General features: G+C 43.4%; 1 protein-coding gene across 4 annotated transcripts; it reads left to right on the top strand.

Annotated features, from left to right (window-relative positions):
• The first annotated feature begins 23,080 nt into the window (after positions 1–23,080).
• On the top strand, positions 23,081–63,200 carry LOC142144156 (nicotinamide N-methyltransferase-like). Of its 4 annotated transcripts, none has more exons than XR_012689663.1 (3): positions 23,081–23,190; positions 35,876–36,048; positions 44,079–44,165. XR_012689663.1 is itself a non-coding variant. In XM_075202673.1 (3 exons), the coding sequence occupies exons 1-3, from the start codon at positions 43,317–43,319 to the stop codon at positions 62,165–62,167; spliced, it is 786 nt and encodes a 261-aa protein (XP_075058774.1). In that variant the 5' UTR covers positions 43,261–43,316; the 3' UTR covers positions 62,168–63,200. The 4 variants fall into 4 exon arrangements, 1 of the variants encoding a protein (XP_075058774.1); XR_012689664.1 differs by lacking the exon at positions 23,081–23,190 and adding an exon at positions 23,848–23,942; XR_012689665.1 differs by lacking the exon at positions 23,081–23,190 and adding an exon at positions 34,577–34,687.
• The last annotated feature ends 8,889 nt before the right edge of the window (positions 63,201–72,089 follow it).

Raw genomic sequence — 72,089 nt, 5'->3', positions numbered from 1 at the left:
TTGCGTCCACCCTCCCTGGTGTGTCTGACGCGTCCACCCGCCCTGACCCCCAACTATGTCGTCTTATGTGTTTAGCCTTTGTCCGTGGCTTTGGCCAATCCCCTGTTGTACCCACTTCCCCCTCGCCTGTCGTGGCCCCATCCCCATCCCCTGACCCTGCACCTTCACCTCGTCGGACACAACCTGCTTGCCTTGCCCCATTGCCTGGTTCCTCTGACTCCTCTACATCACAGGTGACAAGAAGTCGGAGTAGGGGAGCCTCCCTTGCAACCCCCTTCAAAAAGGCTCGGAAAAAATAATTGGTATTGTGTTAACCTAAAAATATGATTTAATATATGCCAAAAATATGTATAGTTTTTGTTTTGAATAAAAAAAATCCTACTACTGAAATGTGTCTTTATTTGGTAAGGCATATTCCATTATGCTTTTTTAATAACAATACTTGTTATCAACTCTAACCAAAGTATCATCTCCGAACACAGGGCCTGATTCATTAACGTATTCTAACAAATATGTATCTAATGTCAGTGTGCTGACCAAAACCACGTCCCTGATTGAGTAATGAACCTAAATGTCAAGGATACATATTTCTGTATGCTGCTCAAAACCTTTTAAAATGCAAGTGGTGCAAATTAGCAATAGGTTTAGGGCCCCAAAAAAATACTGTCTGTATCCTAATGTACCGCACAAATACTTGATAGCTTATTTGTAAACTGAAATGTCCATGTCAGCTAGGACCTCTCCTACCCCAAAATTAGATCTCCAATGACATTTTTGGTTTACATCCCCCTCCAAACTCACATGCTTTGGCCTTGCTTAGTTACTTTGCCTTACCTTTCCAGAATGATTCAGGGCCATGGTTTGCTGAAGAAGACTTAAACAAGAAGTGTATCAAGGTAAGCTTCTTAATGATTTTGCCACAGTGTTTCTTTATTTGCCTGAGTAAATTATTTCAAACAAAGCGTGCAACTACAGTGCCCCTTTAGAGGTAGGCCAAATCATCCTGTAAAGGAAGTATTGCATTTGCAAGCTGTAACCTGACACAAAGGAGCCACAAAAGACAGGTGTTAATGTAACCAAATGAGTTAAAAAATATTTGAACATTATGCCACAGGACAATTATTGTTAACTACTAATTTGTACAGGTAAGATTCTATGCAATTACTAAATATCTAATAAGGGATTTGTATTTAAGAATAGTGCTAATGCAAAGTGTGTGGTACACCGGACGCCCTTTAGCATAACACTTGTTTAAATGTAACTTCATGACCTTATTGCACTAAGCACATATAGGTTGGGTCTCACATTTGGATCTTAGCCGCACTTACCCCATCCGCCGCTGTCATATCACGGCTACCTGGGTCCCTTCTGGTGGTCTGCAACATTCCCGTCCTCCACAGCTCCGTTTTTAAACAAAGACACACTGTTTATTCAGCTGCATGTGCACAGGCATCTTGGATGCAGTCAGGCGATCCTTCCAGACCAACCAGATTCGGCACCTGTGATCCCATGAAGTGATCAGCCAATAGTTGTTTGGGACAACCTATTTAAACCTGCTGCTGTGATCTGTTCATTGCCTGAACAACACACTTCTCTCCAGAGGATAGTTATTGGCTCCAGTGTTTCTATCCACATTTTCACACTGCTCATTCCCCTGCTAGATTCGACAATCAGCAAGAACATGAGCAGGAAGATCATCTAGGCTGCTCTGTTCAGATTCAGCCCTGCTACAGCTAGTCCCAAGGGTCCCGAATCGGGTCAAGAAATACAGACTAACGTGACAGTTTGACACAATATAAGGGTGTATGTAGTGCTGTGTGTCTGACTAATCATGTAAAAATCAAATGAAAAACCTTGCAGTATAGCTGTGGTTTGCTCAGGCAAAGAAGCACACTCTGTAAGTAGACTCCACATCACCTAGTGATGGATGTCCAAGAGGTAGTTTGTCCACCAAACGCCTCTATCCTGTAGTGACTTTTCAAAACTCTATGATCTGATCCCCCCAATCCATGATAGTTTAAACCAATCTGGAACCTTGAATACATTATTAAAACTAACTGACATTAGAGTTTCTTACGTTATGTACACTGTGATTCATTCATTGTTAGAGTGGCCACGTCACTTGGATTTGGATCCCTTACAGTTTTGGAAAACATTTAAGCAAGGCCAAGCTATTTTATATAACGGCCAACTTATTATAATTTGAAGTTTGGTATGTTGTGATTTCTTTGCAATACAGACACAGGTACCCATTGCACACGTTCACCATCTATAAGCCAAATAAAGTGCATGCCTCACCTAACAATGTAAACATCAACAATATCTACCAGACATTAAACCCTCAAATGACTGTGTGCTCGGGCCAACACTCTTGGATTAGATGGTGTTGTTAAAGGAATTTGAACATGGACCCATCATCCTAAAGGGAGGATATGTGTACATTAAGGATTTGTACTTCCCTTGGCCAAGGCATGGGCAAATGCAAGAGCAGAAAATTATTGTTAACATTGACTAGCATATTTAAACTGACATAGGTGGTATTAGGTCGCAAACTAACACAATTTACTCCCCCCACACACACACATAGGATTTGAAGAGAAACCAAGCTGGAATGTGAATTTGTCACTACTTTCCACTTTCAGAGGGCAATCGACCTGAAAATGGTATCGAGAAACAATTACACATTTATACACCACAATAACATTGGAGACCTACATTGTCAGGTTCAGCAAACATGTCAAGTGACTGCTGCCTATCAATGTGTGTAATCAGACTAATGTAACCAGTGCTCATGTGGAGTATCTGTGTTGGCTGTAAGTTAAAATATAGGTGGCTCAACCAATTAGCAAACAGGTGTGGTATTACATAACCCACCAATTAAACATTGTAAAAACACCAAGAAAAGGGTGTAGACTGGAATATTTGCTAAACTAAAGGTGCCTAACACATATTGTTATTATGGCCTTGTAGCAAGACTCCATTAGCTTAGTGCCTAACGCATTCCCCATGATTGTTAGTGTGGGGTTTGTGTCTGGCATGCGGGTGTTGGACCACTTTGAAACAAAGTGCCACTAACACTAGAGAAGAAGATTGTTATCCTGTTTGGGCAAGGGCCAAAAGTTAGTAGTGTTTGACGTGACACTGCTAACATTTTTGCTTTCTTTATATACATTTACCTGTAATATCATGCCTATATTGCTAGGCACATCCCATGTTCGCTCTAAAAGCTGAAAGTGTCCAAACAATTTACTACTAAGCAACCAAACACACATACAAACCTCCACACTATGCACATTTTCAAAAATTGAACATTAACCCCGTTGAGCGTGTTTGTAGGCTATGGTGTATCTGTGGCAAAGGACAAAAGAACCACACATCGATTTAATATATTTTCAAAAAAAACCTGTTCCACAATAGTTTGGAAAGCACTACACATGGATTTATGTGTATTAAAAGATGATTCACTGCACTATAGTAATGGTACAAAATGGCATGACAACTGATTGCTGAGACATTTGCAGCATAGGCTAGATTTATTATATATATGTACCCAAACGTGCTAACAAAAACAAAGCAAACAATTTAATGGTCTGTGTGTGTCAAAGTTCCTTGGATGAAGAGATGACAATCTGGCCAGACTGAAGAGAGACATAATTAGGCTTGGAGCTCTGGAGAAATACTTCAACATGTAGTGAGACACGAATTGCACAACTCCAAAATCCACGGCAACAATTTAATATGGCAATATTAGCTCACACATAACTTGCATTTTGATATCTAGTTGATGACTTGGTAATCAAGAGGTTGACCACTGTATTGGCATGTGTAAAAAAGCCGGTAATATTCTACACTATAGTGTATAATAATGGCTTGTGTGTTTGGACTATATATTGGCTTCTGAATGCACTATTTGACTTAATTACAAACCCCAAACCCATATATAACATTGCTAGCATCTGGCCATATGTTTTGTTTGTGCAACCACACATTGCAGGCTTAGTAACGACATAATTGTATGGAGCACACTCACTGGACAGTCACATTTTAGTACTGATAACACTATACTACTTACATTTGTCAACACCCTTCACCATGGCAACATCCACCAACTCCATGGCATAAAGGCCAGCACTGCAGGCCAAGTGTAATCTAAAGGCTGTAGATATAAGAAAAACAAATAAAGTGTGAGAAATGAGCACTTCTCAACACTATATGTGCTATAAACCTCACATGGCTAAATGAGCAGAGTTAGGGTACATTTTTGCTAGAACTATTTTGGCACGCCATTTTGACACTAGGGGGACATATACATACTAGACCATTAGCACCTTTGGTGCCTCAGCTAATACAAGCATCAAGTGTGCAAAGTCTGGACTGTTTAAACTGTAGAAAACCAAACATCAATTATGTTGCCACATTAGGCTGTAGATTAAATCTACCCCATTAATGTGCATTTAGTAAAAGACATTGAGGCTAAACTTAGAGGCATGAAGCTATACTTTCTACACACATTGTAAAGGTAAAATACAGTTTGGCATGGTTTTTCCCCTATTATTACACATATTAAACATTTCACTATCACACCAGGCCATGTCTATTCATATTCCCACTTTGAATTACCATAACTTAGATAAGCTACCCTTGACTAAGCTTGCACATGATTTGACCACAGATCTTTGAAATGTGAAGATATAAAAAGTCACAACCCCAAAGAATTACCTCAAAAATATGTATCCACAACATAGCTCCTGAAGTAGGAGCAACGCACTGCTTCATGAGGGGGGTCTCCAAGATCTTCCTCCTCCGCCTCCGCATCCTCCGCCTCGTCCACCCCAGCAACCTCGTCCAGGACCCCTGGTGCCCCACTCCTGATGGCAATATTATGAAACACCACACACAGAGCAATGATCTTACACACCTTCCTGGGATCATACATGAGGGCGCCACCAGACCGGTCAAGACATCTAAAACGAGCCTTCAAAGCGCCAAAGGCTCTTTCAATGACCGATCTGGTGGCCCTTTGAGCCGAGTTATAGGCCTCCTCCTGCTCTGTGTGTGGGTTCAATAAAGAAGTGAGGAGCCACGGGCAGGAGGGATACGCATTGTCTCCTATGTAGGAAGAGAGGAAAGACAAATAAAGCAAGATTAACACCATTTAAGAGTACAACTATATCTGCAAGAAATTAAATGGTAACATTCAAATATATGACCTGAAACTACATTCTAGCCTAAATAGTAAGGTTACAAAGTCATAATACTGTATAATTAGCATCCAATGCAAACTACCCATGTCTATTAATGGCTGCTAAACAAAGCACAATCCACATTGGAGATTGACAATGTACACCGAACTAATAATTACACACCTGGTGGCGTCCACTATTCACAGGACACAAACCCTTTGCTACTAGGTGAGTTTCAAAAATAGAATACATTACCATTATATATCTTACTATTGTAAACATTGATTCAATCACTCTATAGTAGCGGGAACTAAACATACAAGGCACATGCACTATATAACACATTGGGTAACATTAACATCTCAAGTCCACTATTATATTTTACAACTCTAGGTTTCTCAAACAATATTATTAATAACTTGGAGTTGGCAGAATCATTATTTGCACATAATTACCAAGAAGCCACACATCTCCGTGTGGCCTGACACCCCCTTACCTCTGTTGCAATCTAGGCCACAGCTCTGAGTTACGAAACACATAGGAGTCATGGATTGTCACGGGCACTAGGAGTCTTTACCCAGGGATCACCAGGTGATAGGCTTACCAGAGCAGTATAGGTGGTAATATGGTACTCTGGTAGCAGGGTGATCACGGAACAGGAAATAGCAGATGATGAGATGCTCAGGAAAGTCTATGACTAGCAGTACTGGAAATATGGAGGCAGCAATACACGAGGAACTGTATGGACAAAGGACACGTGAAGGTAGTCAGTGGTCTGCGGTAGCAAGTTGTACCACTGCTATAGTGAGGAGGAATGTCCAACAGAAACGAGGAGGTGATGAGAGTCAGCGGTCTGCGGATAGCAAGTTGTACCGCTGTCTGAGTGAAGGAATGGAATCCAAGTGGAGGTATCCGGGGAGTCAGTGGTCTGCGTTAGCAAGTTGTACCACTGCTATGTGAGAGGATACTGGAACAGGTGAAACTAGAAACAGGGGTCAGTGGTCTGCCACTAGCAAGTTGTACCACTGAATATATATATGTGAGGAGGTGCACGGGGAGAGACTGCAACACAATATATACACGGGCACCTTGACTTTGATCCACAGTAATATGCACAATATAAATGTATATATGACTGAACAACACTGCCAATATAGAAAGTCTCTTGAAGTAATCCAGCACGAGATAACACAGTCAATGATGGCAATAGACTCAGCGGATAGCAAACTCCAGAGGAGAACCAACACAGTCCAGCAAGGTATGCAATACACAGCACAGTCAATGAGAAGTATGCATACCGTGGTTCAGGAGAAGGCAGTCAGACAGGAGTGCAGAGATACCTGAACGGCAGGAGGCCGGCAGGATGCAAAGTCCCTGGATGGGTGAAGCGGTGATCTAGTAGGTGCAGCGCACAGGTAGGTAGACCAGCAGGGAACCCAGGAAAGCGTGGAGAGCGGATCAGCAGTAGATGGATGAGTAGCGCTGAGGAGTAGCAGCAGCGGGTCTCTGCGGGAACACGGAGGTAGCCAATAGCAACCAGCAGGTGCAGTAACGATGGGACACGGGAGAGCAGAGTTGAACTGGAACTGTTGATCACGGAGAGTAGCGGGTAGCAATAGTGGCAGCAGTCTCAAGGAAACACGGGAGAGTTGACAAGGACTGAAGACTGAAGCGCACAGAGGCAGCGGATAGGAATCAGCCAAACAGTCACGATGAAACACAGACGGGTTGCAGGTTGAAGACTGTAGTGCACGGAGGCAGCGGATAGGAATCAGCTAGCAGTCACAATCATGAACAGGTGAGTGGATGTGAATGAAAGACTGTAGTGCACGGAGGCAGCCGATAGGCATCAGCTAACAGTCCCAATTATACATGGTAGAGTTGAAGTGGTTAGAAGACTGTAGTGCACGGAGGCAGCGGATAGGAATCAGCTAACAGTCACGATGATACACAGAAGGGTAGCTGTGGTATGGGAACCACAGTAGTAGAAGTGGTTTGGAAACCACAGAGGTAGAAGTGGTTTGGAAACCACAGGAATCAGCTGGGCTGAATAAACGAGGAAACACAGGAACACCTTCAGAGACTCATGGGGAATGAGACTCCAAGATCAGGCAACGTGGTGTTGACCACAGGTGCTTAATATAGGGAGGTTGCCTGATCTGCCAATTAAGTTAAAGGAACATACACTGGAGGTATAGAAAGGGCTGCGCATGCGCAGTCCCTCAGGATGGAGGACGGCCACGGTTCCTAAATGTCCGGGAAGAAGCACTCACAGTCCGGTGAGTGACAGTACCCCCCCTTTTAAAGGTGGGCACAGAACGCCTGGAACCGGGCTTGTCCGGATTTTTGGAATAAAACTTCTTCAGAAGGGCAGGAGCACTAAGATCTTCAGCTTTGATCCATGAACGCTCTTCAGGACCATAGCCCTTCCAATGAACGAGGAAACGGAGGACTCCTCGCGAAATTTTTGCATCCAATACCTCAGTAATCTCGAAATCCTCCTCCTGATGAACTTGAACTGGCTGCGGTGCTGAGGGAGGAGTCAAGAAACGGTTGATGATGAGAGGTTTGAGCAAGGACACATGTAAGGCATTGGAAATCCGAAGATTCTTAGGAAGAAGAAGTTTAACACATACTGGATTGATAACTTGAATGATCCTATATGGACCAATAAAACGAGGGGCGAATTTCATAGATGGGACCTTCAAACGAATATTTTTGGTAGATAACCAGACACGATCTCCAATTTTTAGTGGTGGAATAGCCCGCCTCTTCTTATCTGCGAAAGACTTATATTTGTTAGATGTCTTCTTTAAACAGGTTTTGACCTGAGACCAGATATTTTTGAAGGTCTGACAAGCAGTCTCCACAGCAGGAACCTGGGTGGGCGGGAGGGCAGGAAATTCCGAAAAAGACGGATGGTGACCGTAGACCACAAAGAATGGAGTTTTGGATGATGACTCATGGTACATGTTGTTATGGGCGAATTCAGCCCAAGGGAGCAATTCTACCCAGTTGTCTTGGTTGGCTGAAGAGAACATCCTAATAAAGGTCTCAAGATCTTGATTGACTCGTTCCGTTTGTCCGTTAGATTGCGGATGGTAAGAAGATGAGAGTGCTAATCGTATGCCCAAGGTTTTACAAAGGGCCCGCCAGAATCTGGAAACGAATTGTACTCCTCTATCTGACACAATCTCAGACGGACATCCATGGATGCGAAAGATTTCTTTAATGAAATGTTCAGCCAGAGTAGACGAGGAAGGTAAACCGGACAGAGGGACGAAATGGACCATCTTCGAAAATCTGTCTACCACTACCCAAATAGTATTGTGGTTCTTACTTGGTGGCAAATCAGTAACGAAATCCATACTAATATGGGTCCAAGGCTTGGACGGAATGGGTAGTGGTCGCAGCAACCCTGCTGGAGTTCTGCGGGAGGATTTGAATTGAGAACATAAATCACAGGAAGCAATAAACTCTTTGACGTCTCTCCTCATTGAAGGCCACCAGTAACTTCGAGAGAGAATCTCAAAGGTCTTGTGTTCACCGGCGTGTCCAGAAAAACGAGAGGCATGGAACCACGAAAGGATTTTCCTCCTCAGAGTAGGAGGCACGAGGGTCTTCCCAAATGGTAGCATTTTGGTGGATGAAGCAGCCAGAGAAATACATTTGGGGTCTAGAATAGCATGGTTGGGAACCTCTTCTATATCAGAGGACGTCACAAAAGCTCGAGATAGAGCGTCAGCTTTCTTGTTCTTAGCGGCTGGTTTGAAGGTTATAATTAATTCAAAACGGGAAAAGAAAAGAGACCATCTTGCTTGACGAGGGTTCAAGTATTGGGCAGATTGCAAATATGACAAGTTCTTATGATCCGTGAAGATCGTCACCGGATGGCGAGCTCCTTCCAACAAGTATCTCCATTCCTCTAATGCAGCTTTGATGGCCAGCAACTCCTTGTCCCCGATAGTATAATTTTTCTCTGCGGGCAGAAGACCCCGAGAGTAGAAGGCACAAGGATGTAATTTTTGTTGCTCCGAGCGTTGGGAGAGAATGGCTCCTAAGCCCACATTAGAGGCATCTACTTCTAGGAAGAAGGGGAGTGTCACATCAGGCTGTCGAAGAATGGGAGCAGACGAGAAGGACTCTTTGAGAATTTGAAAGGCTTGGAGAGCCTCAGATGACCATTGCTTAGTATTAGCCCCTTTCCGAGTTAGGGCCACAATAGGAGATGCAATGGATGAAAAGTCTTGAATGAAGCGTCTATAGTAATTGGCAAAACCTAAAAAACGCTGGATGGCACGAAGAGTAGTTGGCTGAGGCCAATGTAGTACAGCATTTACTTTGTCTGGATCCATCTTCAGGCCAACTCCGGAAACTATATACCCCAAGAATGGAATCTGGGGTAACTCGAATGAACATTTTTCCAATTTACAGAACAATGAGTTTTTCCGTAGTCTGGAGAGGACCTCTGCCACATGTTGGTGATGAGAAGGCAGGTCCTGTGAGAAGATCAATATGTCGTCCAGGTAGACAACGACACATACATATAATAAGTCCCGAAAGATCTCATTGATGAAACCCTGGAAAACAGCGGGGGCATTACACAGCCCGAAGGGCATTACTAAATATTCGTAATGCCCATCTCTGGTGTTAAACGCGGTCTTCCATTCGTCACCGGAACGGATTCTAATTAAATTGTAGGCACCACGAAGATCCAACTTAGTAAATATCCGAGCTCCCTTGATGCGATCAAATAGCTCAGTGATCAGCGGAATGGGATACCGATTCTTGATAGTAATGGCGTTGAGTCCACGAAAATCTATACAAGGGCGTAATGATCCATCCTTCTTTTTGACGAAGAAGAACCCAGCTCCAGCGGGAGAGGTGGAAGGTCGAATGAACCCACGCTGGAGATTCTCCTGTATGTACTCAGATGTGGCTTGAGTTTCAGGTAACGAGAGAGGATAGACCCGACCCCTGGGAGGAGTCTTGCCAGGTAGAAGGTCGATCGGGCAATCCCAAGAACGATGAGGAGGAAGACGTTCAGACTGAGCTTTATCAAACACATCGGCAAATGAAGCATACTGAGGAGGGAGTCCCGGGGAGGAAGATGAGATGGAAGATTGCTGTACTTTAAGAGGAATAACTTGAGAAAGACAACGATGGTGACATTCAGACCCCCAAGACGTAACTTGAGGGGTGCGCCAGTCAATCTGGGGAGAGGGGCACTGAAGCCATGGAAGGCCTAAGACAATCGGACTTGTCGTAACTGGAAGAATTAAAAACGAAATTTCTTCATGGTGTAGTACACCAATCTGAAGAGTTACTGGAGACGTACTCTGGGTGATGAGACCATTGATGAGACGTGATCCATCTATAGCCGTCACAGTAATGGGTGTTTTTAAAGTGATCACTGGTAGGGACCATTGATTCACTAGTGATTTAGAAATGAAATTTCCTGCTGCTCCGGAATCAATCAATGCCTGTGACTCAAAGGATTTGGTAGCAAAGGAAATCGTAACATCAAAAGCGCAGACTTTAGATTTCATAGACCATGGAGAGGACTCCAGGGACCCTAACTTCACCTCTCCAGAACTAGTTAGGGCCTGGCATTTCCCGATCTCTTAGGGCAAGAGCTGAGCATATGCGTGGAATCAGCACAATAGATACAGAGTCTATTCTTTACTCTTCGTTTCCTCTCCTCTGAAGATAATTTGGAACGTCCTATCTCCATGGGAATCACAGAGGGTGGAGCTGGACGAAATTGAGGGTTTAAACGAAGAGGTGCTTTGACAGCCGTTGTCTTCTCAGACTCCCTTTCACGAAATCTCATATCTACACGATGGCAAAGAGAGATCAAATCTTCTAGTGACGAAGGAAGCTCTTGGGTAGTCAGTGCATCTTTAATTTTATCGGAAAGCCCCTGCCAGAAGGCGGCAACTAATGCTTCAGTGTTCCACTGAAGTTCAGAGGCTAAGATCCTAAATTGAATGACATACTGTCCTACTGTATGGGAGCCTTGTCGCAAACGAAGAATGCTGGAAGCAGCGGAGGTCACACGACCTGGTTCATCGAACACACTTCGGAACGTGGAAATGAATTTGGCACTATCTTGTAGAATTGGATCGTTTCTTTCCCACAGAGGGGAGGCCCAAGCCAGGGCTTGTCCAGAAAACAATGAAATAAGATAGGCCACTCTGGAACGATGGGTAGAAAAATTTTGAGGTTGGAGTTCAAAATGGACTGAACATTGGTTAAGGAAACCTCTACAAGTTTTGGGGTCCCCGTCATATTTTGACGGAGTAGGCAGGTGAAGCGTAGGACCTGTAGACACCTGGGATGGCACTGGGGAAACGGAGGAAAGCACAGGAGCTTCAATATTAGCTGTAACAGTCTGTCCAGATGTTCCTTGGGAGGTTAACGATTGGTAACATTGAAGTAACAGCTGTTGGCGAGCATCCTGTTGCTCCACACGGCTGACCAGATGCTGCAGCATCTCTTTAGCGGTAGGTTCCGTATCTGGGTCTGTCATGGCCTGATCTTACTGTCACGGGCACTAGGAGTCTTTACCCAGGGATCACCAGGTGATAGGCTTACCAGAGCAGTATAGGTGGTAATATGGTACTCTGGTAGCAGGGTGATCACGGAACAGGAAATAGCAGATGATGAGATGCTCAGGAAAGTCTATGACTAGCAGCACTGGAAATATGGAGGTAGCAATACACGAGGAACTGTATGGACAAAGGACACGTGAAGGTAGTCAGTGGTCTGCGGTAGCAAGTTGTACCACTGCTATAGTGAGGAGGAATGTCCAACAGAAACGAGGAGGTGATGAGAGTCAGCGGTCTGCGGATAGCAAGTTGTACCGCTGTCTGAGTGAAGGAATGGAATCCAAGTGGAGGTATCCGGGGAGTCAGTGGTCTGCGTTAGCAAGTTGTACCACTGCTATGTGAGAGGATACTGGAACAGGTGAAACTGGAAACAGGGGTCAGTGGTCTGCCACTAGCAAGTTGTACCACTGAATATATATATGTGAGGAGGTGCACGGGGAGAGACTGCAACACAATATATACACGGGCACCTTGACTTTGATCCACAGTAATATGCACAATATAAATGTATATATGACTGAACAACACTGCCAATATAGAAAGTCTCTTGAAGTAATCCAGCACGAGATAACACAGTCAATGATGGCAATAGACTCAGCGGATAGCAAACTCCAGAGGAGAACCAACACAGTCCAGCAAGGTATGCAATACACAGCACAGTCAATGAGAAGTATGCATACCGTGGTTCAGGAGAAGGCAGTCAGACAGGAGTGCAGAGATACCTGAACGGCAGGAGGCCGGCAGGATGCAAAGTCCCTGGATGGGTGAAGCGGTGATCTAGTAGGTGCAGCGCACAGGTAGGTAGACCAGCAGGGAACCCAGGAAAGCGTGGAGAGCGGATCAGCAGTAGATGGATGAGTAGCGCTGAGGAGTAGCAGCAGCGGGTCTCTGCGGGAACACGGAGGTAGCCAATAGCAACCAGCAGGTGCAGTAACGATGGGACACGGGAGAGCAGAGTTGAACTGGAACTGTTGATCACGGAGAGTAGCGGGTAGCAATAGTGGCAGCAGTCTCAAGGAAACACGGGAGAGTTGACAAGGACTGAAGACTGAAGCGCACAGAGGCAGCGGATAGGAATCAGCCAAACAGTCACGATGAAACACAGACGGGTTGCAGGTTGAAGACTGTAGTGCACGGAGGCAGCGGATAGGAATCAGCTAACAGTCACGATGATGAAACACAGACGAGTTGCAGGTTGAAGACTGTAGTGCACGGAGGCAGCGGATAGGAATCAGCTAGCAGTCACAATCATGAACAGGTGAGTGGATGTGAATGAAAGACTGTAGTGCACGGAGGCAGCCGATAGGCATCAGCTAACAGTCCCAATTATACATGGTAGAGTTGAAGTGGTTAGAAGACTGTAGTGCACGGAGGCAGCGGATAGGAATCAGCTAACAGTCACGATGATACACAGAAGGGTAGCTGTGGTATGGGAACCACAGTAGTAGAAGTGGTTTGGAAACCACAGAGGTAGAAGTGGTTTGGAAACCACAGGAATCAGCTGGGCTGAATAAACGAGGAAACACAGGAACACCTTCAGAGACTCATGGGGAATGAGACTCCAAGATCAGGCAACGTGGTGTTGACCACAGGTGCTTAATATAGGGAGGTTGCCTGATCTGCCAATTAAGTTAAAGGAACATACACTGGAGGTATAGAAAGGGCTGCGCATGCGCAGTCCCTCAGGATGGAGGACGGCCACGGTTCCTAAATGTCCGGGAAGAAGCACTCACAGTCCGGTGAGTGACATGGATACTCCCACACCATTTCGCAACCAGGTTTCGAAACAGGAGAGACGGGTCACATATGGCCTGGACATTTATTGAGTGGAAATGCTTCCGGTTCATTAAAACCGAAGCATTTCCACTCACCGGTACCAGGGCCACATGTGTCCCATCTACAGCCCCTATGACGTGCAGAAAGCCAGCTATGGTGGCAAACTGCTGCTTGATCCGCACAAGAGACTCCTCATCGAGTGGCAGATGGATAAATTGCCGGAGCCGCAACATAAACGCCCTCAGGACAACCTCCAGCACATGGCTGAAGGTCGCCTGGGACATACCTGCCGCGACCCCGACTGTGCACTGGAATGAACCAGTGGCACAGAAGTGCAGTACTGCCACAAGTTTGGTCAAAGGTGGTACTGCTGTCGGGATGATGCACCTTGGCTCAAGGTCAAGCTCCACAATGCGCAGGGTGTCCAAGATCAGATGTGGAGGAAGCCGATAGCGACGGACAACCTCCGCATCTGGCATCCCAAAGAGGCTGACACGTGGCCTGAAGATGCGCTCCCTCGGACGGCGGTGTTGTTGTAGTTGCTGGTTCGGACGGGGCCGAGGAGCAGGCCCCTCATGAAACAGAATGTGGTCCAACTCCAGGAGTGCCTGTATGTGTTTCAAAAGGAAAAGGTTACAAACCAGCACTTAGGTGAAACGTGGACACTTGCCACAAATGACACAACCAATACTTACAAAGTAGTCGTAATTCATCGTCTCGCTTTTTGGTGTAAAAGGACAGTCCATAAGTAGATGGAAGTAATGTGGATGGTGACATATAAAGGAGAAAAAAAAAAGGCAAACATAACCTATTGATTGTCCAAACACCATCTATTCATATAGAACCACCACCAAAGTGTTTGCAAACGTGATACTTTCCATCGCCATATACCCTTTCACAAATCACATTACTTAGATTACAATTTATGTGACGTAGGAATGTGAAGGTAGTGAAACACTAAATACAAAGTGTTAATGTGTCTTTAAGGTAGGGCCAAAAAACAACACTAAAAACAAATTTATTAGCCCTTTTAAAAAAACTAGCAACCAAAAAATAATCTACCACAGCATGGGCATTCTTAGTGCAAAGTGTTTTAACAAGGGGTATGTAATACACAATCTCTGGTTTCTACTTACCACACACACAGACCAATTTGTTGAGAGAAACTCTAATCTTCACAAATCAAACTGACACAATACTAGAGCTATATCTGTAGGGGGAGGGTAAACATGTAACAAATAAATAAAGATAGATGGCTAATATTTATTTCTGTCACTACATTCGAGAGGTGTCTATGCAGTGGCGCAGGCCAAGTCTACACAGTTGCCTCAATATTCAAACTCTGCAGCTAATGAAAGACTTTCCCACTAGCCTTCAACATAAAAACTAGGGATGTGCACAGGCGACTTTTGAGGTCTCGTGTTTTGTGTTTTGGATCCGGATTTTCTCGATGTTTTGGGTTCGGATTTGTTTCGCAAAACACCTGCCGAAAGGTTTTGGTTCGGATTTAAGGTTTTGGATTTTTTTTGAAAAAAGCATAAAAAGTTAAAAAATCTATTTTTTGGGCTTATTTTCACTCCTACGCTATTATTGACCTCAATAACATTCAATAACAAGCATTTCCACTAATTTACTGTGTATTCTGAACACCTCACAATATAGTTCTTAGTCCAAAACGTTGCAATGAGCTATCTTTCTGGACTGCGTAGTGGAGTGGTCCCCACAATATAATAAGAAAACCATCAACTGGTCTTAATCGCACCAAAATATGTACCTGGACAGCGTAGAGGAGTGGGTCACCACAATATAAATTAAAAACCCTGAACTTGTATGATTCGCACCAATAATGTACCTGGACTGCGTAGAGGAGTGGGTCACCACAATATATATAATAAGAAAACCATCAACTGGTATGAATCGCACCGAATAATGTACCTGGACTGCGTAGAGGAGTGGGTCACCACAATATAAATTAAAAACCCTGAACTTGTATGATTCACACCAATAATGTACCTGGACTGCGTAGAGGAGTGGGTCACCACAATATATATAATAAGAAAATCATCAACTGGTATGAATCGCACCGAATAATGTACCTGGACTGCGTAGAGGAGTGGGTCACCACAATATAAATTAAAAACCCTGAACTTGTATGATTCGCACCAATAATGTACCTGGACTGCGTAGAGGAGTGGGTCACCACAATATATAAAATAAGAAAACCATTAACTTGTATGATTCGCACCAATAATGTACCTGGACTGCGTAGAGGAGCGGGTCACCACAATATATATAATAAGAAAACCATCAACTTGTATGATTCGCACCAATAATGTACCTGGACTGCGTAGAGGAGTGGGTCACCACAATATAAATTAAAAACCCTGAACTTGTATGATTCGCTCCAATAATGTACCTGGACTGCGTAGAGGAGTGGGTCACCACAATATAAATTAAAAACCCTGTACTTGTATGATTCGCACCAATAATGTACCTGGACTGCGTAGAGGAGTGGGTCACCACAATATATAAAATAAGACAACCATTAACTTGTATGATTCGCACCAATAATGTACCTGGACTGCGTAGAGGAGCGGGTCACCACAATATATATAATAAGAAAACCATCAACTTGTATGATTCGCACCAATAATGTACCTGGACTGCGTAGAGGAGTGGGTCACCACAATATAAATTAAAAACCCTGAACTTGTATGATTCGCTCCAATAATGTACCTGGACTGCGTAGAGGAGTGGGTCACCACAATATAAATTAAAAACCCTGAACTTGTATGATTCGCTCCAATAATGTACCTGGACTGCGTAGAGGAGTGGGTCACCACAATATAAATTAAAAACCCTGTACTTGTATGATTCGCACCAATAATGTACCTGGACTGCGTAGAGGAGTGGGTCACCACAATATATATAATAAGAAAACCATCAACTGGTATGAATCGCACCAAATAATGTACCTGGACTGCGTAGAGGAGTGGGTCACCACAATATATATAATAAGAAAACCATCAACTGGTATGAATCGCACCGAATAATGTACCTGGACTGCGTAGAGGAGTGGGTCACCACAATATAAATTAAAAACCCTGAACTTGTATGATTCGCACCAATAATGTACCTGGAATGCGTAGAGGAGTGGGTCACCACAATATATATAATAAGAAAACCATCAACTTGTATGATTCGCTCCAATAATGTACCTGGACTGCGTAGAGGAGTGGGTCACCACAATATAAATTAAAAACCCTGAACTTGTATGATTCGCACCAATAATGTACCTGGACTGCGTAGAGGAGTGGGTCACCACAATATATATAATAAGAAAACCATCAACTGGTATGAATCTCACCGAATAATGTACCTGGACTGCGTAGAGGAGTGGGTCACCACAATATTATTAAAAAACCCTACACGGGTCTGAATTCCACCCAAAAAGTTTATGGACTGCGTAGTGTAGTGTTCCCCACAATATTATTTAAAATTTTTGCAGCAACAGTCAACGTTGTTTAATATCTGATACACCTCTATCTGGACTGCATAGTGGAGTGGCCACGGTACCCAATTTGGTACCGGGGCCACAATACCTCCTCCAAACATGGAACAGACCATTCGTCATTGAGATCCCATCAAGTATGTTAAAGACAGACAGGGTCGAAGTGTTATTGGTTGACTTTGTAAACCAAAAAACTGTCCCTGTTGCACATAGTCGTGCAATGAAGACTGACTTTTTCATTTAAAGGCACCATCTTTCAAGTGTAGTGTTTGTAAGTCATATTATAATTTTGGTAAAATTGGTTTATTTTGTTCCTCTTTATGGTAACTACTAATAGAATTAAAGTATTAAATAGAAGCGGCAGTTCCTCTTTATGGGAATTAGTAATAGAATTAAAGTATTAAATAGAGTGGTATAGAGTGGTAGTGTGGTATAGAGTGGTCCCCACAATATAATAATAAAACCCTCAACTGGTCTGAATTCCACCAAACAAGTATCTGGACTGCATAGAGGACTGGCCACTGGCCACCACAATATAATATATAGAAAACCTTCAACAGGTCAGAATTACACCCAAAAATAGTATCTGGACTGCGTAGAGGACTGGCCACCACAATATAATATATAGAAAACCTTCAACAGGTCAGAATTACACCCAAAAATAGTATCTGGACTGCGTAGAGTAGTGGGCACTGGGCACCACAATAAAAAATATATAGAAAACCTTCAACAGGTCTGAATTAAACCCAAAAATAGTATCTGGACTGCATAGAGGACTGGCCACTGGCCACCACAATATAATATATAGAAAACCTTCAACAGGTCAGAATTACACCCAAAAATAGTATCTGGACTGTGTAGAGTAGTGGGCACTGGGCACCACAATAAAAAATATATAGAAAACCTTCAACAGGTCTGAATTACACACAAAAATAGTATCTGGACTGCGTAGAGGACTGGCAACTGGCCACCACAATATAATATATAGAAAACCTTCAACAGGTCAGAATTACACCCAAAAATAGTATCTGGACTGCGTAGAGTAGTGGGCACTGGGCACCACAATAAAATATATAAAAAAAACTTCAACAGGTCTGCATTACACTGCACATACGGCTGCTCCTCCATCCTCTCCATCATATACATGTTGGAGTTTCAGCGTGTGAAAACCTCTTGTTTTTGATAATGTCAGTGCATTTTGAATATTTTTCAATTTGCCCCACACCACTGAATGTACTTTATCTATGATACGCATCTATCTATCTTGACTGCGTAGTGTGGTGGCCCCGGTACACAATTTGGTACCGAGGCCACAATATAATTAAAAAACCCTCCACGGGTCAGAATTCCACCAAAAAAGGGTATGGACTGCGTAGTGTGGTGTGCCCAGAACACAATTTTTTACAGCGCCAACAATATAATTAAAAAATTGGGCATCAACTGTCACCGTTGTTTAATATCTGATACACCTAAATATGGACTGCACAGTGGAGTGGCCCCGGTAGTAAATTTGGTGCCGGGGCCACAATACCTCCACCAACTTCCAAGTGTAGTGTTTATAAAGACAGACAGCGTCGAAGTGTTATTAGTTGACTTTCTTAACCCTAAAATTGTCCCTGTTGCAAATATTCGTGCAATGAACAGTTACTTTTTCATTGAAAGACTCAAGCTTTCAAGTGTAGTGTTTATAAAATATAAACAACAATACAGCAGTTTTAGAGCACGTCAATACCTCTTGTTTTAAATTATGACAGGGCATTTTACTTTTGGTTTAATTTCTTGAATTTGTTTAAATTTGGTTTTACTTTTTGAACGTGGCAAACGACTGTTGATTGGTCATATAATGCAAAAAAAAAAGTTCCAAGATGGAATTGTCCTTGGGCCCTCACACCCACCCTTATGTTGTTGAAATAGGACATGCACACTTTAACAAACCAATCATTTCAGCGACAGGGCCTACCAAACAACTTTGGCTGAAATGATTGGTTTGTTTGGGCCCCCACACCATAAAAGCTATTCATCTCTCCCTGTACAGACTAAACAGGCTCTACTGAGGCAAGATGTCGTCCTCATCCTCAATCTCTGATTCCTCTCCCCCTACAGTGTGTACTTCCTCCTCATCACACATTATCAATTCGTCCCCGCTGGACGCCACAACCACAGGTCCCTCTGTACTATCTGGAGGGCAGTGCTGTACTTCATTGAGGAATTGATTATTCATTTTTATAAACATCATTTTTTCAACGTTATGAGGAAGCAACATCCTTCGCCGCTCACTGACCAGGTTCCCCGCTGCACTAAAAACTCTTTCCGAGTATACACTGGAGGGGGGACAACTCAGATAAAATAGAGCCAGTTTGTACAGGGGCTTCCAAACTGCCTTTTTTTCCTGCCAGTAACAATATGAACTGTCTGACATGTCTACTTGGATGGTGTCAGCAAAGTAATCATCCACAATTTTTTCTATTGTGACAGCATCCAATGCAGCGAGAGTAGACATGTCTGCAATGGTTGGCAGGTCCTTCAGTCCGGACCAGATGTTATCAGCATCCCCGCCAGCGCCTCTTTTGGGAAAACTGAGCTTTTTCCTCGCAGCCATAGATGTGGAAGAAAATGAGGGTGGAGCTGTTGGCATGTCATGGTCCTCTTCAGAGGACAATCTCCTGACCAGCAGGTCTTTGCACCGCTGTAGACTTGTGAGACACAACATACGCTTTAAACCGAGGATCGAGCACGGTGGCCAGAATGTATTCCTCTGACTTTAAAAGAGTGACCACCCTCTGATCCTGGCAAAGCGTACGAAGGGCTACATCCACAAGAGCTACATGCTTGGTGTAATCGCAATGGCTTACCAGCTCCTCCCTCACTTTCTCCAGCTGCTTCTGCAACAGCCTGATCAGGGGAATGACCTGACTCAAGCTGGCAGTGTCGGAACTGACTTCTCGTGTGGCAAGTTCAAATGGCTGCAGAACCTTGCACAACACGGAAATCAGTCTCCACTGCGCTTGACTGAGGCGCATCCCCACTCCTTTGCCTATGTCGTAGGTGGCTGTGTAGGCCTGAATGGCCTTTTGCTGCGCCTCCATCCTCTGCAGCATATAGAGGGTGGAGTTCCAGCGCGTCACAACCTCTTGTTTGAGGTGATGGCAGGGCAGGTTCATGCTTTTTTGATGTGCCTCTAGTGTGCGGTAGGCACTGGCTGAATGCCGAAAGTGTCCAGCAATTTTGAGCGCCACCGCAAGCATCTCCTGCACACCCCTATCACTCTTGAGGTAATGCTGCACCACCAAATTAATGGTGTGGGCAAAACATGGGACATGCTGGAAATTGCCCATATTTAATGCCCGCACAATGTTACTGGCATTGTCTGACACCACAAATCCCCATGAGAGTCTAAGTGGGGTAAGCCACTGGGAGATAATTTCCCTCAGTTTCTCTAATATGTTGTCAGCGTTGTGCCTCTTATTAAAGCCTGTAATACACAATGTTGCCTGCCTTTGCACGAGCAGCCATTTTGTAGATGCTGCTACTGATGCAGCTGTTGCTGTTGCTGCGGAAGGGGATGCATCTACCCAGTGGGCTGTAACAGTCATATAGTCTTCCGTTTGCCCAGAACCACTTGTCCACATGTCCGTGGTTAAGTGGACAGTGGGTACAACCGCATTTTTTAGAGCACTGAGGACACTTGATCGTACTTCTCTGTACATTTTTGGTATCGCCTGCCTAGTGAAGTGGAATCTTGACGGGATTTGGTATCGGGGACACAATACCTCCATCAACCCTCTAAATCCCACTCCACTGATGGCGGACACCGGGCGCACGTCTAACACCAACATTGCAGTTACAGCCGCAGTTATACGCTTTGCAATAGGGTGACTACTATCGTATTTTGTGGTCATGGCAAACGACTGTTGGACGGTCAATTGTTTTGTGAAAGACTTAGCGGTCTTACGACTTCCCCTCTGGGAAGATGACCGACTAACAGCAGCAACAGCAGCAGTGGCAGTAGTAGGCGTACCGCTGCAGGATTCCTCGGATGAATCCCGTATTGAGGAGGACTCAGTCTGGCTGCTGACTTGGGCTGCAGGACTGAATCTGATGGAGATTGTGGAGGAAGTTGACGAGGAGGGTGTTGCTGGTGTGTATCCAACTGGACCACGGGATTTAGGTGTCCCTGTACCGATGAGGGTCCTAGCCCCAGTTCCTGAACTAACCACTGAACTATGAAGGTTATTCAGGTGACGTATAAGGGAGAATGTTCCTAGGTGGGCAAGATCCTTACCCCTGCTTATTTGAGCTTTACATAAGCTACATATGGCCATACATTGGTTGTCTGGATTTGGATAAAAATAACTCCAGACCGAAGAGGTGCATTTTTTGGTCTTCTGAACAGGCATGACGATGGGCTTTTTCATCCCATGGACATCAGCTGTTTCCCCCCCTGGTGCCTCATTTACAATAACCACATCACCATCCTCATCATCAAGTTCCTCCACAGCGCCAGCTACATCATCAATAGGCTCCTCCCGAGCCACCTCTTCCCGTACAGTGATGGGAAGGTCAGGCTTGACAACCACCAACACCCTTGGACTCGCCTTGAGGATTGGTGATAATTTCTCTTTAGAAGGCAGAGTTGTTTGCTGTTTTGTTGCTGACAGCATAACTCTCTTCAATTTTTTGTAGGGGGGGGGAGGAGGAGGAGGGATAAGATCCGTGGGTGAAGCTGAACCACTAGTCATGAACACAGGCCAGGGCCTAAGCCGTTCCTTGCCACTCCATCTCGTAAATGCCATATTGGCAACTTTACGTTTCTCCTCAGATGATTTTAAGTTTCTCTTTTTGCTACTTTTTCTTAACTTGGGCTTTTTGGATTTTACATGCCCGATACTACGAGATTGGGCATCGGGCTTGGAAGACGACGTTGATGGCATTTCATCGTCTATGTCATGACTAGTGACAGCAGCTTCAGCATTAGGAGGAAGTGGGTCTTGATCTTTCCCTACTTTATCCTCCAAATTTTTGGTCTCCATTATATGTAGCACAAGATACTGCAGAATGTGTAAACTTGGTAATATTGCAGTACCAATGGACTTATACTGCTGGATTGGTTTTGCAAATTTGGTTATAATTACTTTTTTATTTTAATTTTTTATTTTAATTTTTTTTATAACTTTTTTTTAATTTTTTAAAAACTTGGGAATAATGGGGAAATAACTATGCCCTTAGAAGCACAGAGCACAGGACACAGCACCACTGGACTGAACAGGACACAGCACAGGACCCAGCAGCACTACGGAACTCAGCAGGACAGAGCACAGGACACAGCACCACTGGACTTTTACTGCTGAATGTGTGAACTTGGTAATATTGCAGTACCAATGGGCTTATACTGCTGGATTGGTTGTGCAAATTTTGTGGTAATTAAAAAAAAATTAAATTAGTTTTTGGTATTTTTTTAAATAACTTTTTTTTATTTTTTTAAACACAGGGGAATATTGGGGAAATAACTATGCCCTTAGAAGCACAGAGCACAGGACACAGCACAACTGGACTGAACAGGACACAGCACAGGACCCAGCAGCACCACTGACCTCAGAAGGACAGAGCACAGGACACAGCACCACTGGACTGAGCACAGCACAGCGCAGCACTGAACTGAACAGCACAAGATATAGCAGGACAGAGGACCACCTAACACACCCTCCCTCTACCCTGATCAATGCCCGAGTGAAGATGGCGGCGACTAGCGGGGAATTTATAGGATCCGAGTATCGCGAGATCCGACAACGGGATTATGAGTCAGAGCCTCAGTTTCAGATTTGAATTTGGCACCAATACCTGGATCTGTCTCAGATCCGACTCGGATCGGCAACGTTCGGTTGGGCTCGGATTTCATACATCCGAGTGTGCTCATCTCTAATAAAAACCACTCGCATTTAAACCTTTCAGCATCATTTTCTATCTCTAGCTCACCAATACCTCCCCAATAAATAAACATGAGTGTGGAGCAAGGTACAACAAGAAACAGCAGAGATTATGAAACATTTCACCATTAAGGCCTACTTACCCAGAACTGTGAAACTCCCAACAACACAGAAGTCCAAACAAGGTATTTTTAACTAGCACTGTAATTAGTGAATTAAATGCAGGTGAGTACGCCGGAGAGTATGCCGGGCACGTCATTACGAGCACCCAGGTGCGTTCTAATTAACCAAGTGTGTTTTTGTCTAAAAGTGACCTGACATGTTAGCAAAGTTGATTCTATGTAGGGTAAGTAGAGATTCTAACGATTATTACCGATGGCATTAATGAGCTAAGCTGTTAGTGTTGTGGCAATAGTATGGGTAAAATAGTTTTAAGTACAATTATATGGCGTAAGAATCATTTGCATGTGGTAAATTTATATGTGAAAAATTTATATGTGGCACAATAGTGTAGTGGTTAGATATTCCACCCACCAATACTAAGTGCAGAAGTTTGAGGCCCCAGGTCAACCCTAAGCACCAAGTGAGTTAGTAGACAACATTATTAAGCGTGCTCCTAAAAGTAAAATTCAATATGCAGATGCTTGTATTTAGCATAAGATTCGCAAACGCGCTCATTCCTTGCTTTTTGGTGAAGTCTTTGCAGCTCCTGCTGCTTTAGTAAAACAGTGTTTTTAATTTATTTGTTTGTTTATCTAGGGTTAATAATTTAATAGCACGTTATCCGTCATGCTGTTCATATTAATTGCAACATGACCGATTTATCAGGGCTAAGACAGCCATTCAGCTGTGCAAAATAGTTAATGTGCAATTTGGTGTTGGTGTTTCAATGTGAAGTATACCTCAGTAAATAAAGAAATGAGCTTGCAACAACAAGGTAATGAGTTTGAACCCTGAATGATGCATGTATGTGGCTAACCTTGGTATATTTACAAGTTTGAGGGTGTTTATTCCACTCTGTGACTTAGTGTGTGTAAGGTGGCTATATGTCATGTTGAACAGTGTTATCAGCTACAACACAGCAAAGCAGTTGTTGGCAAAGACTTGATTTCAAAGACATAGGAATTCTGTACTGGCAACAGTGGAAAAAACTAAGTGCTCCATCAAATATTAGAAATGGGAGCAATAAATGTTTTACTTTTTTTTTGTATTAATCAACATGGATATATTTCTATATGCATACATTTTGACTCTGCATGTACCAAATCTTTCTGGGTATAATATTTAAAAGTATAGGCATTTTTCCCCATGTTTTAATGAAACCAACTTATGCTATAAGTTGCTGGTCATCTTTCATTTGTATTCTATTCCCATGCCATCACCACTTGTACAGTGGTGTAGCAGTTAGGCAATCCATCCTGCAAGCTTTCTATGTGGGTTCGAGTCCTCACCAATTCTCTCGGCTCTTAGGGATCATTAATATCTTTACACTATTCGTGTTGCTGTTAAAAGTGTCCCTGTGGTAATAGTACACTTGTTTGAAATTTGCATAAATCATGCGTGTAAATCGCTAAAATATAGTTTAGAGTTATTATATTTCTATTATTATTATTATTTGTTATTGCAAACGCACCATCACCAACTGTCAAATCAGGCATGTAACATTTTGAGACTAATGATATTGGTAATTGTTGAGAATCGTAGGAGATTTATAATAAATATTTATGGCAAAGTCTATTGTTTGGCCAACATTTTAAATAAAATGAAATAATTACCCATACAGTGTGCACACCATTCCGGCAGTGGAATGAATGTGGAATGCACTGAGGCAACCATTCCGGCAGTGGAATGAATGTGGAATGCACTGAGGCAACCATTCCGGCAGTGGAATGAATGTGGAATGCACTGAGGCAACCATTCCGGCAGCCGGAATGAATGTGGAATGCACTGAGGCAACCATTCCGGCAGTGGAATGAATGTGGAATGCACTGAGGCAACCATTGCGGCAGCCGGAATGAATGTGGAATGCACTGAGGCAACCATTCCGGCAGCCGGAATGAATGTGGAATGCACTGAGGCAACCATTCCGGCAGCCGGAATGAATGTGGAATGCACTGAGGCAACCATTCCGGCAGTGGAATGAATGTGGAATGCACTGAGGCAACCATTCCGGCAGCTGGAATGAATGTGGAATGCACTGAGGCAACCATTCCGGCAGCCGGAATGAATGTGGAATGCACTGAGGCAACCATTCCGGCAGTGGAATGAATGTGGAATGCACTGAAGCAACCATTCCGGCAGTGGAATGCACTGTGAACTGGATTCTCCCCATAATGCTGAGAAGATATGTGGCTAGCATACCAAAGTGCAGTGTACAGGCCTATAAAAGCCAGTCCTCTTTACTGAAGAGGCAGTAAGCAGCAGAGGGCGCTCTTTTCAGCTAACTAATTCCGGCATTCCGGCAGTTCCGGATTGAGGCCAAAGGGCCAAAATAACATCAAACATGTTGCACTTGCGAATTGCATTGATTAGAAAGGTGTATGTAAAGAAAAAAGGCTTAATTTACACAAACATACTAATGGAACATTTGTAAGATATCTAAAATCCCAAGAAAAATATTTTTTAAAAACAAAAAAAAAAAATTGCCAAAAGCAGTCTGTATTGATATGTATGTATGTTGTGCATATTTCGTTTTGCGTTTTAAACGCAAAAGATGCTCCTAAAGGCGTTTATTAGTTGTTTTAGCTAGCTGTATTGGAGTTAAACATGACCCTGGCCTTCCTTAACTTTTTTTGAAAGATTTGAGACAGGAGTGACGTCAGTTTCACTCATCTGGCTAGAGAGAGAGAACGCCTACTATTCTCAAGTGAAAAAACATAACGCCTACTTTACTCAAGTACTATCTCATCTCCGCCCAGTCCGCTTCTACTCTCCGCCCATTCCCACCCATTTGTTCTCAAGTGGTCAGCAGTCATCTCAAATCTATTTGCGTTGGAGTTTGCGATTGAGTTGACTTTTGAGAGCTGTATATGTCGTGATTGCGTAGCGTATGTGGCGTTTTGCGCAGTTTAAGTGTTGTTTCGTGCATGCGCAGAGCCATTTAGCAGATGCGTATGCGGTTGCGAACTTTGATGAATCAGGCCCCTAGTTTCTTAATGTTATTTTAACAGGACTGTAGGTGAATATAATCACATTTTTCTGTAGTAAATCTACAATCACAGGTAATATGCCTTGTGTGAGATCTAGATGCAGTGCATAGTATGCAACTTGGTTAATTGGATTCAATTTAACTTTTACAGGGTCAGTTGTCATCTTACAACATCATTGTGGCCTGTGGTCCAATAGAAAGTGGAAACATCGACAAAAGCCCTTTGCTGATCTTCCTTTCAGAAATAAAAATACTGCTGAGACAAAGACTTGACACAAACATTATAGAAATCATCAACATAAGTTTCAGGAATCTGCAAAATACTGTATATGGAATAAAATATAAAGTTGCTCTTAACTTTATGCAGTTATAATTAGAGATGAGCGCACTTGGATTTATGAAATCCGAGCCCACCCGAACATTGCCGATCCGATCCGAGACAGATCCGGCTATTGGCGCCAAATTCAAATCTGAAACTGAGGCTATGACTCATAATCCCGTTGTTGGATCTCGTGATACTCGGATCCTATAAATTCCCCGCTAGTCGCCGCCATCTTCACTCGGGCATTGATCAGGGTAGAGGGAGGGTGTGTTAGGTGGTCCTCTGTCCTGCTATATCTTGTGCTGTTCAGTTCAGTGCTCTGCTGTGCTGTGCTGTGCTCAGTCCAGTGGTGCTGTGTCCTGTGCTCTGTCCTTCTGAGGTCAGTGGTGCTGCTGGGTCCTGTGCTGTGTCCTGTTCAGTCCAGTGGTGCTGTGTCCTGTGCTCTGTGCTTCTAAGGGCATAGTAATTTCCCCAATATTCCCCTGTGTTTAAAAAAATAAAAAAAAGTTATTTAAAAAAATACCAAAAACTAATTTATTTATTTTTTAATTACCACAAAATTTGCTCAACCAATCCTGCAGTATAAGCCCATTGGTACTGCAATATTACCAAGTTCACACATTCAGCAGTAAAAGTCCAGTGGTACTGCAATATTACAAAGTTCACACATTCTGCAGTATCAGTCCAGTGGTGCTGTGTCCTGTGCTCTGTCCTGCTGAGTTCCGTAGTGCTGCTGGGTCCTGTGCTGTGTCCTGTTCAGTCCAGTGGTGCTGTGTCCTGTGCTCTGTGCTTCTAAGGGCATAGTTATTTCCCCATTATTCCCAAGTTTTTAAAAAATAAAAAAAAAGTTATAAAAAAAATTAAAATAAAAAATTAAAATAAAAAAGTAATTATAACCAAATTTGCAAAACCAATCCAGCAGTATAAGTCCATTGGTACTGCAATATTACCAAGTTTACACATTCTGCAGTATCTTGTGCTACATATAATGGAGACCAAAAATTTGGAGGATAAAGTAGGGAAAGATCAAGACCCACTTCCTCCTAATGCTGAAGCTGCTGCCACTAGTCATGACATAGACGATGAAATGCCATCAACGTCGTCTTCCAAGCCCGATGCCCAATCTCGTAGTATCGGGCATGTAAAATCCAAAAAGCCCAAGTTAAGAAAAAGTAGCAAAAAGAGAAACTTAAAATCATCTGAGGAGAAACGTAAAGTTGCCAATATGGCATTTACGACATGGAGTGGCAAGGAACGGCTTAGGCCCTGGCCTGTGTTCATGACTAGTGGTTCAGCTTCACCCACGGATCTTATCCCTCCTCCTCCTCCCCCCCCCTACAAAAAATTGAAGAGAGTTATGCTGTCAGCAACAAAACAGCAAACAACTCTGCCTTCTAAAGAGAAATTATCACCAATCCTCAAGGCGAGTCCAAGGGTGTTGGTGGTTGTCAAGCCTGACCTTCCCATCACTGTACGGGAAGAGGTGGCTCGGGAGGAGCCTATTGATGATGTAGCTGGCGCTGTGGAGGAACTTGATGATGAGGATGGTGATGTGGTTATTGTAAATGAGGCACCAGGGGGGGAAACAGCTGATATCCATGGGATGAAAAAGCCCATCGTCATGCCTGTTCAGAAGACCAAAAAATGCACCTCTTCGGTCTGGAGTTATTTTTATCCAAATCCAGACAACCAATGTATGGCCATATGTAGCTTATGTAAAGCTCAAATAAGCAGGGGTAAGGATCTTGCCCACCTAGGAACATTCTCCCTTATACGTCACCTTAATAACCTTCATAGTTCAGTGGTTAGTTCAGGAACTGGGGCTAGGACCCTCATCGGTACAGGGACACCTAAATCCCGTGGTCCAGTTGGATACACACCAGCAACACCCTCCTCGTCAACTTCCTCCACAATCTCCATCAGATTCAGTCCTGCAGCCCAAGTCAGCAGCCAGACTGAGTCCTCCTCAATACGGGATTCATCCGAGGAATCCTGCAGCGGTACGCCTACTACTGCCACTGCTGCTGTTGCTGCTGTTAGTCGGTCATTTTCCCAGAGGGGAAGTCGTAAGACCGCTAAGTCTTTCACAAAACAATTGACCGTCCAACAGTCGTTTGCCATGACCACAAAATACGATAGTAGTCACCCTATTGCAAAGCGTATAACTGCGGCTGTAACTGCAATGTTGGTGTTAGACGTGCGCCCGGTGTCCACCATCAGTGGAGTGGGATTTAGAGGGTTGATGGAGGTATTGTGTCCCCGGTACCAAATCCCGTCGAGATTCCACTTCACTAGGCAGGCGATACCAAAAATGTACAGAGAAGTACGATCAAGTGTCCTCAGTGCTCTAAAAAATGCAGTTGTACCCACTGTCCACTTAACCACGGACATGTGGACAAGTGGTTCTGGGCAAACGAAGGACTATATGACTGTGACAGCCCACTGGGTAGATTCATCCCCTTCCGCAGCAACAGCAACAGCTGCATCAGTAGCAGCATCTACAAAATGGCTGCTCGTGCAAAGGCAGGCAACATTGTGTATTACAGGCTTTAATAAGAGGCACAACGCTGACAACATATTAGAGAAACTGAGGGAAATTATCTCCCAGTGGCTTACCCCACTTAGACTCTCTACCGCAGACTAGAGGCACATCAAAAAAGCATGAACCTGCCCTGCCATCACCTCAAACAAGAGGTTGTGACGCGCTGGAACTCCACCCTCTATATGCTGCAGAGGATGGAGGAGCAGCAAAAGGCCATTCAGGCCTACACAGCCACCTACGACATAGGCAAAGGAGTGGGGATGCGCCTAAGTCAAGCGCAGTGGAGACTGATTTCCGTGTTGTGCAAGGTTCTGCAGCCATTTGAACTTTCCACACGAGAAGTCAGTTCCGACACTGCCAGCTTGAGTCAGGTCATTCCCCTGATCAGGCTGTTGCAGAAGCAGCTGGAGAAAGTGAGGGAGGAGCTAGTAAGGCATTGCGATTACACCAAGCATGTAGCCCTTCGTACGCTTTGCCAGGATCAGAGGGTGGTCACTCTTTTAAAGTCAGAGGAATACATTCTGGCCACCGTGCTCGATCCTCGGTTTAAAGCGTATGTTGTGTCTCTGTTTCCGGCGGACACAAGTCTACAGCGGTGCAAAGACCTGCTGGTCAGGAGATTGTCCTCTGAAGAGGACCGTGACATGCCAACAGCTCCACCCTCATTTTCTTCCACATCTATGGCTGCGAGGAAAAAGCTCATTTTTCCCAAAAGAGGCGCTGGCGGGGATGCTGATAACATCTGGTCCGGACTGAAGGACCTGCCAACCATTGCAGACATGTCTACTCTCGCTGCATTGGATGCTGTCACAATAGAAAAAATTGTGGATGATAACTTTGCTGACACCATCCAAGTAGACATGTCAGACAGTCCATATTGTTACTGGCAGGAAAAAAAGGCAGTTTGGAAGCCCCTGTACAAACTGGCTCTATTTTACCTGAGTTGTCCCCCCTCCAGTGTGTACTCGGAAAGAGTTTTTAGTGCAGCGGGGAACCTGGTCAGTGAGCGGCGAAGGAAGTTGCTTCCTCATAACGTTGAAAAAATGATGTTTATAAAAATGAATAATCAATTCCTCAATGAAGTACAGCACTGCCCTCCAGATAGTACAGAGGGACCTGTGGTTGTGGAGTCCAGCGGGGACGAATTGATAATGTGTGATGAGGAGGAAGTACACACTGTAGGGGGAGAGGAATCAGAGGTTGAGGATGAGGACGACATCTTGCCTCAGTAGAGCCTGTTTAGTCTGTACAGGGAGAGATGAATAGCTTTTTTGGTGTGGGGGCCCAAACAAACCAATCATTTCAGCCAAAGTTGTTTGGTAGGCCCTGTCGCTGAAATGATTGGTTTGTTAAAGTGTGCATGTCCTATTTCAACAACATAAGGGTGGGTGTGAGGGCCCAAGGACAATTCCATCTTGGAACTTTTTTTTTTGCATTATATGACCAATCAACAGTCGTTTACCACGTTCAAAAAGTAAAACCAAATTTAAACAAATTCAAGAAATTAAACCAAAAGTAAAATGCCCTGTCATAATTTAAAACAAGAGGTATTGACGTGCTCTAAAACTGCTGTATTGTTGTTTATATTTTATAAACACTACACTTGAAAGCTTGAGTCTTTCAATGAAAAAGTAACTGTTCATTGCACGAATATTTGCAACAGGGACAATTTTAGGGTTAAGAAAGTCAACTAATAACACTTCGACGCTGTCTGTCTTTATAAACACTACACTTGGAAGTTGGAGTAGGTATTGTGGCCCCGGCACCAAATTTACTACCGGGGCCACTCCACTGTGCAGTCCATATTTAGGTGTATCAGATATTAAACAACGGTGACAGTTGATGCCCAATTTTTTAATTATATTGTTGGCGCTGTAAAAAATTGTGTTCCGGGCACACCACACTACGCAGTCCATACCCTTTTTTGGTGGAATTCTGACCCGTGGAGGGTTTTTTAATTATATTGTGGCCTCGGTACCAAATTGTGTACCGGGGCCACCACACTACGCAGTCAAGATAGATAGATGCGTATCATAAATATAGTACATTCAGTGTTGTGGGGCAAATTGAAAAATATTCAAAATGCACTGACATTATCAAAAACAAGAGGTTTTCACACGCTGAAACTCCAACATGTATATGATGGGGAGGATGGAGGAGCAGCCGTATGTGCAGTGTAATGCAGACCTGTTGAAGGTTTTTTATATATTTTATTGTGGTGCCCAGTGCCCACTACTCTACGCAGTCCAGATACTACTTTTGGGTGTAATTCAGACCTGTTGAAGGTTTTCTATATATTTTATTATGGTGCCCAGTGCCCACTACTCTACGCAGTCCAGATACTATTTTTGGGTGTAATTCTGACCTGTTGAAGGTTTTCTATATATGTTTTCTATGTCTCTATGTCTGCATCACCACTGGTTGTCTTGGAAAAGCTAAGTTTTTTCTTAGCAGCAATTTCCAGAGAAGGAGACATTATTGTTTCATGTACCACTTCAGCTGTCAGCTTGCTGACCAGCAGCTCATTACATCTCTTGAGATTTGGGTCAGTTGGAAAGAAAGAAAAGACATAGCTCTTAAACCTAGGATCAAGCACAGTTACCAAAATGTAATTATCCAATTTCAAAATGTTGATAACTCTTGGATCCTGGCGGAGCGAATAAAGTACTTAATCTACAAGTCCAATATAATTAATGGAATTGCTTTGTTTCAATTCCTCCTTCAATTTCTCTTGCTGCTTTTCAAAAAGTCTAATTTAGGGGAATCACTTGACTAAAGCTAATAGTGTCTGCGCACTCTTCACAGGTGACTACTTTGAGTGGTTTCAGCACCTTGCACAACACGGAAAGGATTCTCCACTGCGCTGGACTAAAGTACATTGCCCCTAATTTCTATTCTTCTTATAGCTGCTGCATTCTTCTACATGCTGTTGCAGAATCCGGAAAATGTCCTTAAATATTTCGGGACACAAACATCATCTCCTGCATGTCCTTGTCATTTTTTAAAAAGTTCTGTACCACCAAGTTGATTGTATGAGCAAAACGGGGAATGTGATGGAATCCCCCCTGCTGTAATGCTCTAACAATATTGGTGGCGTTATCAGAAATCACATATCCTCAGGAGAGTCCAAGCAGGATAAGCCATGTTGCAATGACATCCCTTAGTTTTTCAAACAGGTTGTCAGCGGTATTACCTCTGGCAGGCGCCTTGTCTCGTCTCTGATAACCACCTCTCACTCCCGCCTTCAAGACTTCTCTTGTGCTGCTCACAACTTATGATATTCTCTACCATGCTCAATCAGACTTTCCCACAGCCTTCAAATCTTTAGATGCTCTTTGAAAATCCATCTCTTTTTTAGAGGTGACCTTATCCTCGATAACACTATTCACACTAATGCATCCTCACAACTATCCTAATCTCCACTCTGAGCCATATTCGCTCCTTTTGTTTCAGCTGTGCCCTCTTCCCTTTAGAATGTAAAATCTCTAATGAGTAGGGTCCTCCATACCCTTTGTTTTCATGTATCCATTCATTTTGTCTGCCTTGTCTGTTCTTGTTTTACGTTTTGTTTTGATACACAGAGCAGCCTGCCTCTGCAAAATGCAGCGTTTTGGGTTCATGCTGCTGCTGTCCCTGCTGGTGAAGACGAATCACCATCCCAGTGGGCTGTCACAATCATATAATCTTTAGATTGCCAAGTTTCGCTTGTCCACATATCTGTGGCTAAGTGTACAGTGGGTAGAATGGCATTTTATAGCCCAATAATTACATGTTTACGAACCTTTTGGTAGAGGTGAGGAATAGCTTTTCTAGTAAAATGGTGTTGTGATGGAATTTGGTAACGGGGACAGAAGACCTCATGTAACTTTCTAAAACCAGCTGCATTAATAGTGGATATTGGATGCAGATCTAATACTAGCATAGTCGCCATGGTGTCTGTGATCCGCTTTGTGACTGGGTGACAGCTTTCATATGTGCTTCCTCTTGCAAAGGATTGTTTAACAGTCAATTGTTGTAAACTACAAGTAGTCTTCTTCTTGGTCTGCTTCTGGGTTAAAGATCCACCCCCAGCAGCAGGAGCAGCAACAGTGGGCCTAACGCTCAAGGATTCTTCTGAGGTGTCCTGGATAGGGGAGGAGTCATCTCGACTTAGAAACTTGGAACCAGGACTAACTCTGATCACTTGTGAGGATATTGATGATGAAGTTGTTGGGGGTGTAGATTGCAGGTGATGGGATCTAGCTGAGAGAAGGGAGGTAGCTGATGCTGGACTGCTTGTTGCTATTTTGTAGCATAAGTTTCTGATTTTCACAAAAGCTTTTCATGAACTCACTTCAATTGGTGTAACATGGATGAGGTTCCTAGATGGTTAAGGTCTTTACCTCTACTGACTGTGGCTTTACAATGCTACTAATTGTTTGACAACTGTTGTCAAGATTTGGGTAAAAATAATTCCATGATCAGAGGTGGATTTTTTGACAATGGCCTTCTTATCACTGGCAAGAAATGCTGCAGTCTTTGTTTGAAAGTGTATGAAAATAATATTGTGACTTGTGAAGTGGTCAAAATTGACTGCAAATGACTTGAAATTGGTGTTATTGAGGTTAATAATAAAGGGGGAAAAAAGCAAAATTATGTGATTTTAGCAAAAAATAGGGATTTTAGCAAAAAAATATAGGGATCCAAACCAAAACCAAACACGCAAGGGCGGTTTTGCCAAAACCCAAACCAAAACACGAAGTTTATCCAGATCCAAAACCTAAACCAGAACACGGGGGTCAGTGAACATCTCTACTTTTATTATTGTATCTATTATGGCCATTATTCAATATGTAAACACAAAATACATGCACATATATGTACTGTATGTAATACCTACAAAGTCTCATTTCATTACATGGTGTGTTATGTGTACACTTATTAAATGTATTTTCCTATATCTCAATGTGTATTTAATTTTCTTAAGAAAATGGCAAACTAAAAGTATATTCAGTACACCTGTGTCCACCCTGTGTTTGTACTGCTGCCCATGTAAACTGTTTTCTTATTTCCTTCAGGCCTACTTTTCTAAGAGCACCAAATAAACCAGAATGTTGTTTACAAGATCTTTGATTTTTAAACGCAATTCACATTTTTCTTTAAACTGGCTGTAAAAAAAAAACATCCTTCATATTGCGGATAGCTTAATCTACTAATTACTTTATTTTAATCTTATGTTCTAATTGCTACTATTTTAACTTCTCGTCTGGCTAGAGGCTTCAAACATATATTTTCATACACGTGAAACATAATCCAAATCATATTTCTCCAGTTTGTGGAATTTCTTCTTCACATCACTTATGTTGCCCTCAATTCTTTAAAATATTTGTTCAGCTTTTCTATCTTCTTGGTCACACCTTTTCCATCACCGGAAAAAATATTGGTGCTTGTGCTCTCCTTCCGAACTTTCATTGAAATGACAATCTAAATGAGGAAAGGGAAATCAATTTAATTTTGTTTAACGATGAAACGGAACATAACATTGTTTTTAACAGTGGGACTACGACCGTTTGCTCAACTTAGACACTGCTTGAAATGGCTTTGTGCCGATGTCCTTCCTGGGTCTGGCCAGGCATGCTGCCGTGCTGGTCCATGCGAAGTGAAATATAGAAGACACTTCTTAATATATCGGTACAGAGTACACCTTCGGTTTTTCAAACTTTTTAATAATTTTTAATTACCTTGTTTTAGTTCATCTTTTATTTTCCCGAATCCTATGTCTGTGTTTTCTTCTTTTATATTCATCGCTACCTCCACTTTACTTTGGGCAGCACACTTCATTACACATTTTTCTTTCTGTAAATAGATTAATAGATTCAAAGTTTTACAATCATATTAATCGTTATTTTTATTGTCAGTTACTATTTCTGTTTACTAACTAGTTTTACAAGGTTTTATTAACCACTTTTGATACTCACTTTTTTTAATGTTCGTTTGAATTCATATCAACTTTCTTTGCTCCTTGTTTAACAGATCTGACCACCTTTTCTGTATCTGGAACTTGCTTCTTTTTTTAACAAGTTTTTCACGCAGCATGTTAATCAGCTTTTGCATAGCTATTTCCTCATCTTTTAAATATAAATTCAGCGAGAACTTAAGTTTACCAAAGTATAGAAATAATGAATTTTATCCACTAATTATAATTAGTACAGCAATTGTTTGTAAGTTGATCCAAGTAAATAGCAGTTTATGTACTGCTTAGAGTCTTCACTAAATGACAGTATAAACCCACACAAAATAAATAATTAGACTAGATCCAAAGCTGGAGGTATGCTATATAAGCTGTATAATACACAGAAATACGGACTGCTAACACTAAAGAACAAACTTAGACATTTGTGCCATTGAAAGCCTTGCTTCTCAGATGACTGGATCGGTCAATAAAGAACTATCTTTGAGAGTCCATGTGAGAATCAATGTCGGTATATTATTATATGTCCATTAACACAGAGTCCATAGATCACTTTATACAGTTTAATGATAGTTGGCAGATGTCCAGAGAAAGGGGGATATTAGGAACGCTGAGACATCCCATTTGTGTACAAAAGTTTACATTCACTCAGCGTAGGCATGATGTCACTCGGCTGTACTGATTGTCTCTGCAACACAGGCTGCAGCTAGGTGCAAGTCAGGAGAGTACAGTGCTGAAAAATTCCTTAGGTGCCACTTCAATACAGATATTTAGTGTGCACTTCTCATCGCAGTAGTAATGCTCAACTTACTTAACATCCGCAAAGGAGCATGGAGGTTAGGCGAGTTTTTGGTGTCACCCGAGACCAACTGTCAATAAGATAATGAAGCTTTCAATCCGCATTGCAGGAACAGACCGTCCACAGAGGAGGCCATCAGCTTAACTCTTGGTGCAAGCACTAGTAGAGTAGCAGTCAGTGGCCCCAGGTCTTTTCCTCGACGGTGAACTGGAGAAGACTATGCAGTCATATGGAAACCTCCACGATGTCAGGCCCCACTACTTCTGAACAAGGGAGTCTCAGGTAACAGTTCCTATTTCTGCAAGCCTACCTAGCTAGGTATGGATAGGTAATTGCTATTGGTAACAGATGAATTAGGAAGTATTACTGCTTGTCTGCACCCAGTAGGGTTTGGTGTCAGTCCAGGGAGCAGAATCACCTGTGTGATAGCTGCTTAAGTCAAATGTAGTCACAGTCTCATAGAGTGCTGCAGATATGTCTTTCCAAGGTAAGTCAGGTCGTCTGGTAAGGGGTATTAATGAAGTTTATGCTGATTACTGCCAGAAACACCACAGTGAGATACTGCTGTTGGAAAATAGTTCATGCAGTCCCCCATGATGCAGCCGGACTCCGATGACATAAATCCTTCATTCTCACAAGACTTTACTTATTTATGTTACTTAGCCTTTCTCACTCCTGTAGCTGCTATTTACCAGTCATATGAGTTATCAAAAGTTGATAGATGATGGAGGATTAAAAGCTGAGCATGGAGCGATGCTAACATGTGGCCATACCAGATGCTCCACCCTCCAGATTTCCAAAATGTCTTTTTAAAAAACCTTTTCTGTCTGAATCAGGAATAATTTCTGTTTTCTGAAAATAGAATTGTTTTACTATGACAAATCATTTGGTGAATCAAAACACTGAGACAAGAGAGTTTGTAGAATGGAATATAACTTCTACACACTAAACAATAAGCATCTGACTGCTGATAAAATTCCATTGGGGAAAATGACTCAATTGCCTTTTAATCCCCTATAACTTGCTGCCTTTGTCTGTAGCTTCTCCCAGCTCTATAAGGGTCAGTAACAAATTTGCGCAAGTGTTGCACATATGCTCTTTTGTGATGTCATGCATCTACTTTTCCACAATTGCACCTTGACTTACAGGGAAGCGCATAAATTTTCAGGCCAATATGGCAGTCAAATATCGGAAGAGCACACAGAATGTACAAAAAAGTTATATTTATTGTTTAAAGCATAAGAATAAAAATACAAATGCAACAAATAATCAGCAATGACAAAACATACACAGCATTATAAAACTGAATATCAATGCATATAAGCATATAAACATTCTCTGAAATAGATTAAAATGCTTAACGGCTGATATATTCCTTTAACCTCTTAATCTTATTTTAACTATTCTTGAAGAAATGAAACAACACCTTAGTGTGGCAAAATTAAAGGAGTTTATTTTGAAGGTATGGTGGAGGAGAAAAGAGCAGTCAGTTCAACATCCGCCCGGCAAACCAGGGTGCCCCAGCATTAGCCATGGGACACCTGCATACGGGGGAAAACCAAAACACACCCTGGGTGCACATATCTTCCTTATAAGGGGCATTCGCCCGGGGCACTACAGAACGTGCAACCTTTTTGGGCTAAGGGAACGCAACCACAAGCCGACCCGCCTGGGTGGTACTTTGACCAAAACTATAACCCACTACATTGAAAAGAGATGGTTTAATAGTGCCATAATGTGTGTCATACTGTAATGTGCGTCCTAACCATTGGCCGTCGACTGCACTGCATTTTCCTGCAGTTTCATCCTCCTTGATTACCACCAACAGCACCAGACATACCAGAACTTAATTCATTACTATATAACAGCCTGCATCCCTTACATGCCCTAATGTCATCCAACCATCCAACGTCCAGAAGTCAAGTGGCTCCTTAAATCTCTACACATCTAACTATGAGCTATGTCTGGCATTCACCTATGACATCAAATGGGCGTACTCTCTTTAGTTACACTATTAACCCCAGGGTACTAACTACAGTTTAATGATTCAGCCTCAGATTTTAAAATCCTTCAAGCTTAATTCAGCCATCAGTTCTCATAAAATGCTTAATGGCTTTACTTCCTTTAACCTCTTAATCTTATTTTAACTATTATTGATTAAAATGACACAACACCTTAGTGTGGCAAAATTAAAGGAGTTTATTTTGAAGGTATGGTGCTGGAGAAAAGAGCAATCAGTTCGACATCCGCTAGACAAACCAGGATGCTCCAGCATTAGCCATGGGACACCCACAGATGGGGGGGACAACCAAAACACACCCTTTGGCACATATATCTATCTTCTATGGGGCATTTGCCCCCGGGCACTGAAGATCCGCAATCCTTCTGGGCTAACGAAGCACAACCACAAGCCGACCCACCTGGGCAGTATAGCCAACTCCAATGAAAAGAGATTGGTTAAGGGTGCCCACTACCGTGATGTACGCCCTAACCACTGGCCATCAACTGCACTGCATATTCCGGCAGCGTCCGGATGCCCAGATTTACCTAGGCCAAATCATTCCCCCCTAATGAAATACCATGATATGGGGCACCCCACATTTAGCTACCTCAGCTACCAGGAGCTTCTAAACCCGGGCCATCGCAAACCTCTTTGACCTATTCAATTAACCACTATCTACCCCAGAAACGAAGAGGTGTCCCTTACTGCAATTTGCAACACAGCCCAATGAAGATATAAGTGTCCTAGCAACCAAATCTGCTGCAGAGTCTGGTGGTCTGTAAGGCAGGAAAGCATCATAACACTAGCATACATTAACAAAGGCATTCAAAATCTCCTAGAATTGAAACTGAAAATGAAAAGAAAAAAAGAAAAAGAGCAGGAAAGGAAGCATTGAGACTCGTGGAGACCAAACAAACTCTTCATCAAAAGCAGCACATCATACCAGAGGTGCACATGCTCACAAGGTTAAAGAGGAAAACAAAGAGGGGAGCAGAAGCAGAAGAGAAGGTAAAACCATAAAACCTCGTGGTACCAAGTGACAATCAGGCCCACTTTTTAGAGGAAAAAATGGAGAAATCCTTTCGTGCCCTGCCTCCAAATGCAACAAGCAGCCAAAACCCTGTGTCACTGTAGCAGAGGTAATAAGCAATGAGAAAAGTCAAGTAAGAAGAGAAGGCCATAAATAATGCTTATAAACATTAGATTTCCACCTGTCAAGCTCCTTAATAGCAGGCCAAGAGGTGCCAGCAACTGCTGCGGATGTGCCAGCCCCGATTCGTAAGGAATGGGTGCTGAACTGAGAACTGTCCAGGCCTAGTGCGACCAAAGTATGCTTCAACACCACCAAAAACTGATACCTGTAAAGGAGGGTACCGTTACCATGCACCAGCCATGGGACCACAGACTCAAGCCACAGGCAAGCAAATTCCCTAATTGTTGCAATCGGCAAACTGCAAAACCATGCATGGGAACCATTACAACTCAGCACCCAATACCAAGCTGGTCCAATTTGGATCTCCTCACTTTACAGCATACAGAAGAGGAGGATATCACCACATGCTGTGCTAGCATACCTGACAATGCAGCAGACCTAGAAGAAGCAATTAGTTCGCTCACACGGAAGGCACCAAAATATAACATGACAAAGGCAGCACAAAATAAAGTAATCTCATGTGCATCCCAAAAACCTACTGCCCCGGCTGCATCTGTAAAGATTTCCAACTCCTGGCTAGACACAGAAGGCGCAGGCCTTAAACGCACTCTGTTAAAATCTTGCAGGAACAGATCCCAAACTGTCAAATCCTCTTTGATCTCAGTAGAAAGAAGGATACGACATTGAGGGCGCTTGCGCCCGTCCGTCGCTCGCTCCAACTTCCGACAGAATACATGCCCCATGGGTATCACCCGACAAGCGAAATTGAAAAGCCCCACTATGGACTGGGTCTGCTGCAATGTTACCACTGAGGACTCAAGCACCTCAGCTTTTAGAGTTCCTCATCTTGTCAAAGGGGAGCCTACAAAGGCGCAAGACCGTGTTTATCTCTATGCTCAAGAACAACAGCCGTGTTGGACCTTCCGTCTTTTTGTGTACGATTGGGACAAACTTCCGCCTTCTCATGCACGACGGGGACACTCAGTGAATGGAAAAGAGCCACTACAGAGAACAAAATCTCTTTGCAGGTTGGGCCCGTACTGGGCCCCATGACCAAAACAATGGTACAAGTAATAGGTAATGCCATGATGTCCTGTGCCACACAGATGCACCAGTGTAGGAAGGAACTGAAATAATCAAAGAACGTGCAGGAGACTGAGCATCCCATAAGTAGGCACTTGTCCACATAATAGCCATTGTCTTGTGTGAATCCTATAAAGGGAAACGAGATGGAATGGAGTGTCAGCAAATGAAAGGCCGACTCAATATTGCCATTCGCCTGCAAATCTCCGGTACCAAAACCCCTCACCATGTCTAGCGAGGTTTCTAAAGAATAGTACACAACACTGCAGAACTTTTCAGGGATAGCATCATTCACCAATGCACCGTGCGGGGATGACAGATGCTGGATCAGCATGAACTTTCCCACAGCCTTCTTAGGAACCACTCCAACCTGGTAAGAGGGGATCTGAAAAGGACTGCACATACCTCCCAATGCAATCTCCTTGCATACATTGTCAGCCAAATCCTCGGGAAAAAAGCTGGCAGATTTCAGGTTTACTACCACAGCCATCTTGACCCACCACACAATAGGTAACTGAAACCAGTGTAAAAACTCATCCTTTAGAAACTCTGTCTCCAACTTGAGTGGGTAGCAATCGAGTCAACGGCTCAGGGTAACCCCATTAACTGGTGATCCTGCCTTCTACAGGGCCGTAGGAGGTCTTTGCCTCCCGGGAATCCCTAATGGGTTACCCTTGGCCCTGTCCCTTCCACTGGCTTGTCACACTGTGTGGGCAACTAGTTCTGTTGAAAAGATAACAGCGGCCCTTGCTAATAAAAGGGAGCACTAACGTTACCTCATCCCGGCTGCCGGCGCAATATCGAGGCCGGGAAACAACCCCCCAAGCATACTGGGACACCTTTAACCATGTTTCCACATTTCGACAATCTAGCATGAGGCTTGTGTGGCCATGTTATTTTTCCCTGAATGCCTCATCATAAGCTAGCAATGCCCCTGGATGTGATGAAGTGTACATTTCGTGCACCATTGTAGGTATTTCAATATGTCCATCCATTCCTGTGGACGGGTCTCCAAGTAACAGGTTGCAAATAGGTATGTGCCGGTAAGCCAGTTTTTATAAGACTTATAGCTAGCTTCACCCCAGCTTCCTTGTGAAAGTGTTAGGCTGCTAGTGGTCAGATAACGAACCTGCAGAACGGACTGGCGGAGATCTTCACCTATAGCAGCCGCCTTTCCCGTAGAGCTAGACGTGCTCACAGGTACTCGGATGCCCCCAGGACTTAACTCCAACGTAGTGTAGGTTCGTTATACTAACCACAGTGCAGGCCTAGAGACAGTACAGATGGTAATGGATGGTCAGACGAAAGCCAAGGTCAGGGGTCACATGCAGAGTAGAATGGTCAGAACACAAGCCAAAGGGTCAGGGTCAAGAGCAGATCAGCAGAATCCAAGGTACTGGCCAAAAGATCAGGGTCACAGGCAATAAGGCAAGGTCCAGTAAACAGGCAAAAAGGTCACAACAGAAATCCAGCAGTATATCAGAGCAGGTCAGCACAAGTACCAAACTAGGACGCTATAACCGGCAGGGAGGCTAAGCCCTCCCTGCCTTATATACAGACATTGGCCAATCTTGGCCCTGTAATGATAATCAGGTTTTTGACTAATCAATTGAACCACAGTAATTAATTAGCCCACAGGCTAAAACACTAGCCCATGCGCCCGAGGGCAGCACTTGCCGGGGCGCACTGATTAATACACTCGGCCGTTGCCTTGGCAATGGTCAGGCCTAAGTAACAGGAAGTGACGCCCAGCTTGTCATGGAGACGGTCGGGACGTTCACAAAGGTAGGAAGTGAGTCGCAACCGTGCCCGAGGCCGCGGCGGCTCCTGACAGTACCCCCCCTTGAGGAGGGGTTAAAGGGCATTGCCTTGGCAACGGTTGGGCCCGAGTAACAGGAAGTGACGCCCTGGTCATCATTGAGACGGGCAGGATGTTCACAAAGGTAGGAAGTGAGTCGCGGCGTTGCCCGAGGCCACCGCGGTTCCTGACAGAAAGTGCCTCGAACACTGCCTTCTTAGCCTGCTCGGACACGAGAAACATGTGTATGTACCTGTCTTTATCAATCCTGTCCCGGACAGAATCTCTAACCCTGTGAAATATGGCTGTCCTAGCGCAGCATACCCTTTCTGCCACTGTGAGACGCGAAACTCCATAATACCCAGCCAGTCTCCTCAGCGCCCAATCATCCTCCCACTATATAAAATGCTTGTGCAAATTCTTACATTTCTGGGGGTAGTCCCCGGAGCCAGAGGATGCAATACTGGAGCTATAACAATTAGACCCCACCGGGGCGCCTGAGTATGCTCCCTGCTCAGGGACACACAGGCATAATGGGCGCAGGACCAGAAGTGACAGCCGTCACTTACGGTTGGTCGGCGCGAGACCCGGACGAACGAGTAACCTTCCGCTGCGGGCCGTGCTGGGGGTTAGGTGCGCCAGAAGTCCTGAGGCTGCTTAGCTCTCCGACCATCTGACTTATGAGCCCTCCCCTATGACGTCAGATGGGCGTACTGCCTTTTGTTAAACTATTAACCCCAGAATACTAACTACAGATTAATGATCAGGCTTCAGATTTTAAAATCCCTCAAGCTTAATTCAACCCTGAGTTCTCATTCTTTATATATATTAGCCACTCATATAAAAAAAGACTGTCTCTATAGTTAAAGTGGGACACTTTAACTATAGAAAACACAGCAGATAAAATTCCACGTCTGTGCGCCCCTGTTTGTGTTTTAAACACAATTTGTTCTTCAATATGGTAGTGTATATGCAAGAGTTTGTCCTTTCTGAAATGAGCGGACTAGGAGCAAGAATATACCTATTTTTCCACTAACATGCAAACACCACATTTTTTCTCATGAAAGTAAAGTCATTCAGTACAGTGGAGCACGCAGGGGGGGTTTCTGAGTCTCCAGAAACCCCCCCCCCCTTGCGCTAACTAAGTGGGCACCGTTCTATACAGCAGCCGCGGCGCTGTCAAAGAAGCGTCCGCGGCGGTGCTGTAGTGTATACAGCACCGCCGCGGACGCTTCTTAGACAGCGCCGCAGCTGCTGTATAGGAGGACAGTTTTTTTTTAGGGGGGGGGGGGGTTTCGGTCGGGGGGAAACCCCCCCCCTCCTGGCAATCCTCTGTGCGCCCCTGCAGTACTCAAACAATTTAATATTTATTTAAACATCATATGATTGACAAAGACTGCCTGATCCAATCTCAATATTTGTAATCACAAGATGCAAACTGTTCCTGCTGATAACTATAAATATGAACTTAGAAAGAGAAAGGTGATCTTTGCAGAGGGCTCAAACGACTGAGAATGGCTTCCAGCACCCATAAGCATTATCATGATGAAGATTTTGATACCAAAGGATTTGTTGAAACTCACTTTTCTCATGAAAACATCCTTATTATTGAGGAAAGCATGGGCTATCCTGTAAAAATATTGCATGAACTGTTTTCTTCAGGTCTGTATATAAAATAGTGCTAAAATCTGTATAAGTACAACTTGGTTTATATGAAGGTTTATCTTAAGAACAATGGTTGACCTTGGGGTCTATGTATTGTAATAAAAAATGAAGCTTTGCTAGAAAACTAATTTTACTTTTTCTTTTTCAATATTGTAGAATTGTTTCACTGCTGTTCAGTTAGTACTTTTAAATGTTGATAATTCTATTATTTATATGGTAAAATAGGGTATCTGGTGTAAAAACTGCATTTGAATTGTGATGATATTAAGCAGAACATTTTCTTTTGAAAGAAAAGGGGAGAAAAATAAGTCTTTTTATAACTTAAATTTAGGTGTATTGACAATGCTGGGTGTAGTAAATTACGCTGTAAATAACCCTCATTTATTTTAGCTTTGCAGTTAGCAGAGAGTAGGAATACTGGTAACAATACAGCTACATCATTAAAGTAAGAACAGATGTTGGAATGTGTTTCAAGTACTTGAATGAACAGCAAGTGTAACTAGTTAGGTTGTATCCACACTGTTTTACGCTAAACCACTGCACTGCCAAATACGGTTAAATGCAGATGGTGTTTTTTTTTCCAAATGTTGTCTCTCTTCTGTTTACTACAGGACAAGTGAAAGGAAACATATTGCTTGATGTTAGTATTGGGTCTATAGTCTACCAGCTCTTCTCAGCCAGCAATGTTTTCAAGGAGATCTATGTGGTGGGATTCACAGATGCCGCTATCCATCACTTCAAGAAATGGCTGGAGAAGGGTGATGAAGCCACCGATTGGTCATTTGCTGCCAAACGAGTTAGTCGGCTACAAGGGAATAGGTACAAAAACTAATTTTCAAGTAAATTGATAAAATACCCCTACATCTATATGTAATCATATTTATATATACATTGGGTGAGAGGAGCCATTTTGCAAATAGATTGTGCTCCAAAGAGAATAAACTTTAATAAACTTCAGTGCAAACTTTGATACTGAGATCCTATTGTTGGTAAGAATATTTCAGCACTGGTCAGAGCAACTTACTAGTCTGTAAAGAGGTGCTTGAATAGCGTTTCTGCATATAATATGCTGTTTTACTTATGCACATGCCCACAAAACGCTAGTTACAGTTGTGGCCTTATGTAGACCGAGTCGCATCAGGTGATCATGGCCGCTTGCGGCCCCTTATTATTAGAGATGGTCACTGACCCCCGTGTTTTGGTTTTGGATTCGGTTTTGGATCTGGATTACCGTTGTGTTTTGGTTTTGGTTTTGCAAAACTGCCATTGCGTGTTTTGGTTTTGGTTTTGGTTTTGTTTTGCTATTTTTTTGGAAAATCCATGTTTTTGGGCCTAAATTAACCCAATTTAGTGCTCCAACTGTTTTAGAGACAAGTAATCTAATTGTTGAGGTAATAAATCATCCAAAAAAACAGTTTAATTCTTCGTTGGTAGGCCTATTCTACACACAAAACAGATTGTTTTCCTCTCCATCTATGCATATTGGCAATGCAGCCATCGTCTTTGAATGTATATTACACCCTACACTTATAGTTAAATATGTAAAGAAATGGAAAAAGCCAGTTTGGTTTCTGTCTCTCAAGGCCCCCCTCCACTTGTATAAAATACCAAAAAATTCAGCCATTATAGACTGTACAATATTAATTGACATGGAGAAAGACAGTTTGGTTTCTGTCTCTCTAGGCCCCCCTCCACTTGTATAAAATACTAATAAATTCAGCCGTTATATACTGTACAATATAAATTGAAATGGACAAAGGCAGTTTGGTATCTGTCTGCATCAGATCCTCTCTCCACTAGGAGTAAAATAGAAAACTATTCAGCCGTTATATAATCTAGAATATAAATAGAAATTGAGAAAGGCAATTTGGTATCTGTCTGCATCATAATCATCAACATCATCATTAGCGCCCTCGTCGCCTACACAAATCTCCCCCTCATCCTCTTCTAATTCCAAAGTGGCATCCTCAATTTGGGTATCACCGGCTACACTCGGGCTATTAAGGCACACATCAGCAGAATGCTCACGATTAGACATCCCACTGTTGGATGGACTCTCCACAGGGTGTCACTCACCGGACTGTGAGTGCTTCTTCCCGGACATTTAGGAACCGTGGCCGTCCTCCATCCTGAGGGACTGCGCATGCGCAGCCCTTTCTATACCTCCAGTGTATGTTCCTTTAACTTAATTGGCAGATCAGGCAACCTCCCTATATTAAGCACCTGTGGTCAACACCACGTTGCCTGATCTTGGAGTCTCATTCCCCATGAGTCTCTGAAGGTGTTCCTGTGTTTCCTCGTTTATTCAGCCCAGCTGATTCCTGTGGTTTCCAAACCACTTCTACCTCTGTGGTTTCCAAACCACTTCTACTACTGTGGTTCCCATACCACAGCTACCCTTCTGTGTATCATCGTGACTGTTAGCTGATTCCTATCCGCTGCCTCCGTGCACTACAGTCTTCTAACCACTTCAACTCTACCATGTATAATTGGGACTGTTAGCTGATGCCTATCCGCTGCCTCCGTGCACTACAGTCTTTCATTCACATCCACTCACCTGTTCATGATTGTGACTGCTAGCTGATTCCTATCCGCTGCCTCCGTGCACTACAGTCTTCAACCTGCAACTCGTCTGTGTTTCATCATCGTGACTGTTAGCTGATTCCTATCCGCTGCCTCCGTGCACTACAGTCTTCAACCTGCAACTCGTCTGTGTTTCATCATCGTGACTGTTAGCTGATTCCTATCCGCTGCCTCCGTTCACTACAGTCTTCAACCTGCAACCCGTCTGTGTTTCATCGTGACTGTTTGGCTGATTCCTATCCGCTGCCTCTGTGCGCTTCAGTCTTCAGTCCTTGTCAACTCTCCCGTGTTTCCTTGAGTCTGCTGCCACTATTGCTACCCGCTACTCTCCGTGATCAACAGTTCCAGTTCAACTCTGCTCTCCCGTGTCCCATCGTTACTGCACCTGCTGGTTGCTATTGGCTACCTCCGTGTTCCCGCAGAGACCCGCTTCTGCTACTCCTCAGCGCTACTCATCCATCTACTGCTGATCCGCTCTCCACGCTTTCCTGGGTTCCTTGCTGGTCTACCTACCTGTGCGCTGCACCTACTAGATCACCGCTTCACCCATCCAGGGACTTTGCATCCTGCCGGCCTCCTGCCGTTCAGGTATCTCTGCACTCCTGTCTGACTGCCTTCTCCTGAACCACGGTATGCATACTTCTCATTGACTGTGCTGTGTATTGCATACCTTGCTGGACTGTGTTGGTTCTCCTCTGGAGTTTGCTATCCGCTGAGTCTATTGCCATCATTGACTGTGTTATCTCGTGCTGGATTACTTCAAGAGACTTTCTATATTGGCAGTGTTGTTCAGTCATATATACATTTATATTGTGCATATTACTGTGGATCAAAGTCAAGGTGCCCGTGTATATATTGTGTTGCAGTCTCTCCCCGTGCACCTCCTCACATATATATATTCAGTGGTACAACTTGCTAGTGGCAGACCACTGACCCCTGTTTCCAGTTTCACCTGTTCCAGTATCCTCTCACATAGCAGTGGTACAACTTGCTAACGCAGACCACTGACTCCCCGGATACCTCCACTTGGATTCCATTCCTTCACTCAGACAGCGGTACAACTTGCTATCCGCAGACCGCTGACTCTCATCACCTCCTCGTTTCTGTTGGACATTCCTCCTCACTATAGCAGTGGTACAACTTGCTACCGCAGACCACTGACTACCTTCACGTGTCCTTTGTCCATACAGTTCCTCGTGTATTGCTACCTCCATATTTCCAGTGCTGCTAGTCATAGACTTTCCTGAGCATCTCATCATCTGCTATTTCCTGTTCCGTGATCACCCTGCTACCAGAGTACCATATTACCACCTATACTGCTCTGGTAAGCCTATCACCTGGTGATCCCTGGGTAAAGACTCCTAGTGCCCGTGACAGTAAGATCAGGCCATGACAGACCCAGATACGGAACCTACCGCTAAAGAGATGCTGCAGCATCTGGTCAGCCGTGTGGAGCAACAGGATGCTCGCCAACAGCTGTTACTTCAATGTTACCAATCGTTAACCTCCCAAGGAACATCTGGACAGACTGTTACAGCTAATATTGAAGCTCCTGTGCTTTCCTCCGTTTCCCCAGTGCCATCCCAGGTGTCTACAGCTCCTACGCTTCACCTGCCTACTCCGTCAAAATATGACGGGGACCCCAAAACTTGTAGAGGTTTCCTTAACCAATGTTCAGTCCATTTTGAACTCCAACCTCAAAATTTTTCTACCCATCGTTCCAGAGTGGCCTATCTTATTTCATTGTTTTCTGGACAAGCCCTGGCTTGGGCCTCCCCTCTGTGGGAAAGAAACGATCCAATTCTACAAGATAGTGCCAAATTCATTTCCACGTTCCGAAGTGTGTTCGATGAACCAGGTCGTGTGACCTCCGCTGCTTCCAGCATTCTTCGTTTGCGACAAGGCTCCCATACAGTAGGACAGTATGTCATTCAATTTAGGATCTTAGCCTCTGAACTTCAGTGGAACACTGAAGCATTAGTTGCCGCCTTCTGGCAGGGGCTTTCCGATAAAATTAAAGATGCACTGACTACCCAAGAGCTTCCTTCGTCACTAGAAGATTTGATCTCTCTTTGCCATCGTGTAGATATGAGATTTCGTGAAAGGGAGTCTGAGAAGACAACGGCTGTCAAAGCACCTCTTCGTTTAAACCCTCAATTTCGTCCAGCTCCACCCTCTGTGATTCCCATGGAGATAGGACGTTCCAAATTATCTTCAGAGGAGAGGAAACGAAGAGTAAAGAATAGACTCTGTATCTATTGTGCTGATTCCACGCATATGCTCAGCTCTTGCCCTAAGAGATCGGGAAATGCCAGGCCCTAACTAGTTCTGGAGAGGTGAAGTTAGGGTCCCTGGAGTCCTCTCCATGGTCTATGAAATCTAAAGTCTGCGCTTTTGATGTTACGATTTCCTTTGCTACCAAATCCTTTGAGTCACAGGCATTGATTGATTCCGGAGCAGCAGGAAATTTCATTTCTAAATCACTAGTGAATCAATGGTCCCTACCAGTGATCACTTTAAAAACACCCATTACTGTGACGGCTATAGATGGATCACGTCTCATCAATGGTCTCATCACCCAGAGTACGTCTCCAGTAACTCTTCAGATTGGTGTACTACACCATGAAGAAATTTCGTTTTTAATTCTTCCAGTTACGACAAGTCCGATTGTCTTAGGCCTTCCATGGCTTCAGTGCCACTCTCCCCAGATTGACTGGCGCATCCCTCAAGTTACGTCTTGGGGGTCTGAATGTCACCATCGTTGTCTTTCTCAAGTTATTCCTCTTAAAGTACAGCAATCTTCCATCTCATCTTCCTCCCCGGGACTCCCTCCTCAGTATGCTTCATTTGCCGATGTGTTTGATAAAGCTCAGTCTGAACGTCTTCCTCCTCATCGTTCTTGGGATTGCCCGATCGACCTTCTACCTGGCAAGACTCCTCCCAGGGGTCGGGTCTATCCTCTCTCGTTACCTGAAACTCAAGCCACATCTGAGTACATACAGGAGAATCTCCAGCGTGGGTTCATTCGACCTTCCACCTCTCCCGCTGGAGCTGGGTTCTTCTTCGTCAAAAAGAAGGATGGATCATTACGCCCTTGTATAGATTTTCGTGGACTCAACGCCATTACTATCAAGAATCGGTATCCCATTCCGCTGATCACTGAGCTATTTGATCGCATCAAGGGAGCTCGGATATTTACTAAGTTGGATCTTCGTGGTGCCTACAATTTAATTAGAATCCGTTCCGGTGACGAATGGAAGACCGCGTTTAACACCAGAGATGGGCATTACGAATATTTAGTAATGCCCTTCGGGCTGTGTAATGCCCCCGCTGTTTTCCAGGGTTTCATCAATGAGATCTTTCGGGACTTATTATATGTATGTGTCGTTGTCTACCTGGACGACATATTGATCTTCTCACAGGACCTGCCTTCTCATCACCAACATGTGGCAGAGGTCCTCTCCAGACTACGGAAAAACTCATTGTTCTGTAAATTGGAAAAATGTTCATTCGAGTTACCCCAGATTCCATTCTTGGGGTATATAGTTTCCGGAGTTGGCCTGAAGATGGATCCAGACAAAGTAAATGCTGTACTACATTGGCCTCAGCCAACTACTCTTCGTGCCATCCAGCGTTTTTTAGGTTTTGCCAATTACTATAGACGCTTCATTCAAGACTTTTCATCCATTGCATCTCCTATTGTGGCCCTAACTCGGAAAGGGGCTAATACTAAGCAATGGTCATCTGAGGCTCTCCAAGCCTTTCAAATTCTCAAAGAGTCCTTCTCGTCTGCTCCCATTCTTCGACAGCCTGATGTGACACTCCCCTTCTTCCTAGAAGTAGATGCCTCTAATGTGGGCTTAGGAGCCATTCTCTCCCAACGCTCGGAGCAACAAAAATTACATCCTTGTGCCTTCTACTCTCGGGGTCTTCTGCCCGCAGAGAAAAATTATACTATCGGGGACAAGGAGTTGCTGGCCATCAAAGCTGCATTAGAGGAATGGAGATACTTGTTGGAAGGAGCTCGCCATCCGGTGACGATCTTCACGGATCATAAGAACTTGTCATATTTGCAATCTGCCCAATGCTTGAACCCTCGTCAAGCAAGATGGTCTCTTTTCTTTTCCCGTTTTGAATTAATTATAACCTTCAAACCAGCCGCTAAGAACAAGAAAGCTGACGCTCTATCTCGAGCTTTTGTGACGTCCTCTGATATAGAAGAGGTTCCCAACCATGCTATTCTAGACCCCAAATGTATTTCTCTGGCTGCTTCATCCACCAAAATGCTACCATTTGGGAAGACCCTCGTGCCTCCTACTCTGAGGAGGAAAATCCTTTCGTGGTTCCATGCCTCTCGTTTTTCTGGACACGCCGGTGAACACAAGACCTTTGAGATTCTCTCTCGAAGTTACTGGTGGCCTTCAATGAGGAGAGACGTCAAAGAGTTCATTGCTTCCTGTGATTTATGTTCTCAATTCAAATCCTCCCGCAGAACTCCAGCAGGGTTGCTGCGACCACTACCCATTCCGTCCAAGCCTTGGACCCATATTAGTATGGATTTCGTTACTGATTTGCCACCAAGTAAGAACCACAATACTATTTGGGTAGTGGTAGACAGATTTTCGAAGATGGTCCATTTCGTCCCTCTGTCCGGTTTACCTTCCTCGTCTACTCTGGCTGAACATTTCATTAAAGAAATCTTTCGCATCCATGGATGTCCGTCTGAGATTGTGTCAGATAGAGGAGTACAATTCGTTTCCAGATTCTGGCGGGCCCTTTGTAAAACCTTGGGCATACGATTAGCACTCTCATCTTCTTACCATCCGCAATCTAACGGACAAACGGAACGAGTCAATCAAGATCTTGAGACCTTTATTAGGATGTTCTCTTCAGCCAACCAAGACAACTGGGTAGAATTGCTCCCTTGGGCTGAATTCGCCCATAACAACATGTACCATGAGTCATCATCCAAAACTCCATTCTTTGTGGTCTACGGTCACCATCCGTCTTTTCCGGAATTTCCTGCCCTCCCGCCCACCCAGGTTCCTGCTGTGGAGACTGCTTGTCAGACCTTCAAAAATATCTGGTCTCAGGTCAAAACCTGTTTAAAGAAGACATCTAACAAATATAAGTCTTTCGCAGATAAGAAGAGGCGGGCTATTCCACCACTAAAAATTGGAGATCGTGTCTGGTTATCTACCAAAAATATTCGTTTGAAGGTCCCATCTATGAAATTCGCCCCTCGTTTTATTGGTCCATATAGGATCATTCAAGTTATCAATCCAGTATGTGTTAAACTTCTTCTTCCTAAGAATCTTCGGATTTCCAATGCCTTCCATGTGTCCTTGCTCAAACCTCTCATCATCAACCGTTTCTCGACTCCTCCCTCAGCACCGCAGCCAGTTCAAGTTCATCAGGAGGAGGATTTCGAGATTACTGAGGTATTGGATGCAAAAATTTCGCGAGGAGTCCTCCGTTTCCTCGTTCATTGGAAGGGCTTTGGTCCTGAAGAGCGTTCATGGATCAAAGCTGAAGATCTTAGTGCTCCTGCCCTTCTGAAGAAGTTTTATTCCAAAAATCCGGACAAGCCCGGTTCCAGGCGTTCTGTGCCCACCTTTAAAAGGGGGGGTACTGTCACTCACCGGACTGTGAGTGCTTCTTCCCGGACATTTAGGAACCGTGGCCGTCCTCCATCCTGAGGGACTGCGCATGCGCAGCCCTTTCTATACCTCCAGTGTATGTTCCTTTAACTTAATTGGCAGATCAGGCAACCTCCCTATATTAAGCACCTGTGGTCAACACCACGTTGCCTGATCTTGGAGTCTCATTCCCCATGAGTCTCTGAAGGTGTTCCTGTGTTTCCTCGTTTATTCAGCCCAGCTGATTCCTGTGGTTTCCAAACCACTTCTACCTCTGTGGTTTCCAAACCACTTCTACTACTGTGGTTCCCATACCACAGCTACCCTTCTGTGTATCATCGTGACTGTTAGCTGATTCCTATCCGCTGCCTCCGTGCACTACAGTCTTCTAACCACTTCAACTCTACCATGTATAATTGGGACTGTTAGCTGATGCCTATCCGCTGCCTCCGTGCACTACAGTCTTTCATTCACATCCACTCACCTGTTCATGATTGTGACTGCTAGCTGATTCCTATCCGCTGCCTCCGTGCACTACAGTCTTCAACCTGCAACTCGTCTGTGTTTCATCATCGTGACTGTTAGCTGATTCCTATCCGCTGCCTCCGTGCACTACAGTCTTCAACCTGCAACTCGTCTGTGTTTCATCATCGTGACTGTTAGCTGATTCCTATCCGCTGCCTCCGTGCACTACAGTCTTCAACCTGCAACCCGTCTGTGTTTCATCGTGACTGTTTGGCTGATTCCTATCCGCTGCCTCTGTGCGCTTCAGTCTTCAGTCCTTGTCAACTCTCCCGTGTTTCCTTGAGTCTGCTGCCACTATTGCTACCCGCTACTCTCCGTGATCAACAGTTCCAGTTCAACTCTGCTCCCCCGTGTCCCATCGTTACTGCACCTGCTGGTTGCTATTGGCTACCTCCGTGTTCCCGCAGAGACCCGCTTCTGCTACTCCTCAGCGCTACTCATCCATCTACTGCTGATCCGCTCTCCACGCTTTCCTGGGTTCCTTGCTGGTCTACCTACCTGTGCGCTGCACCTACTAGATCACCGCTTCACCCATCCAGGGACTTTGCATCCTGCCGGCCTCCTGCCGTTCAGGTATCTCTGCACTCCTGTCTGACTGCCTTCTCCTGAACCACGGTATGCATACTTCTCATTGACTGTGCTGTGTATTGCATACCTTGCTGGACTGTGTTGGTTCTCCTCTGGAGTTTGCTATCCGCTGAGTCTATTGCCATCATTGACTGTGTTATCTCGTGCTGGATTACTTCAAGAGACTTTCTATATTGGCAGTGTTGTTCAGTCATATATACATTTATATTGTGCATATTACTGTGGATCAAAGTCAAGGTGCCCGTGTATATATTGTGTTGCAGTCTCTCCCCGTGCACCTCCTCACATATATATATTCAGTGGTACAACTTGCTAGTGGCAGACCACTGACCCCTGTTTCCAGTTTCACCTGTTCCAGTATCCTCTCACATAGCAGTGGTACAACTTGCTAACGCAGACCACTGACTCCCCGGATACCTCCACTTGAATTCCATTCCTTCACTCAGACAGCGGTACAACTTGCTATCCGCAGACCGCTGACTCTCATCACCTCCTCGTTTCTGTTGGACATTCCTCCTCACTATAGCAGTGGTACAACTTGCTACCGCAGACCACTGACTACCTTCACGTGTCCTTTGTCCATACAGTTCCTCGTGTATTGCTACCTCCATATTTCCAGTGCTGCTAGTCATAGACTTTCCTGAGCATCTCATCATCTGCTATTTCCTGTTCCGTGATCACCCTGCTACCAGAGTACCATATTACCACCTATACTGCTCTGGTAAGCCTATCACCTGGTGATCCCTGGGTAAAGACTCCTAGTGCCCGTGACAGTAAGATCAGGCCATGACAGACCCAGATACGGAACCTACCGCTAAAGAGATGCTGCAGCATCTGGTCAGCCGTGTGGAGCAACAGGATGCTCGCCAACAGCTGTTACTTCAATGTTACCAATCGTTAACCTCCCAAGGAACATCTGGACAGACTGTTACAGCTAATATTGAAGCTCCTGTGCTTTCCTCCGTTTCCCCAGTGCCATCCCAGGTGTCTACAGCTCCTACGCTTCACCTGCCTACTCCGTCAAAATATGACGGGGACCCCAAAACTTGTAGAGGTTTCCTTAACCAATGTTCAGTCCATTTTGAACTCCAACCTCAAAATTTTTCTACCCATCGTTCCAGAGTGGCCTATCTTATTTCATTGTTTTCTGGACAAGCCCTGGCTTGGGCCTCCCCTCTGTGGGAAAGAAACGATCCAATTCTACAAGATAGTGCCAAATTCATTTCCACGTTCCGAAGTGTGTTCGATGAACCAGGTCGTGTGACCTCCGCTGCTTCCAGCATTCTTCGTTTGCGACAAGGCTCCCATACAGTAGGACAGTATGTCATTCAATTTAGGATCTTAGCCTCTGAACTTCAGTGGAACACTGAAGCATTAGTTGCCGCCTTCTGGCAGGGGCTTTCCGATAAAATTAAAGATGCACTGACTACCCAAGAGCTTCCTTCGTCACTAGAAGATTTGATCTCTCTTTGCCATCGTGTAGATATGAGATTTCGTGAAAGGGAGTCTGAGAAGACAACGGCTGTCAAAGCACCTCTTCGTTTAAACCCTCAATTTCGTCCAGCTCCACCCTCTGTGATTCCCATGGAGATAGGACGTTCCAAATTATCTTCAGAGGAGAGGAAACGAAGAGTAAAGAATAGACTCTGTATCTATTGTGCTGATTCCACGCATATGCTCAGCTCTTGCCCTAAGAGATCGGGAAATGCCAGGCCCTAACTAGTTCTGGAGAGGTGAAGTTAGGGTCCCTGGAGTCCTCTCCATGGTCTATGAAATCTAAAGTCTGCGCTTTTGATGTTACGATTTCCTTTGCTACCAAATCCTTTGAGTCACAGGCATTGATTGATTCCGGAGCAGCAGGAAATTTCATTTCTAAATCACTAGTGAATCAATGGTCCCTACCAGTGATCAATTTAAAAACACCCATTACTGTGACGGCTATAGATGGATCACGTCTCATCAATGGTCTCATCACCCAGAGTACGTCTCCAGTAACTCTTCAGATTGGTGTACTACACCATGAAGAAATTTCGTTTTTAATTCTTCCAGTTACGACAAGTCCGATTGTCTTAGGCCTTCCATGGCTTCAGTGCCACTCTCCCCAGATTGACTGGCGCACCCCTCAAGTTACGTCTTGGGGGTCTGAATGTCACCATCGTTGTCTTTCTCAAGTTATTCCTCTTAAAGTACAGCAATCTTCCATCTCATCTTCCTCCCCGGGACTCCCTCCTCAGTATGCTTCATTTGCCGATGTGTTTGATAAAGCTCAGTCTGAACGTCTTCCTCCTCATCGTTCTTGGGATTGCCCGATCGACCTTCTACCTGGCAAGACTCCTCCCAGGGGTCGGGTCTATCCTCTCTCGTTACCTGAAACTCAAGCCACATCTGAGTACATACAGGAGAATCTCCAGCGTGGGTTCATTCGACCTTCCACCTCTCCCGCTGGAGCTGGGTTCTTCTTCGTCAAAAAGAAGGATGGATCATTACGCCCTTGTATAGATTTTCGTGGACTCAACGCCATTACTATCAAGAATCGGTATCCCATTCCGCTGATCACTGAGCTATTTGATCGCATCAAGGGAGCTCGGATATTTACTAAGTTGGATCTTCGTGGTGCCTACAATTTAATTAGAATCCGTTCCGGTGACGAATGGAAGACCGCGTTTAACACCAGAGATGGGCATTACGAATATTTAGTAATGCCCTTCGGGCTGTGTAATGCCCCCGCTGTTTTCCAGGGTTTCATCAATGAGATCTTTCGGGACTTATTATATGTATGTGTCGTTGTCTACCTGGACGACATATTGATCTTCTCACAGGACCTGCCTTCTCATCACCAACATGTGGCAGAGGTCCTCTCCAGACTACGGAAAAACTCATTGTTCTGTAAATTGGAAAAATGTTCATTCGAGTTACCCCAGATTCCATTCTTGGGGTATATAGTTTCCGGAGTTGGCCTGAAGATGGATCCAGACAAAGTAAATGCTGTACTACATTGGCCTCAGCCAACTACTCTTCGTGCCATCCAGCGTTTTTTAGGTTTTGCCAATTACTATAGACGCTTCATTCAAGACTTTTCATCCATTGCATCTCCTATTGTGGCCCTAACTCGGAAAGGGGCTAATACTAAGCAATGGTCATCTGAGGCTCTCCAAGCCTTTCAAATTCTCAAAGAGTCCTTCTCGTCTGCTCCCATTCTTCGACAGCCTGATGTGACACTCCCCTTCTTCCTAGAAGTAGATGCCTCTAATGTGGGCTTAGGAGCCATTCTCTTCCAACGCTCGGAGCAACAAAAATTACATCCTTGTGCCTTCTACTCTCGGGGTTTTCTGCCCGCAGAGAAAAATTATACTATCGGGGACAAGGAGTTGCTGGCCATCAAAGCTGCATTAGAGGAATGGAGATACTTGTTGGAAGGAGCTCGCCATCCGGTGACGATCTTCACGGATCATAAGAACTTGTCATATTTGCAATCTGCCCAATGCTTGAACCCTCGTCAAGCAAGATGGTCTCTTTTCTTTTCCCGTTTTGAATTAATTATAACCTTCAAACCAGCCGCTAAGAACAAGAAAGCTGACGCTCTATCTCGAGCTTTTGTGACGTCCTCTGATATAGAAGAGGTTCCCAACCATGCTATTCTAGACCCCAAATGTATTTCTCTGGCTGCTTCATCCACCAAAATGCTACCATTTGGGAAGACCCTCGTGCCTCCTACTCTGAGGAGGAAAATCCTTTCGTGGTTCCATGCCTCTCGTTTTTCTGGACACGCCGGTGAACACAAGACCTTTGAGATTCTCTCTCGAAGTTACTGGTGGCCTTCAATGAGGAGAGACGTCAAAGAGTTTATTGCTTCCTGTGATTTATGTTCTCAATTCAAATCCTCCCGCAGAACTCCAGCAGGGTTGCTGCGACCACTACCCATTCCGTCCAAGCCTTGGACCCATATTAGTATGGATTTCGTTACTGATTTGCCACCAAGTAAGAACCACAATACTATTTGGGTAGCGGTAGACAGATTTTCGAAGATGGTCCATTTCGTCCCTCTGTCCGGTTTACCTTCCTCGTCTACTCTGGCTGAACATTTCATTAAAGAAATCTTTCGCATCCATGGATGTCCGTCTGAGATTGTGTCAGATAGAGGAGTACAATTCGTTTCCAGATTCTGGCGGGCCCTTTGTAAAACCTTGGGCATACGATTAGCACTCTCATCTTCTTACCATCCGCAATCTAACGGACAAACGGAACGAGTCAATCAAGATCTTGAGACCTTTATTAGGATGTTCTCTTCAGCCAACCAAGACAACTGGGTAGAATTGCTCCCTTGGGCTGAATTCGCCCATAACAACATGTACCATGAGTCATCATCCAAAACTCCATTCTTTGTGGTCTACGGTCACCATCCGTCTTTTCCGGAATTTCCTGCCCTCCCGCCCACCCAGGTTCCTGCTGTGGAGACTGCTTGTCAGACCTTCAAAAATATCTGGTCTCAGGTCAAAACCTGTTTAAAGAAGACATCTAACAAATATAAGTCTTTCGCAGATAAGAAGAGGCGGGCTATTCCACCACTAAAAATTGGAGATCGTGTCTGGTTATCTACCAAAAATATTCGTTTGAAGGTCCCATCTATGAAATTCGCCCCTCGTTTTATTGGTCCATATAGGATCATTCAAGTTATCAATCCAGTATGTGTTAAACTTCTTCTTCCTAAGAATCTTCGGATTTCCAATGCCTTCCATGTGTCCTTGCTCAAACCTCTCATCATCAACCGTTTCTCGACTCCTCCCTCAGCACCGCAGCCAGTTCAAGTTCATCAGGAGGAGGATTTCGAGATTACTGAGGTATTGGATGCAAAAATTTCGCGAGGAGTCCTCCGTTTCCACGTTCATTGGAAGGGCTTTGGTCCTGAAGAGCGTTCATGGATCAAAGCTGAAGATCTTAGTGCTCCTGCCCTTCTGAAGAAGTTTTATTCCAAAAATCCGGACAAGCCCGGTTCCAGGCGTTCTGTGCCCACCTTTAAAAGGGGGGGTACTGTCACTCACCGGACTGTGAGTGCTTCTTCCCGGACATTTAGGAACCGTGGCCGTCCTCCATCCTGAGGGACTGCGCATGCCCTTTCTATACCTCCAGTGTATGTTCCTTTAACTTAATTGGCAGATCAGGCAACCTCCCTATATTAAGCACCTGTGGTCAACACCACGTTGCCTGATCTTGGAGTCTCATTCCCCATGAGTCTCTGAAGGTGTTCCTGTGTTTCCTCGTTTATTCAGCCCAGCTGATTCCTGTGGTTTCCAAACCACTTCTACCTCTGTGGTTTCCAAATCACTTCTACTACTGTGGTTCCCATACCACAGCTACCCTTCTGTGTATCATCGTGACTGTTAGCTGATTCCTATCCGCTGCCTCCGTGCACTACAGTCTTCTAACCACTTCAACTCTACCATGTATAATTGGGACTGTTAGCTGATGCCTATCCGCTGCCTCCGTGCACTACAGTCTTTCATTCACATCCACTCACCTGTTCATGATTGTGACTGCTAGCTGATTCCTATCCGCTGCCTCCGTGCACTACAGTCTTCAACCTGCAACTCATCTGTGTTTCATCATCGTGACTGTTAGCTGATTCCTATCCGCTGCCTCCGTGCACTACAGTCTTCAACCTGCAACCCGTCTGTGTTTCATCGTGACTGTTTGGCTGATTCCTATCCGCTGCCTCTGTGCGCTTCAGTCTTCAGTCCTTGTCAACTCTCCCGTGTTTCCTTGAGTCTGCTGCCACTATTGCTACCCGCTACTCTCCGTGATCAACAGTTCCAGTTCAACTCTGCTCTCCCGTGTCCCATCGTTACTGCACCTGCTGGTTGCTATTGGCTACCTCCGTGTTCCCGCAGAGACCCGCTTCTGCTACTCCTCAGCGCTACTCATCCATCTACTGCTGATCCGCTCTCCACGCTTTCCTGGGTTCCTTGCTGGTCTACCTACCTGTGCGCTGCACCTACTAGATCACCGCTTCACCCATCCAGGGACTTTGCATCCTGCCGGCCTCCTGCCGTTCAGGTATCTCTGCACTCCTGTCTGACTGCCTTCTCCTGAACCACGGTATGCATACTTCTCATTGACTGTGCTGTGTATTGCATACCTTGCTGGACTGTGTTGGTTCTCCTCTGGAGTTTGCTATCCGCTGAGTCTATTGCCATCATTGACTGTGTTATCTCGTGCTGGATTACTTCAAGAGACTTTCTATATTGGCAGTGTTGTTCAGTCATATATACATTTATATTGTGCATATTACTGTGGATCAAAGTCAAGGTGCCCGTGTATATATTGTGTTGCAGTCTCTCCCCGTGCACCTCCTCACATATATATATTCAGTGGTACAACTTGCTAGTGGCAGACCACTGACCCCTGTTTCCAGTTTCACCTGTTCCAGTATCCTCTCACATAGCAGTGGTACAACTTGCTAACGCAGACCACTGACTCCCCGGATACCTCCACTTGGATTCCATTCCTTCACTCAGACAGCGGTACAACTTGCTATCCGCAGACCGCTGACTCTCATCACCTCCTCGTTTCTGTTGGACATTCCTCCTCACTATAGCAGTGGTACAACTTGCTACCGCAGACCACTGACTACCTTCACGTGTCCTTTGTCCATACAGTTCCTCGTGTATTGCTACCTCCATATTTCCAGTGCTGCTAGTCATAGACTTTCCTGAGCATCTCATCATCTGCTATTTCCTGTTCCGTGATCACCCTGCTACCAGAGTACCATATTACCACCTATACTGCTCTGGTAAGCCTATCACCTGGTGATCCCTGGGTAAAGACTCCTAGTGCCCGTGACACAGGGATTGTTGTCATTTGTGAATCAGAGCAAATATTCTCCTGTAATGCCTCACTGTTATCTTGCAGCTCGGCTTTGACGCGTAACAGTAGTTGTGCACCAATTGTAGGCTGGGTAACTTTTTGGGATCTGCCACTAATAGCCAAAGGTGAAGGCCTCATTCTCTCTTTGCCACTGCGTGTGTAGAATGGCATGCTTGCAATTTTTTTTTTATCGTCACTTAACTTTTGCTCAGTTACACTTCTTTTTCGCTTCAATACAGTAAATTTTTTTTTGGTTTTTGTTTTTTGCACTAATTTGAAAACACTCTGTTGTTTGACATCGCCTTGGCCAGATGACGTACTGGGAACACTAACATCAGGACTGGTGACAGAACCTGGTTGCTCATTTAGATCATATGTGGACTGCTTTGAATCCATTCTGAGTGCAAACCACTGGGGAGTGCTAAAAATTATTTAGTAGATTCTGCTGACAGTTATGACTTTTGACAGCCAGAAATATTAATGCACAATTAGGGAGGACACCCCAAAAGCACTGAGGAGTGCTAAAAATTATTTAGTAGATACTGCTGACAGATATGACTTTTGACAGCCAGAAATATTAATGCACAATTAGGGAGGACACCCCAAAAACACTGAGGAGTGCTAAAAATTATTTAGTAGATACTGCTGACAGATATGACTTTTGACAGCCAGAAATATTAATGCACAATTAGGGAGGACACCCCAAAAACACTGAGGAGTGCTAAAAATTATTTAGTAGATACTGCTGACAGATATGACTTTTGACAGCCAGAAATATTAATGCACAATTAGGGAGGACACCCCAAAAACACTGAGGAGTGCTAAAAATTATTTAGTAGATACTGCTGACAGATATGACTTTTGACAGCCAGAAATATTAATGCACAATTAGGGAGGACACCCCAAAAACACTGAGGAGTGCTAAAAATTATTTAGTAGATACTGCTGACAGATATGACTTTTGACAGCCAGAAATATTAATGCACAATTAGGGAGGACACCCCAAAAACACTGAGGAGTGCTAAAAATTATTTAGTAGATACTGCTGACAGATATGACTTTTGACAGCCAGAAATATTAATGCACAATTAGGGAGGACACCCCAAAAACACTGAGGAGTGCTAAAAATTATTTAGTAGATACTGCTGACAGATATGACTTTTGACAGCCAGAAATATTAATGCACAATTAGGGAGGACACCCCAAAAGCACTGAGGAGTGCTAAAAATTATTTAGTAGATACTGCTGACAGATATGACTTTTGACAGCCAGAAATATTAATGCACAATTATGGGGGACACCCCAAAAGCGCTGGGGAGTGCCAAATATGAAGAAAAAATAATAAACCTCTATCCTCCTCTCTGCACTAGCGATTTTGGTTAGAGCAATTGCAAGAACAATATTGTATTCTCTGTCCCTGCTCTAATTAGCCTATGACTACACCCTGCTCTCTCCCTCTGTCAAATGGCGATGGATTGCTGTGGAGGCGTGTATTTATAAAGTTGAAGTATCGCGAGAACCGAGTCCCGAGATCCGACAACGTCACAATGACGTTCGGCCTCGATTTGGATTCGGAATGGGCGGGAGAGTACCGAGCTGCCCAGCTCGGTACTCGGATACCCAAAGTTCGGGTGGGTTCGGTTCTCGGAGAACCGGACCCGCCCATCTCTACTTATTATAGAAGAGGCGAAACATGTGAAGGAGGGGGCGTATAAGTACATGCTGGAGCAAATGCTACTTATGTAGACTGAGACTCAAAAGGGATACTAGTGGGTACTCCATCACTGGTGTATGTTACGAACTGATAGTGATGACGATCAGATTAGGTGTGTCCAGCTCAACATACCTCTGGAAAATGTGTTTTTTTTTTGGATGCAGTTTCCGCCTGCGTTTTAGATGGATATTTCATCCAACTCTATATGTGGCTCATAATGTGCACATTTTCAATTTAGAAAGCCCATTTACCATTTGTATATCATGTACACAATTTCCTTTAGAAGATTTACTTGTTTATGTAGAACGGTGATATTTTTCTTTAGACAATTATATTAAAAATTCCTTTTATTTCTTTCAGAGATGGTTGGAAGGAACAAGAAGAGCAAGCGAGGAGAGCAGTTAAAAGCACTGTTAAATGGGATATCTTAAAAAATAGTTGTATAGATCCTCTACTTGTACCCCAAGTCGACTGCGTTCTCAGTCTCTGGATATTAAATGTAATAAGTAAAACTAAGGAAGAGTTCCAGAGGAACCTGAAAAATTTCACATCACGGCTTAAAATCGGAGGATATTTGGTGCTCTTCAATGCAGTGAATATGACCTTCTACCGAGTGGGGCAGCACAAGTTCTTTCACCTTGCAGTTGATGAAAATTTTGTCCAAGAATCAGTAATTAAGGCTGGGCTTGTCATTGAGAAAATGGATTTAATGACTGGTTTAGTAAAATGTGATTTAGCTGATAATGATTATGTGTGTTTCATCCTGGCTCGCAAGGAGAGAGAGGGCTAATGTGGCAAAAGGGAATATTAACCTCTTAATGGTGATTTCAACTCACCAGTATATCTTTTGGAGTCCCGCTCTTGGGATTCCAAATGTATTCCTGCCATAGCTATCCACAGTACTTACTTTTATTGGTGACCTCGACTGGAGAGTCAAAGGAGATGAAGTATTCAATGCGCTAGTGATAATGACAACCAGCCCCTGAACAAATGGCCAAGTAGCTAATCCAATCAGGAGATGTCTGTTATTTGAGCCAGTGTTCTGGATTGTATCTGTCCTTTGACTCTCTAGCAGAGTTCTTGGGTACCACTGAGAACACCTGTAAAATTACAGGTAATGAAAGGACCCCATGAAATGTACTAGTCTGGAGAAAGGATAGAGGTTGTGTAAAATCCCATTAAAGATGGAAAACCCCTTTAAGAGTTTAATCACAAAGAAATAAAAAAAAATATTAAGTGGTATGTAAAATATATATCTCACATAATATCTGATTTTCATCATCATTCCTTTACTGCTGACAGTCAAAAGAGAGGAGACAGAGACAATATGATTTCCATTAGTAACACACAATTCTAATTCTTATTTCTTTTTAACACACAACAAAATAGACACATTCTCATTTGATATATTAACATATGAGGATGTCAGATTCACTTTATTGGTGAATGTGCAGTAATTCTATAACCAATAGGTTCAATGATTTTTAATGTGCAAATGTGCCTAATATTTTGCCTTTTACATACATTGTAGCTTGCCCCCATCTCTCATTGTTGACATTTGTCTGTGCACACACTTTGTGCTACAATTTATAGACTTGTGTTCTGTGACTGAAGTACCTGAACCCTACATGAATACATTGTAATTGGGGCTCTGTATATACTATGAGTATAACTGGAGATTCTCATGTTATGACTTAATGTTAATGTGGTTTTGTTGGCTTTCTAGTACTAAATCACAAGTTGCTTTTATGTGAATGAATTGTATTGATTTATATGCTTCTACAGATAGAACACTTCTTTTAGCTCTCCATAAAAAAAATGTGAAAAAAGTTTTGGAATGTCTCTTATTATGATCATTTAATATATGTTTTAATACATAACTATATTATTCCTTATTAGATCATACTTTAGTAGTCAACTTGCATAAAACTGGTGTGAATGATTAAATATTCTTTGTAAAGTGCTGCGTTACACGTAGATGCTTTAGAATTATCTTACTAGTAATAAACAAACATGCATGCATCTGGCTTGGGTGGTGTTTCTGTTTCCCCCAGTGCGCTAGTGACAGAGTTGTGTTGCAGATACAAGCAGAGCTGTGACATCACTTGGGCTGTGCCACACCCCTCTGACATCATAAGATCACAGTAACAGGAGAGATGTTTTGAAACCAGTAATCTGATATTCTGCAAGAGTAGTGGGAATTTTTCTAGATCAATTGCTGTACATACAATTTAAGCCAAGACAGAACTGTGATATCTATGGGGCTGTGTCACTTTCATCTGACAGCCCTAGATTGGTAGGAGGTGTTAATACAAGTTAATAGTGTTACTAGAACCACCACAGTCTTTGGGTAACAAGTAAAACCAGTGGAAATTACACACCGATCATTCACAACATTAAAACCACTGACAAGTGAAGTGAATTAAATAGATTATTTCATTATAGTGATACCTGTCAAGGTGTGGGATATATTAGGCAGCAAGGGAAGAGCAAGTTTTTGAAGTTCAACAACACTGTATCCACACAAAAGAGGATATCCCTGGGCACTGATTTAAATAAATTAAAACAAAATAATCCTTATGATAATACCATGAATCATATAAAATATGTAGCCACCACACTATTGGCAGGGAGAAGAACTTATAAAACTTCCTATAAAGATTGTTGTGTGATCAATCTTCTTGTATAATAGATAAACTAAAAGGTAGAAGAGCAAAAAAAACCTCTCCTCTACAATTATATACCACCAACAAAATAGCCTATTAAAACATTTTATTAAGGGTCTCGGAGGGGGAGTTTCCCGCTGTAGCCACCGGAGCTTGGTCTGTGAGCTCCCCATTGGAAGTGATAGCGGAACGAGGAGTTTGTCACCGCCGCCCACACCCACCCGCCCAGACAACAGAGAGGTTTGTCTAGTGTCCCTGCAGGCCAGAGGGTATAAACTTCGGTGGCATTGCGGTCCCCCCTTCTGGCAGTCAAATACAATCTGCGGAGTGGGCTCCCCTGTACTGGCCTCTTAGTTTAGTAACAGAACCCTAACCTGTTACACTGTCTCAAGCGCAGCTCCCGATCAGTCTCCCTGGCAGAGCGTGGGTCTCCTTCGTGCAAGCTGAAGTGCCTTCCTCCCCTGGGGATTAACACTTGCTGAGGTCTGGAGATTGAGTGTGCTTTTGTTCACGGCAAGCGCACATATGGATAACGGGGGTCTGCTGACATTGTAGCTCTCTGCAGTCCACAGTAAAAAACTCCAGTGTACGTACTGTCTCACATCTACGGTATAGTACAGTTTCTCTGATATCGTGCCTGCACTGCCATCTAGGGGCCAAACAGTAATACTTTAGCTGAAGTGGATTTTAAACAAGCAAGTGTCTTTACATTTATTCAAACCTTAAACAATATCTTCCAACCTGGATTGGGCACTTGCTTTCCTGTCATGTCCGTATAATTAAAACTATCTGGCCCAGCCCACCCGGAGACACCCATTTTGTCTATAAATCCTATTTGGTGTTATATTCTCAATTATTCATAAGAACAGCTCCAGGGGTAAAGGAGGACACAGACAGGAATCCTCCAACATATGACAAGACAGGATTCTCCCGCGCATACCACACCCCCCCCATCTCCTCAAGCCTCATCGGGAAAACCGACTGAATCCGCGGACGCTTTCGCCACTATCCAACTATCCAGGCTATGATGATTTCTCTCCAGAACACCTTTACAGTCGAATTTCAAAAGCTGTTGGCGGATCTCCGAGGCAAAATTGCGCAACTGACCAAACATACTGCTTCTATTGAACATAAAGTAGACTCAAACTCTAAAGTATTGCAGGAAACGACGCACGATATTGACTTAACAGAGAACTGTTGTTCTTTAAAGACAAAGCATAGGATCTTGAAAATAGAGAACGACTGAACAATCTTCGGATTCGGAATATTCCAGAATCGGTGGACCATCAGCAGTTAGAACCGTACTTGGTTCGCCTATTTCAAACACTAGTTCCTGAACTTTCGGATCAAGCCACATGTATCGAGCGAGCTCATAGGGCTCTGCGCCCCAAACCTAAAGATTCAGAACCTCCTAGGGATGTGGTCCTTAAATTCTTGTCCTTTAAAACCAAGGAAAGCATAACTACAGCAAGTAGGAACTCTCCCTATATTCTATTTGAATATTTCAAGATTCAAATCTTTCAAGACCTGGCTCCGTCCACAATTTTGAAGTGTAGGGAATTAAAGGAAGTCACAAGAACTCTGCGGGATCATGGATATAAATATAAATGGGGCTTCCCTTTTTGTCTAATCGTAGAAGCAGGAGGATGTCAAATCACCGCAAGGGATCCTACTGAAGGTAAAGACCTGCTACGAAAGCTTCAGTTGGGCCGCCCGGATCCGGACCCGGTCTCCAACCAGTGACAGTAGCACCTCACTTCTCTCTTGGGAGACCTTTCTAAACGTCAACTCCCTGGAGTGGGGCCTGAGCTTCTGCGATTTCCTGGTACCTGTTGCGTGTCCTTTACCCACACCGTGGCATCCCGGGCAAGTACTTGTGAGCCTCGTACTTATGTTGTGAGGAACTCTTTGTAGTTAAATTGCAGAGCCTAATTTCACATGTTATAAATCAGTTAATTTGTAATATAACTTTGACATGCATGATATGCTGCTCATATATCCACTAGTTTTTTCGTTGCTGCATATCTAATGTCTCCTTGCTATGTTTACTTTTTTTTTTCAACTTGTTCCCTGGGATAACCATTTACAGCTTGAGCGGTGGACGCGCCCTCTGGCCCCTCCGGTTGCTCCACCAAGCTCGGTAATCGTGAGTTGTTGGGCGCTGCAGTCCTGTTTACAGTCAGGACATGGTACTCTGGTGGGTTGCTTACAGGACGTGACTGCCTCTCAACACTAAGAGGTATGTGGAAACCAAAGGTTCCCTAGGATTATAGTTTATATTTAAGGTCTTTAACAGTGTTTAAGATGTTCTTACATTTATTGCATAGTTCTATTGTTACTTTCTATAGGATTTGTATCTATAATTATATTTTGTGTTTCTGGATGGGTCAGGCTGGGGTTGTCTGCCCGGCCTTGTACCCCATACATTTTGGGTCTTAGGAGTATGTGGACAGTATAGTCCTCATAATTTCCTTGTTTACAGTACCTTAATTTTAAATACTTGAAACCCAATCCCTGAGCCCATTCGACCCGTCCTATCCAAGACGGTTCGAATTGTTAAGTGCGTATTGTCGCTAACCAATAACGATTGTCGAATCTCGATTTGTGTTTCCAACGCACAACGATTTATTCTCTTAAAGTAGCAGAATATATTCAAGCGAAGTAATAATAAGTACAGCCGTTACTTATCGCAGGCGCTCTGGATCCAGTGTACAGTCATTCAATCCTGAAGTCTGGGGACAAGATGTCTGAACACTAGATGAGGAGCTGCTGCTTATATGCACACAGAAATACAGTAAAACAATGCAGATGGTATAGCTTGCTTCTATTGGTCCAGGTTTCAGGAAGGTCCAAGGGGTTGTCAATCATTGGCTAGTTTAAGCTCAGGAATCCAAAGGAGGGGGTCATCTCTCCAGGGGATGAGCTCTGCTCTTCCCGCCAAGATTACTCAGTCATAATAGTCCATAATTCCTTAACATTAATAACTTGCATATGCACTCAGCGATTCCTTCGCAGAGTAAATCGGACAGTTGCAAATGCGAAGGGGATGAGTATGATACCACACATGACTAGATTCCTTCAACGTGTACCATATGTTTTACTGATATGCATATAACTTATAATATTACATATAAATACTACTATATTTCGAACATAAATGACTATGTGTTGCAACTAACATTAATGTGTACTATTTTACAAGTGTGCGTGTTTGTGCAAATGTGTGTAAAAGACTAAATACTGTTGTTGCCACGTGTTGCAGCTGCGTACGCCCTTCCATGCCGTAGCGTGCCCTTTCACGCCGTAGCGTATCGTACGCATCTTTTCAGACAAAGACAAGCAAGTTTGCTCGATTTTAATTGAAATGACTTTATCCAATATGCTGACTTCGACAGCTCCACCCTTTAATGGTATAACAAACTATCACCTAATCACCGTTTCAAGTTCAGGGTTATACATCACTTCTTCACATACCATGATCTCGGTGTCTTGCACCACCCTTTCTGTCTCGTTCTCAGTGTTTCTCCTAGAAGACTGTTTTCCACACTTCAACACAGTAGGAACACATTTGACAAATAAACCAATTGCTAAGATGACACCCAGTATAAGGAGAAGGAGCTTACCTACACTAGCAACCATTTCCTGTACCCACTCCCCCAGACCAGAGAACCATTTCACAGGGTTCAACCATGAGAACCAACCTGCCACCTTTTCCCCGACCTCATATAACGAAGAATTATGGTTCTTTCGAAATTCCCATTTCAGTTGCAAAATTTCATCCATCTTCCGGTCTATAACCTCTTTAGGGTCATCCATATTATTAGTGATGTACGTGCAACATTTGACACCGAACTGGGTGGCCAGTGTCACACAGTACCCACCAGTAATAGAGGTGAGATAATTTAGTACCAGTCTATGTTGCACCAACTCCTTCTTGTACGCTTGTAGCACCCTTCCAGTATACCTGAAAGTGTCATCATACATCTCTGTGATATTACACACCAAGATATTTTTGGAGCAAAATATGGGGAGAAAAAGAATAACCACTGCATGGGGTCTGCAACCCCGTAAAATCAATAATATATAGCAAAACACAATGCAGTGGAGTATCAATTCCCCCAAAAAACTGGAATTGCAATGTGATTGGATAAAAACAAATTTATTAAAACAAAATTACATTGATATTAAAACATTCCCCAATAGGCGTGCAGAACCAAGTAGGTCCCAATCTAGAGAAATATCAGAAATAGGTGCACCTTTATAGAATATATCAAATTGAATATTTAAGTCTGATAGTTAGTATTCCATTTGGGCCATACTTGTTAGAAGCTCATGAAGTTGATATCCATGCATACAATATGGTTAGTAATAAAATTGCATATGACCGGAATGAGGAGAGTCTGCAAACTGTTGATGTCTCTATAAATTGTAACCATGTATATAGCTGAGAGCGGAAGAACTGTCGGCTTCGCTTTCACAATAATGTGCTAGCACATTTACTCGGAGTGGCGGACCATTTAGAGTAGTGTAATGTTTATAATCGGGATAAACCTCCTCTATGTATAGGGCATAAGTTAATTTGATAATATAAAGCCTGTCAGAGGGGTACTTGCTTACCTGAAGTAGAGGTCTCTGTTGGAACACCCACTCTGTGTTCTTCTGTCTCTTGCGTGTGTACTCCGAGTGCCGATTAAGATCTTCCTCCAAGAATAGGTGTTGCAAACTCAGTTCCCACCCAAGACAAAGAGCTGTGAGTTCCCGTAGGGCCGATAAACGGCCAAAAGGTATAGATGGAATGGAATCTCAGCTATAGTGGAGTTTACTTCAGGTTCCTGGGATAAGAGACTTGCAGGATAAAATCTCCTCATACAATTCCGGTTATTAGATTCATGAGCTTCACAATAATAATCGCATGCACTTTGAGGATACCTCTGAATGGTAAAAGATACCCGACTAACGCGTTTCGTTGTATACTACAACTTCCTCAGAGATGGTGTCTTATACATCGTTCCAATCTTATATATGTACCTAATGGATTCAGTAATAGGTTAAATCATATTCACCTGACCGTGATCAGGGCTTCATCAATCACATTGCAAAAACCAATTTGCTGCATAGGACTGGCAGTGCAGAATCCTATACAGCTAAATACCAAGTGCTATATCAAATAGGAGACTAGTTATTGAAAACTCGACAATATTTTTAAATCAATAACATGACACTTTATGTCAAGACAAACCATATATTGCACATAGAAGTACATTCTATACACGTATATTTGTATAACTTTATATGTCTCACATGTGCAGTAGCTGATCATGGTATAAACCCCTCCGCCTTTCTCATTCTCAGTGCGGCTTTTACAAAGAGCCATTTCAATCTCTAAACCAAATATACGCTGGACAGATCTTGAATTTTTTTTATTGTATCCTAGACCGTGTGAGAGATCTTGCTGTCCTTATTAGGACCCTAGTTTATTATATCGTAATAGTAATAAAAGTAATTACCAAAAAATGCTTATTGAATAAAGATATGAAGAATACAATTCCAGACACTAGAAATTACTTAGCTTCTAGGCAAACCACTAATAGAAACTCCTCACTCGTAGATCCAAGTCATTTCTTTTAGTTTTTAGTGGAATCTGTGCCTACATCGTATAGATTCAGAAGTAAACTACGGGCAAAAGAGATTTTTATATATATATATATATATATATATATATATATATATATATATATATATATATATATATACACATTGTAAAGATATTTCAATTTTGTATTTTTATTTTTTAATTTTGTATTTTTATTTTTATATTTGCCTATCGCTACTTTGACAGATCACACCTGTGTATTTATATATATATTTTCGATATATTTTTGTAACCCTCTCCAGAAAACAAACCTTACATCATAAAAAAAAATAATTATTCTAAACTTTACAATACAATAAATTTTTTTCAAGATCTGTCCAGCGTATATTTGGTTAGGAGATTGAAATGGCTCTTTGTAAAAGCCACACTGAGAATGAGAAAGGCGGAGGGGTTTATACCATGATCAGCTACTGCTCATGTGAGACATATAAAGTTATCCAAATATACGTGTATAGAATGTACTTCTATATGCAAGATATGGTTTGTCTTGACATAAAGTGTCATGTTATTGATTTAAAAATATTGTCGAGTTTTCAACAACTAGTCTACTATTTGATATAGCACTTGGTATTAAGCTGTATAGGATTCTGCACTGCCAGTCCTATGCAGCAAATTGGTTTTTGCAATGTGATTGATGAAGCCCTGATCACGGTCAGGTGAATATGATTTAACCTATTACTGAATCCATTAGGTACATATATAAGATTGGAACGATGTATGAGACACCATCTCTGAGGAAGCTGTAGTATACAACGAAACGCGTTAGTCGGGTATCTTTTACCATTCGGAGGTATCCTCAAAGTACATGCGATTATTATTGTGAAGCTCATGAATCTAATAACCGGAATTGTATGAGGAGATTTTATCCTGCAAGTCTCTTATCCCAGGAACCTGAAGTCCACTCCACTATAGCTGAGATTCCATTCCATCTATACCTTTTGGCCGTTTATCGGCCCTACGGGAACTCACAGCTCTTTGTCTTGGGTGGGAACTGAGTTTGCAACACCTATTCTTGGAGGAAGATCTTAATCGGCACTCGGAGTACACAAGCGAGAGACAGAAGAACACAGAGCGGGTGTTCCAACAGAGACCTCTACTTCAGGTAAGCAAGTACCCCTCTGACAGGCTTTATATTATCAAATTAACTTATGCCCTATACATAGAGGAGGTTTATCCCGATTATAAACATTACACTACTCTAAATGGTCCGCCACTCCGAGTGAATGTGCTAGCACATTATTGTGAAAGCGAAGCCGACAGTTCTTCCGCTCTCAGCTATATACATGGTTACAATTTATAGAGACATCAACAGTTTGGAGACTCTCCTCATTCCGGTCATATGCAATTTTATTACTAACCATATTGTATGCATGGATATCAACTTCATGAGCTTCTAACAAGTATGGCCCAAATGGAATACTAACTATCAGACTTAAATATTCAATTTGATATATTCTATATAGGTGCACCTATTTCTGATATTTCTCTAGATTGGGACCTACTTGGTTCTGCACGTCTATTGGGGAATGTTTTAATATCAATGTAATTTTGTTTTAATAAATTTGTTTTAATCCAATCACATTGCAATTCCAGTTTTTTGGGGGAATTGATACTCCACTGCGTTGTGTTTTGCTATCTCGGTGATATTATCTATTAATTTAGCTAGGTCTTGGATATATTTAAAGTTTAAGGTTCCCCGAGCGGTCCTGGTGAGATCTAGAGCAACCATAACTTGAAACCCAGCGGTTTCACTAATCAATTTTGTAGCTATGGGCTCCTCACCAGGAATCATATTTCTCTTGCCATGGTGTTCATACTGTGTGTGTATGTATGGTGGTGATGTAGTCTTGTGAATACCAACCATTTCTTCATGAGTAATAGTCATGATTTCAGGAACCAGTTTTGCTAAGAAACATAAGCCCTTGGAACTCGGAGTCACCCAGGAATAAGCTTTTCTTCCACAAACAAAATACACATCATCAGGGAGAACATAAGGAACGGTATGCCCATTAATTATATCGCACAGAGTTTTGACGAAACTACCCATGCCTAGAGTCTTCATTTGCTCAAGACACGTGTCAGCATGGATGACATTCTCACAATTATCTATAGAGACTTTACCAATGGACATTTTCTTATGTTTGGTTATACGCACTAATTTATAATTTCCATCAACATTCCTGCCTATGGGTGATCTTGTAAGTCTCCCTCCAACATGAGCGTGGCGAGCCATTGTCTGATCTGATAGGTCAGCCTCCCAATTCTCCAGATGCTTTGCATGAGATATATTCAGGCACAGCAAAGATCTGTCTACAGAGTATTGTCGAAGCGTTAGACTAGGGGACCTAGTGTTATTGTACCTTCCCTCTATGGGCCTCCCACCCCTCAATTCG

The sequence above is a fragment of the Mixophyes fleayi genome, chromosome 3, assembly GCF_038048845.1.
Source record: "Mixophyes fleayi isolate aMixFle1 chromosome 3, aMixFle1.hap1, whole genome shotgun sequence".
In the NCBI taxonomy this organism is placed as follows: domain Eukaryota; kingdom Metazoa; phylum Chordata; class Amphibia; order Anura; family Limnodynastidae; genus Mixophyes; species Mixophyes fleayi.
Note: the sequence above shows the minus strand (reverse complement) of the source record. Positions and strands in the feature narration are given on the sequence as shown.

Bases quoted from the DNA above. Each gene is read 5' to 3' on its own strand.
- LOC142144156 (XM_075202673.1), top strand. From the start codon at position 43,317: ATGGCTTCCAGCACCCATAAGCATTATCATGATGAAGATTTTGATACC. The intron at 43,465-44,078 runs GTCTGTATATAA...TGTTTACTACAG, and splicing joins GCATGAACTGTTTTCTTCAG to GACAAGTGAAAGGAAACATA. The intron at 44,287-61,737 runs GTACAAAAACTA...TATTTCTTTCAG, and splicing joins AGTCGGCTACAAGGGAATAG to AGATGGTTGGAAGGAACAAG.